This window comes from Oryx dammah, unplaced genomic scaffold (genome assembly GCF_014754425.2).
Source record: "Oryx dammah isolate SB20612 unplaced genomic scaffold, SCBI_Odam_1.1 HiC_scaffold_1, whole genome shotgun sequence".
NCBI classification, from domain to species: domain Eukaryota; kingdom Metazoa; phylum Chordata; class Mammalia; order Artiodactyla; family Bovidae; genus Oryx; species Oryx dammah.
The window spans coordinates 79533588-79605676 of record NW_024070185.1 but is presented as its reverse complement, the minus strand read 5'-3'; the positions used below and the strand labels follow the sequence as shown (position 1 = coordinate 79605676).

The following is a 72089-nucleotide window of genomic DNA, read 5'->3' as shown; positions in this document are numbered from 1 at the left end:
TCTGCTTCTTCTCTGGGCACAACATTTACAAATTTGGGACTGATTTTATAAGATTCTTAGCAGCAAAGAAAACTACTTGTTCTTACTAAAAGAAGTAGAAGTTGAATGATGTCTTTATGTTTTGGGTCTTTTCTTTGGCCTTAGCAACAAAATTGAATACCTTAAAATATTATTCTTTGTTTGTCTTAGAAAAACTTAACTCTTCTAATAGACAATTCAGGACATTTTATGTGAAAATAAAGCAAGAGTTTGACAAAGTTTCAAAGAAAATGTATCTTCAATTTGAGTTTTCTTTTTGTGTTTCTCATGTGAAATAATCGCCTGTTTGATCTACATGGACTCATATTCCTTACATATAAGAAAAGCAAAATAAAGTAAAAAAAAAAGAAAAAGAAAGAAATTCCTATCCACTGTTACATTTGGGATGCTTTTCTGAATTGTAGTTTACGTTACTATGCTCATTACTCTTTTCATGCCTCAGTGAACCATTTTAAAACCAGTAACCCAATTTTGTAAATTGGGAATTTAAAATAATTGCTTCACCAAGGTCCTCAGGAAAGCAGAGCCTAAGACACAGATTAGAGTGCTGATAATTTATTTGGAATATGCAAACTTAGGGCAGGCAGAGTGAGGGAAAAGGGAGTCTGGGAAGCAAAGAAAGACGTGGATGAATGTGATGTAACACGTGACCGTATTGGCCACTGCAGCACAATGAGCCGCAAAACACCAGACTGTACGGCAGGCTCCCCACCTCCCTAGCGCTTCTCGGGAAGCGTCCACCAACGGAGAAGGGGGAATCTACTTGCCCAACTCCTTTCCATCCCAGTGGTCAGTGTATACCTCCAGATGGCTCAGTGCCTGTCACTTCTGGCTTGTGCCATCCAGCCTGTTGGCAGCTTCTAAGTCTCATTTCTGTCCTCTGTCAAATGAAGACAATTATATCACCTCCTTATGAGATGTTTTGAAGATTAAACAGGGTAAAGAATTTAAAACCTTAACAACTGTAGGCATTCAAACAAATGACTGCTAAGGAAAAGATAACAGGAACTCCTAGATGCTCAGCCATTGATCAGAGTTCCTATTCACCTGTTAAATGATAAGGAACTTGCAATCAGCCAGATAGCTGTGAAAAGAAGAGAGGTGAAAAACAAAGGAGAAAAGGAAAGATATAAGCATCTGAATGCAGAGTTCCAAAGAATAGCAAGAAGAGATAAGAAAGCCTTCCTCAGTGATCAATGCAAAGAAATAGAGGAAAACAACAGAATGGGAAACACTAGAGATCTCTTCAAGAAAATTAGAGATACCAAGGGAATATTTCATGCAAAGATGGGTTCGTTAAAGGACAGAAATGGTATGGACCTAACAGAAGCAGAAGATATTAAGAAGAGGTGGCAAGAATACACAGAAGAACTGTACAAAAAAGATCTTCACGACCAAGATAATCATGATGATGTGATCACTCATCTAGAGCCAGACATCCTGGAATGTGAAATCAAGTGGGCCTTAGAAAGCATCACTATGAACAAAGCTAGTGGAGGTGATGAAATTCCAGTTGAGCTATTTCAAATCCTGAAAGCTGATGCTGTGAAAGTGCTGCACTCAATATGCCAGCAAATTGGGAAAACTCAGCAGTGGCCACAGGACTGGAAAAGGTCCGTTTTCATTCCAATCCCAAAGAAAGGCAATGCCAAAAATGCTCAGACTACCGCACAATTGCACTCATCTCACATGCTAGTAAAGTAGTGCTCAAAATTCTCCAAGCCAGGCTTCAGCAATACGTGAACCGTGAACTTCTTGATGTTCCAGCTGGTTTTAGAAAAGGCAGAGGAACCAGAGATCAAATTGCCAACATCCGCTGGATCATGGAAAAAGCAAGAGAATTCCAGAAAAACATCTATTTCTGCTTTATTGACTATGCCAAAGCCTTTGATAGTGTAGGTCACAATAAACTGTGGAAAATTCTGAAAGAAATGGGATTACCAGACTACTTGACCTGCCTCTTGAGAAATCTGTATGCAGGTCAGGAAGCAACAGTTAGAACTGGACATGGAACAACAGACTACTTCCAAATAGGAAAAGGAGTACATCAAGGCTGTATATTGTCACCCTGCTTATTTAACTTATATGCAGAGTACATCATGAAAAACGCTGGACTGGAAGAAACACAAGCTGGAATCAAGATTGCTGGGAGAAATATCAATAACCTCAGATATATAGATGACACCATCCTTATGGCAGAAAGTGAAGAGGAACTCAAAAGCCTCTTGATGAAAGTGAAAGAGGATAGTGAAAAGGTTGGCTTAAAGCTCAACATTCAGAAAACGAAGATCATGGCATCTGGTCCCATCACGTCATGGGAAATAGATGGGGAAACAGTGGCAAACTTTATTTTTCTGGGCTCCAAAATCACTGCAGATGGTGACTGCAGCCATAAAATTAAAAGACGCTTACTCCTTGGAAGAAAAATTATGACCAACCTAGATAACATATTCAAAAGCAGAGACATTACTTTGCCGACTAAGGTCTGTCTAGTCAAGGCCATGGTTTTTCCTCTGGTTATGTATGGATGTGAGAGTTGGACTGTGAAGAATGCTGAGCGCAGAAGAATTGATGTTCTTTTGAACTGTGGTGTTGAAGAAGACTCTTGAGAGTCCCTTGGACTGCAAAGAGATCCAACCAGTCCATTCTGAAGGAGATCAACCCTGGGATTTCTTTGGAAGGACTGATGCTGAAGCTGAAACTCCAGTACTTTGGCCACCTCATGCGAAGAGTTGACTCATTGGAAAAGACTCTGATGCTGGGAGGGATTGGGGGCAGGAGGAGAAGGGGATGACAGAGGATGAGATGGCTGGATGGCATCATGGACTCGATGGACGTGAGTCTGAGTGAACTCCAGGAGTTGGTGATGGACAGGGAGGCCTGGCATGCTGCGATTCATGGGGTCGCAGAGAGTCAGACACGACTGAGCGACTGAACTGAACTGAACTGAAAGGAACAGTGGAGACAGCTGGGTGTGGTAACAGACTTGAAACTTGGTCCAACAGGGATGTGCAGCTGTTTTGACCATATTCATGAGAGTAGAGGGAAAGGATGGGTTCCAGAAATGTTTCAGCAAGAATAATAATAAGCAAAAATTATATAACTTTGGAAGGAAAAGACCTGCTCTGTAGTGGCCAAACACAATACCTTATAATGGCTTCCTAAGAAAAATGTCTATTTCAACACTGTTCCAGGAATTCAGAGAATGCTGGAAATCATTTATTTTGCCCTGTTTCTACCTTCTGCCTTTTTTTTTTCTTATCTTTTTTTGTAAATATTATGTAGACCAAGAGCAAAAGTTTTTATCTCCATCTGTTATCTCACTGGGTCAGAGTTGTTCCTTTAAATCTGGGAGGTAACAAATCAAAGTTCCCAGAGTTGGCTCTATTCCCCACACAGAATTCGTTTATTTTGAATGGCATAGTTACAGGTTTCACTACAGAGTGGCAACCCCACTGCATTTCAGCCAAGAAACTCATGCTTAGAAAAAATATTCCAAGCTCTGCTGAAAACAAATCCAGTGCTAACACAGCCAAATTAAACACTGAAGTCAAGACATTTAAAATCAGTATTCTCATGTTGCTTGTTACTTCTTTACATGGCATACAACTGAATACCTTAATTTTCTGTTGAGTTTTGTTAAGGATGTGACTTTTCGTTCAGCAAATACTCCTTGAGATTTGGTATAGGGCTATGGACATTACCATGTATGCATGCATGGTTAGTCACTTTGATTGTGTCTGTGTCTTTGTGACCCCTTGGGCTGTAGCCCACCAAGCTCTTCTGCCCATGGGAATTCTCCAGTCAAGAATACTGGAGTGGGTTGCCATGCCCCACTCCGGGGGATCTTCCCGACCCAGGGACTGAACCCAAGTCTCTTACGTGTCTTGCAGTGGCAGGCGGGTTCTTTACCACTAGCACCACGTGGGAAACCCCCATTAACAGGCAAACATTGCATTTTATATGAGCTCTCTACAATTTAGTTGAAAATATGTGACAATTAATTAAAACAGTAGTGAAAAAATGTCATTAGGCAGTATGAGTGATAAAGATAGCTAACTCTGGTGCTGAAAACTGGGTCTCTCTGTACCAGTGCTGAACTGAATCTCGGAGACCCAGTTTTGTGTGAAGCAGAAAAGAATAGCTTAATTGCTTTGCCAGGCAAAGGGGAACACAGTAGGTTTGTGCCCCTCAAAACTGTGTTTTCCAACTTGGGAGGATTTAGTGGGGAGTTTTATAGCAATGGTTCAAGGGCAGGATTGCTGATAAGGATTAGGGTGTGAGTAGGGCTTGTACTTTAATCTTGTCTCAGGTAGTTTCTTAGCTGCTCCTCCCTTGACTCTTCTTGGAGTCTGCTCCCTATGAACAGTAAATGGGGGACAGAAAGGTTTCTGTGTCCAGGAGGCCCACAGGGCTTTTATCCACACCATCTTACATACTCATCAGAAGTGTATGAGGACTCCAAATTCTCAGCATCCTTGTCAACACTTACTATTGTCAGTCCTTTAAAAATTGTATTTATTCTAATACAAATGATATGGTATCTCACTGTGATTACAATTTACCATTTCCCTAGTAAGGAATGATATTGAGAATCTTTTCTTGTGCATATTGGTCATTTGTATATCTTCTTTGGTGAAGTGTCTTTCAAATCCTTTGTCTATTTTTAATTGGGGTTATTTGCTTTTTCTACTGCATTTTAAGGGTTTTTTTTAATATACTCTGAGACAAGTCCCTTATTCAATATATGACTTGCAAATATTTTCTCCCATTTTGTGCATTGTCTTTTCACTTTTAAATAATGTCATTACAGCAAAAAAAGCTTAAAATTTTTGATGAAGTCTAATTTATCTTATCTGCTGCAGTCCATGGGATTGCAAAGAGCTGGATATGACTTAGAGACTAAACAACAAAAACAACAATTTATCTTTTCTTGAAAAATTTCTTGTGCCTTGGTGTAATAGCTAAGAAATCATTGCCCAATTTAAAATCATGAAAATTTACACCTATATTTTCTAGGGGCTTTATAGCTTTAGCTCTTGCATTCAGATCTTTGATCCATTTTGAATTAGCTGTCATATGTGCTGTGAAGTAAGAGTCCAACTTCATTCTTTTCCATGCAGATCTCTGGTTGCTCCAACATTGCTTGTTGGAAAGACTATTCTTTATTAACCTATTTGATTGACTCTTGTTAAAAATCAATTGGCCATAAATACAGTGGTTTATTTCTGGACTCTCAATTTTATTCCATTGATCTATAAGTCTGTCTTGACTACTGTAGCTTCATAGTGGAAGTGTGAGTTCCTCCACTTTTTTTTCAGGCTTGTTTTGGCTATTCTAGATCTCTCGCATTTTTATATGACTTTTAGGATCAACTTCTCAATTTCTGCAAAAGGGTAACTGAGGTTTTGAAAGGAATTGTATTGCAACCGTAGAATAATTTGAGGAGAATTGCCATCTTAACAATATTAAGTCTTTTAATTCATGAATGCAGAATGTCCTGTTTATTTAGGTCTTCCTTAGTTTTTTTCAATAGTATTTTATAGTTTCCAGTACATAAATTTTGCACTTGTTTTGTTAAATTTATTCCCAAATACTTTATTCTTTGTGCTGCTGCTGCTAAGTCACTTCAGTCATGTCCGACTCTGTGTGACCCCATAGACAGCAGCCCACCAGGCTCCCCCATCCCTGGGATTTTCCAGGCAAGAACACTGGAGTGGGTTGCCCTTTCGTTCTTGAGGTTGGTGTAAATTGAATCATTTTCTTAATTTCATTTTTGGATTGTTCATTACTAATGTTTACAAATACACTAAAAATAGTGTTTGATTTTTGTCCATTGATCCTATTCCTGCAAACTTCCTGTACTTGTTTATTAGTTCTAATAAGTTTTGTTTTTCCTTCTTTTTTTTTTTTACTTGTGTGTGTTCCTTAGCATTTTTTACATACAAAATCATATCATCTGCAAATATAGATAGTTTAACTTCTTCCTTTCCAATCTGGATGCCTTTTATTTCTTTTACTTGTCTAATTGTCCTGAATTCACTTTGTTTTGAAATAATTTCCTCTGAAGTTCTTGCTCCGCCAAGCCTTGGAATCATAATTATCAGTCAATTCAGATCTGCCCTTCATTTTCTGGGCTCCTATGTAATTTCCTAAAGGGTTCATACAGAACCAAGTCATCAGTGGGAGGGGGCACTGTCTGGTCCTTGGTGCCATCATCATTCTTGTTTTCATCTATTTCAGCCATTTATGCATGCAGACTACTGCTATGTTCTTTTTGCCCCAAGCTGATGGACCCCTCAGATCTCTAGTTCTCTATGCTGTGTTGTCACAGCTCTTGGGTGCTCACAAAACACTTACTAGCTCCCAGATTTCTCCTGGTTGCAGGAAACTCTGTTGGGGCTGTCTTGGATCTCTCTGCCTGAATATAGCATCATTTTCCTGGCTTGATGGGCAGAAATTCATGTACTCTGGGCTCTCCCCACGCACAGGGAACATGAGTTTCTTCTACTTGGAATACTCAACCAACACGGAGCTTTGCTCATTTGACTCTGAACACCCCAGGGTTTGATCATGGACTAGGTGTCTTCTATGGAGCCTGTGATAGTTTCAAAAACATTATGAATTGTTACAACAAGAAACGGAGTGGGTGCTACTGGCATCCAGCAGATAGAGGCCAGTGAGGCTGTGAAACGTCTTACAATGCACAGGACTGTTCTCACATCAAAGAATTATCTGGACCAAAAGGTCAACAGGGTCAGGCAGAGACATCTTGTGATGAATCTATCATTCATCCTCATCCTTGAGGATCTGCGCTTTCAAATAATAATAGTAAAGCATTTTAATCTGATTTTCTGCTGCTGCATTGCCATCCCTGGGGCATTGGAGACAGCAGGTCTATTTGATCAGGAAAGATAGGAAGCAGGAGGAAGTAACAACAATAACGAAATGTTAGTTGGATACCATAGAGCAATGAAAATGAATGAGCCATAGATACACAGGGCACACAACAACAAAATAATGTTGAATAAAAGAATATATACAGGGACTTCCCTGGCAGTCCAGTGGTTCAGACTCCATACTTCCACGACAGGGGTACTTGTTCAAACTCTGGTTGGGGAATTAAGATCTCACAAGCCTCGGCATGGTCAAATATATATATATACCCTATGATTCCATGTATACAAAGTCCAAAAACATGCAAAGCTACTTTACTGAGATATCCACAGCTGGACTGGATGGTAACACTATAAAGAAAAGCAAGAATGTAATTGCCATAAAAGTCATTATCTTTTACTCCATTATCTCTGAAATAGGCAGGTGGAGGGAAATTATGATGAAAAAAGGACACAAGATTACATTCCAAGGTACTGGTAGTGTTCTACTTCTTGCTTCCTTTAACCAGTACATTTATGTTTTATAAACTTCTTTATGTGCTTCATAATAAAAAAGTTAAAAAAAAAACACATTAGTCAAAATTCAAAAATCGTAGCCTCTTGAAACAAATAAAGTACATAAATAGAGAAAATAGGTGAATTTCAAATAAGATCTGAGGTGTGGTTAATAATGTACCAGTGTTAATATCATAGTTTTGATGCATGTTCTAAGATATGGAAGCTGTTAATAATCAGGGAAACTGGGTGAAGGATACATGGGGTCTCTCTGAACTTTGCAATTTTTCTCTAAGTGTGAAATTAGTTCAAAATAAAATATTTACTTAAGACAAACATCATCCTAACATTTATACATGTTTTTTCCAATCTTTCATCTTTTTCTAAATTTTTACTTTTTTTTCTTTTTTGCTAATATGAGCAACATCTATGGAAATAACCACAGATAGTACTTGCAAAGCACTTATTTTGTGCAAGGCACTGCTCTAAGTGCTTAATAAATATGCACTCATTTCATCCTAACAGAATTCCAAGGGCTAGAGGTGATTACTATCCCCATTTTACTGCTGGTGAAATTGAGACACAGAGAGCTGTGTCTGATGACTAGCCTACCTGGTAGGTGGCAGGGAGTGGCAACAGTCTGGCTCCACATAATATATTGCCATTACTGAGAGTTTGGGAAGTACAGAAAAGTATGAAGGAACAGAAACAAAAAGCCAGTCAGATGCAACTACTATTTTTTATTGTAACATGTTCCCTTCCAGCCTTTTTTCCTCTGTGTGTTCTAATTTGTTAGACATGAATTTGTAGCCAGATTTTCTTTTGACTCTAAACATCATGTCATACACATTTTTCATGCCACTAAAAATCTAAACAAAGCATTAAAGGCTACACGATATTTTGTGTATAGAGTTGCTACGCTTTGCATACCTTTATCTAGAATGCTGTGTGTTTAGATGTTTCCAATTTCTTTGCTCTTATATATAAAGCTGACATGAATATCCTCATTCTTAATTCATGTTTCCTTTCTGAGTATTTGTTTAATTTCTACTTTTTTATCACTTAACTTTTTTCTCTGCTTTTCTTACCATAACTTACTATACAAGCAATTCTATAGATGCACAGGCTACTATTTTAGTATTCATATAAATCTTTACAAGTTTTAAAAATTCTCTGTCTTATACCATTCAGTATTCCCCCTTGCCATTCAAGAGTGAATGGCAGACTTTCCATGCTTCAGAAATGAGGTGAGTAATGTCTTTCTTCACAGCTGATAGAAAGAAGGTTCCAAAGTAAAATGAGATGGAGGCCAGGACAGCAGTAACTAAGGATGAGGATACATGTAACAGCTCAGAGCTCATGGTGATGTAGCAGGAGCTCTTTTGGTATGCCGTGCCTCTTACTCCCCTAACCAGGACCATACTGAGACATTGCTATCCCCACTTTACAGATGAGGAAACTCAGGCCCAAACCCAGAGAGCTAGTTTCAGAAGGAGTGGGCATGGAAATAGGGATGATATGGGAGGAGGAGAAACTGCAGACCGGACCCCCTTGGGATACGTGTCTCTGAGCATTTATGTCAGATTTGTATTGAATATTTATAGGAAAACACAGACACACACACACAAATCCCATCAGGTTTGGAATCTTCAATTTAGGACATTCTAACACAAAATTTGCCTTAATTCAATCTACTTGGGGTGAATCTGGGGTAGGACTGTGGTACATGGAAACCTAGTACTTGAGTTTGTCAGACACATGGAATCTCAGAACCCACCGCAGACCCACTAACTCAGGATCTGCATTTTCACAGGATCGGTGTGTACATCTAAGTCTGAGAAGCACTGCTGTAAGAGTTTATTAGGAAGGATTTCCTTCAGATGTCTTTGAGCACGAAGTAGCACCTACAAGCCATGAAACACGTTTTCTCGGTATGTTCACCAAGAGGCTCAAGGAATGCTGACTGACATCAGAGGCTTTCTAGGGACTCTTGGAAATGCAGATGTGGGATCACAGAACTGCAGCTCTGACAGCTGTCTTCTGCCCTCTTCCTACTTTTCAGTTCAGTTCAGTCGCTCAGTAGTGTCCAACTCTTTGCAACCCCATGAATTGGAGCACGCCAGGCCTCCCTGTCCATCACCAGCTCCCGGAGTTCACTCAAACTCATGTCCATCGAGTCGGTGATGCCATCCAGCCATCTCATGCTCTGTCATCCCCTTCTCCGCCTGCCCCCAATCCCTCCCAGCATCAGAGTCTTTTCCAATGAGTCAACTCTTCGCATGAGGTAGCCAAAGCATTGGAGTTTCAGCTTCAACATCAGTCCTTCCAATGAACACCCAGGGCTGATCTCCTTTAGAATGGACTGGTTGGATCTCCTTACAGTCCAAGAGACTCTCAAGAGTCTTCTCCAACACCACAGTTATAAAAGCATCAAATCTTCGGCATTCAGCTTTCTTTATAGTCCAACTCTTGCATCCATACATGACCACTGGAAAAACCGTAGCCTTGACTAGACGGACCTTTGGTGGCAAAGTAATGTCTCTGCTTTTTAATATGCTATCTAGGTTGGTCATAATTTTCCTTCCAAGTAGTAAGTGTCTTTTGATTTCATGGCTGCAATCACCATCTGCAGTGATTTTGGAGCCCCCCAAAATAAAGTCAGCCACTGTTTCCACTGTTTCCCCATCTGTTTGCCATGAAGTGATGGGACTAGATGCCATGATCTTCGTTTTCTGAATGTTGAGCTTTAAGCCAACTTTTTCACTCTCCTCTTTCACTTTCATCAAGAGGTTTTGAGTTCCTCTTCACTTTCTGCCATAAGGGTGGTGTCATCTGCATATCTGAGGTTATTGATATTTCTCCTGGCAATTTTGATTCCAGCTTATGCTTCTTCCAGCCCAGTGTTTCTCATGATGGACTCTGCATAGAAGTTAAATAAGCAGGGTGACAGTATACAGCCTTGACATACTCCTTTTCCTATTTGGAAGCAGTCTGTTGTTCCATGTCCAGTTCTAACTGTTGCTTCCTGACCTGCATACAGATTTCTCAAGAGGCAGGTCAGGTGGTCTGGTATTCCCATCTCTTTCAGAATTTTCCACAGTTTATTGTGATCCACACTATCAAAGGCTTTGGCATAGTCAATAAAGCAGAAATAGATGTTTTTCTGGAACTCTCTTGCTTTTTCCATGATCCAGCAGATGTTGGCAATTTGATCTCTGGTTCCTCTGCCTTTTCTAAAACCAGCTTGAACACCTGGAAGTTCATGGTTCACGTATTGCTGAAGCCTGGCTTGGAGAATTTTGAGCACTACTTTACTAGCGTGTGAGATGAGTGCAATTGTGTGGTAGTCTGAGCATTTTTGGCATTGCCTTTCTTTGGGATTGGAATGAAAACTGACCTTTTCCAGTCCTGTGGCCACTGCTGAGTTTTCCCAATTTGCTGGCATATTGAGTGCAGCACTTTCACAGCATCAGCTTTCAGGATTTGAAATAGCTCAACTGGAATTCTATCACCTCCACTAGCTTTGTTCATAGTGATGCTTTCTAAGGCCCACTTGATTTCACATTCCAGGATGTCTGGTTCTAGGTGAGTGATCACACCATCGTGATTATCTTGGTCGTGAAGATCTTTTTTGAACAGTTCTTCTGTGTATTCTTGCCACCTCTTCTTAATATCTTCTGCTTCTGTTAGGTCCATACCATTTCTGTCCTTTATTGAGCCCATCTTTGCATGAAATATTCCCTTGGTATCTCTAATTTTCTTGAAGAGATCTCTAGTGTTTCCCATTCTGTTGTTTTCCTCTATTTCTTTGCATTAATCGCTGAGGAAGGCTTTCTTACCTCTCCTTGCTATTCTTTGGAACTCTAACTGCAATTAATTGCACTGTGCACTAAAGCTCCAAGGTGGAATGGGCTGGAGGGCATCTGGCAGAGTCCTACCAACAGAAAACAGCTGAGACCCAGCTGCTACTAGGATAAGCTTCCCAGGAAGGACAATCACCACAAAGACAAAACAATGCTACTTCTGGGAGGTAAGGGGCAGTGGAATGATCTCTCCTTATGCTTTTTACAGAAGTGAAAAGAACTGACAAGGTGCTTAGAGATGACATCTTCCAACCTCCTTGTTTTACACGTGAAAGAAACAAGCGCTTTTACTGTGATCACATAGCTACTAGCAAGGGGCAGAGTTGGTGTTCCCCTTTGGTTCCTTGGCATCCAAGCCCAGTCCTGCCCCACAGCATGGGTGGTGCTAGAATGGGTTGGCACTTAGCCTCCATTTCCAGCACCTTCTAGCATACCTCCTTTCAGAAGTAAGAAACCTCCTTTCTAGACTCTCCTATGGTTGGATTGTGGATATGATTTGGGTTCCTTGGATTACAAGCACTCCCAAGCCATCTGAAGGCGAATTAGCACAACACATCTCTGTTCTTTCTGCCAGCACACTCAGCAATGGACGTGGATTATTTGCAGCACAGCTGCCTGGGGGTCAGGAGACATGGAAGGATACTTGCTTTAGCCAGCGCAGATCTAGGACAAGAGATGTGACTCTGAGGGAATGACTGAGACCACAAGGCTTTCTGATCCCTGACTTGCATCAAAAGTACTCCCAAGGCAATAGTCCCAGGTAGCTTCTTGATTGCCCATCTTTCTGACAATGGTGAGGCATCGGCTTCTGGAGGGGTGTTCCTCCAACCCCTCCTATGGTTTTGTAAGCACAGTATTAAATCCCTTTTTGCTTAAAGTGCCTAGGGCTTTTCTATTTTCTGTTGCTGAATCCTGACTGAAGTGTGAGGCATAAATTCACAGTAAATTATATTAAGAAGGAGCTCTGCAAAGACCCATTTTTTCCTTCTCTCTCTGATTACTAATGCACAGTATTTGAAACACAAATGTCTTCCACAGTGTACTCTTTTTGGAATTTGTATTATATCATCACCCAAGCTTCCTAGAATGGTAGGATATTGAAATATAAACTTTGTCATACATCAAAACTCTAGGTATCAGGAAAAATGTCAGAGGTATCATTTAATTTGCAATGCTAGTGCTTGCTGACAGAACAAACAAACTTAACAAGAGTTACTAGAGAATGTCCCTGGCGGTACAGTGGATAAGAATCTGCCTGCCAGTGCAGAGGACACAGGTTCGATCCCTGATCTGGGAAGATTCTGCATGCCGCAGAGCAAATAAGCCTGTGAGCCACAACTACTGAGTCCACGTGCTGCGACTACAGAAGCCCGTGCACCTAGAGCCTGTGCTCGGCAACAAGAGAAGCCCCCACAGGGAGAACCTGTGCACCACAGTGATAGAGTAGCCCCTGCTGGCAGCAATTAGAGAAACTCCCGGCACAACAGTGAAGACACAGCACAAACAAAAATAGAATTAAAAAAAGAGTTACTGGAGGATAGGAAAATTTTAATTTTTCTTTTGAACATTTGTATGCAACATTTCTAATGCTGAGGCTTCCTTATTTTGTCACTGTACAGCTTGCATTCATTCATAGAGCACACATTTGGCCCAGAAGGTAGCCCATAGCAAAGACCATACAAAGTTTGAAATGAATCATTTAGAGAAAACATTCATTGCAAAATTCTAGCTTATTTTAATACTAATAATAATAACTTGGTTTCTGAGCTCTTCCTGTGCTCTGAGCGCTGTGCTACATGCATCCCATCTTGTGGGCATTATTGCGTTGACTGGTCCCATAATGTTGTTGTTTGTCATTGAGTCACTAAGTCATGTCTGACTCTTTTGCCATCCTGTGGACTCTAACCCTCCAGGATCCTCTGTCCATGAGATTTCCCAGGCAAGAATACTAGAGTGGGTTGCCATTTCCTTCTCCAGGGAATCTTCCCAACCTAGGGATCAAGCTTTGGTCTCCTGCATTGGCAGGTGGCTTCTTTACCACTGAGCCACCAGAGAAGACCTCCCATAAAGTAGATGTTATTATTTCCATTTTACAGATGATGAAACTGAGATTCAGTGAGATTAAGCATCTTGCTCAAAGATATACAACTTGTATGACACAGCTGACATTAGAACCTGGTCCTTTTTTGACTCAAAAGCTCATAATCATTCTACCATCATCTCCCCAAATAGTATCTGCCGGAGAGAACAGGACATGTAATGTTTCATATAACTTTAAGAAGTTCAGGATGTCTGCTGTAAGTTCTAATGTAACTAAAGGATGTTAAGGGAATGACTTTAAAAAAAAACAACTTATTCTCTTTCCTGGTGAAAATTTTGGTCATGTAAAAATTTATATACGTCTTAATTCATGGAGTTCTAGGGAAAGGGAGTAGTGGTGTGTAGCCACAGGAGGTAAACTAGATTGGGTGGGAGGGCAGGAAATTTTCCTTTTTGTTTCTCCTCCTTTACTACTCAAGGGTTCTGTGCCATTTACATTTTGGCAAAGGTTTGTAAGGATCTGATGCTGGCTGGATCTCAATCCTGGTGTGAAAAGGACACACACACAGAAGTGTATGGTGCAAATTCATTAGTCATCAGGAAAAGCCCTTCTCCTCACCACTTCTCCACAAAGTAGCTCTGAGCATATCCCTGCAACATCCCTTGTTCTTGGTGCTGTGCTAAGAAGCAAGCCCTTATCTGTAGAGAAATAACCTCTCCTGTTTGCTCAACATTTATGACAACGGGAGCATGGGGAAACAAGACTGCCCCCCACAACACAGCACTTTATTCACCTGGACGTTGGAGTGCAGATTTTGACGACTGGGTGCTGGAAGATCCAGCACTTACGTGGCTGCAAACAAATGCTGGCTGCCCTTCCCTGAGCACAGACGTCAAGCGGGGTCAGGTCCCAGTGGTTCAATGGTTGCATCACTGGCTTTTCTCAAGAATAGCTGACATTAACAGCTATCTCCCCGAGCACAGGCTCAAGGCCCCCACAGCCCACAGCGCCTCCACAAGCTCCCCTTAGATCTGGACCTTGTGCTCCAAATCAAATACCACCCACGCCACAGCATAGAAAGAGCTGATTCAGCTTTTGGTGACTCTTCAGTCTCGACCTTTCTCCTATAATCGCTAAGCTTGTTTTTAATCAATGTTTAACTTCTTGATTAATTTCCTTGATTTCTAAGGGCAGTTTTTCACAACTGAGATAATGTGTTCTAAATGCTCGCTGAGCTGTTGGTGCACTGGAAACTGTAAACACTTCAGACTGCTTTTTGTCTCCCTAATGCTCTCCCTTATTATGTGGGCTTGCGGCGCCTATAAATTTAGTCTTTATTCTCTCTGCCATCTGCATAATTGCCAGTGTTTAAAGAACCTCGCTTCTCCCTTTCTTTGCCACTGGGAAAAGAATTGTTTGTTCAGCCTTCACTAAATTGGTATTTTTCTGGCTTCTTATCTCTCATGTCTTGAAGAGTGGTATGTAATTAATTCTGAAACTTTGATGGTTTTCACATTACTCACTGCCTTCTCCTTGGCAATTCACCTGCTTTCTACTTTCTTTCTCTCAGATCTATTTACATCGGGGTTGGTGGGAGTGGGGAGGAGGACTTCTCACTCACATCTTTATTCCATTTGCTTTTTAAAAGGTTTTGTGGTTCTTTGGAAGAAGAGAATGTTATCTGCTGCCATTGAGCCTAACTGCCGGCTCCTTTGTCATTTTGCCTGTGCTCCCTGGGCTACATCCCCCGTCCTTGGGATGCAGGTATTGGACTTGGAGGCGCCGGGTAATCCCATAATGGAACCACACTTAAAAGCTGGACAGCTTCCTCAGAGTACTATTGCTCTAATACATTTCCATTACTGGCATTTGTCAATATGGTACTGAGACAGCAAAGCTATGGGGAGGATATTTGAAAATGGGAGAAAAGACCAGGTTGATATGAATCTTGGCAGATTTTTCCCCAGTGTTTCTTTGCCCTCCTGCCATACCCTCAAACAGATTTCCTTATTTAATTTTTTATTTATTTTCTGCTCTCTGTCCTTATTGCTATTTCTTATAATAGCAAGTTATTTAAACTGGAGGCTCTGTAATAGGATTTGCCAATCACTCACACACACTGGTTTTTAAACATAAATTGAAGAATGCTGTACGTACTGTTGTACGTCTTTATTTTTTCACTTAAACCTTTAACTTGAAGATTATTCCAATCCTTCCCCTGTTCGTTTGTTTTGCAAAAAATAATATCAGGTAGTGCATTACCATTTTCCCTTAGCAATATACAGCGATCCTGTTTCCTTGCTTAAAAATGACTACTTAAACCTGATGTTCCTAATTTTCCATTTTAGGATCCTATCTTGAGTATCAGTAACTCCCCTTCTGTAGTCCCTAGGTGCTCCATAACTATCTATGGACTGGACTTGAACTGACGCATTTTATGCAGAGAGGTAAATAATAGATTTGAGTAGTCAGAGGCGGGGTTTAGATTCTAAGCGTCCAAAGGCTTGCAAGGTTTTTTCAGAGTCTCATTCTTCCTGTTGCTTTATTTCTTTAGAACAACCAGAATTATTTTCAAACCTCTCATCAGAGTGGTGGTGAGTGTTCTCATCACAGCAGGGTAGATGGGAGGGAAACTGATTCTTTGGGTCAGCACTGACATATAATTTAGATTTTTTCTCTCTGAAATGATTTAGGTATAGACTTGCCAGGAAGCTGCAGGTTGGACTAAATGCTCTCTTGAGGCCTTTGCCAACCATATGGTTTTATAATTCATGGTAAAATGTTAGAATGACTAATTCACACTTACTTTAAAATAAAGTCAGAGAACGATGCAGATATGAAAGGAAGTTACCCTGTGACCCTAAGTGCTTACAATCAGACTTTCTCTCACAAGTGGATAAGACTACCCCTTGAGTATCATGTTATTTTAATAGCTCTGAGGTCATAAGTTTTGAAGTGTGAATCAGATCCTATTACTCCCCATTTATAATGCTCCAGAGCCTCCTGCTTGCAAATCTCCTTTTCCATCCAAACCCTTATTGTAGCTCTACATTTGCACCTCTTCACCACCCAGGACTCTGTTCATCCTCATCTACATCTCACTCACCCCCAGTGGCATCATAGGATTCCCTAAAGCAGTTGCTCTTTAGGATTGTGCTTTAAAATCACCTGGACTCATGTTTGAAAATCTGATTCCTCCCTGCCCTTTCCCTCCTCCACCTTCTGAAAAAGAACTTTTGTCAGGGTAGGACCCCAGAGCAGGTATAATATTTTGAAACTTCCCTGGGATTCTGATACACACTCATATTTAGGACTTCTGCCTCATAGGGAAGTCCTAGCTGCTGGCCTGCCACCACATGGCACCCCCCATCATCCCCTCACCATCCTGCCATCCCCCCATCATCCAGGAATGCTGACAACTGGGCTGACTCCTTAAAGTCCAGACCAAGGAAAATCCAGACCGACGGAAGATTGGATTCCTTCTCCAGTCTCCCTGGAGTCTGCCATTTGACTTTCTGCTTCCTGTCTCAGGATTGCCTCTCTACCCAACATTCAGTAGATACGGACTCATCTTCAGGAGAGACCTCCTCCCCACCCACAACGTGGCCAGTGGGTGATGGGCTCAGCAATGCAACTGCACCAGCATATGACAAAACACAGCCCAGCGCATTCAGCTCCCCCCAACACGGTCTGAATACCTGAGGCTTATTCCAAATTTCTACAGAACCTGTTGGGTTTTGGTGTTTTACTACGTCTTTTGTTATGCCTATTAAGTATCCCCATCAGCACAGCTCCCTTCAAGCCCTTCGGGTGCCCCTTGGGCGAGGTTGGTGCTCACAGTAATTATGGAAACTCTCCCCTCACTCAAGTCTGACAGTTAAGTGCCAACATCTGGTCTCTTTTATTTCAAGACCCTGTCATCCCCACTGTGCTCATCCAGCCTGATTCTGCGACTTCCTCTGCTACCCTCCATCCTGCCTGCAAGGGTGACTACATCTCACGACTTAGTGATGCTGGTGTCCCCTGCCCAGCCCCTTCCTGCTCTGAAGGGTGTGCCCCACAGAACCCGCTGCTAGGGGCTCTCAGGGCCTCACAATCACTCTAGCACCCGCCTTCCCTGCCTTTTAGTGGGAATTTTAAAGTAAACAATTCAGTAGAATTTAGCTCATTCTTGATGTTGTGCAATCTCTTCTATCTAGTTTCAAAGCATTTTCATCACTCATAAGAGATCCTGTAACCCTAAGTAGTCACTCCCCTGCCCCTCTCCTCACAGCCCCTGGCAACCACCAATCTGATTTCTGTCTCTAGGGATTACCCTCCTCTGGACTTTTCACAAGAGCACAGGAATTGCACTGGCCCAGCTTCGACACTGCTTTGGTAGGAGACCATAACTTGCTCAGTTTACTTGAGTCAGTCTGAGGCTGACTTTTAGTTATGTGCACCCTGAACCAAAAAACTGTGGCTGGGTGGGTGGGAGGCAGGGTCACCGGGCCTACTAGGCAGGAGGGACTGTTGACTGTGTTTCTTTTGGAAATAAGTGTAAGAAAGCATGCCAAGGTGATATCCCTAAAACAACACTTGGACCTAATTTGCAAAAGTCTGCTTTGCTTGGGAAAGAACTGAGAAATCCAAGAGCCTGAGTAGAGAAAACACAAAGAACAGGAATACTGAGGAGAGAAGTTTTACAACTTCATAATTTTGCAAGTGCTGAGCTGGGTGGTCCACAAGAATTCTCTACAGTGGAGACTTCTAAATTGTGGTACACATCCGAATCTCCTGTATAGAAGCTTGAAACACTCTGCAGATTTCACTGGGTGGGAGGAAAAGGGTGTTGAGAATCTGTATTTAAAAAATATACTCCTCTGATGATCCTGATGTACCCAGAATTTGAGAAAAAAACTACCCTATGGGAATTTTTAGTAAGAGGAGAATTAAAACAATAGAAAATCAAGCCTCATTCTTGGTCTGAAAATTCCTTCTCAGCAGCCTGCCATCTGCCGTGGCTCTAGGGGGTAATTACAGCAAATGAGAAATTAGAGTGCATTTTAAAGCTTAATAATGATAATTGTAATAATAATAATAATAATATACTAAAGAAGCAGTCAGGTGCCATGACAGAAAAGGATACAATTATGTAGGAGAAGAAAGGAATCTGAATTCTAATCAGGAATTTTCACAGAATGTTGAGACTTCCAAGCCAACCGGAAGTCACAGGGACTAGGTATATCCTTGCCCCTGAAACACATGGGAAAAATCTGAACAAAATAACAAGGTGGTAAGATCAATCACATATATTGATCAATAACCAGATTAATATAAAACTCCAGTCTTTTGTTTTTACTAACTATAAACAATCAGAGATTGAAATTAAAACAAAACAATGCTATTTACTATAGTGTCAAAAATTATGAAATACTGAGGATAAAATCTGACAAAGGATAAGCAAAACAGGTACATTCAAAAAATATAAAATATTACTGAGAGAAATTAAACAGTCTCTACTAAATTGAGAGTTATACTGTAATGGTAGGTCAAAATGCCTATCACAATTCTTGCAGGATTTGTAGGAACTGACAAACTGAACTGAAAATTCACATAGAATTACAGGAACTTAGCCTAGCCAAAACAACTTTGTTTTTTAAATTTATTTTCTAATTGGATGAAAATTGCTTTACTATATTATATTGGTTTCCAAAACAGCTTTAAAAAGAACAAAGTTGATTTACTAACACTACTTGACTTGAAAACTTATTTTAAAGCTACAAAAATAAAAATATAGGGTATTGATGTAAGATAGACAAATTGATCAATGGGACAGAATAGGGAGTCCAGAAATTAGATGTACACATACATAGACAACAGATTTTTCACAAAGGTTCAAAGGCAGTTTGGTGGAGAAAAGATGATGCTGAACAATTGGGTATCCATAGGTGACCAACTGAACTTGGATCCATGCTTTGCACCACATATAAAAAGTAATTCAAAATGTATCATAGACCTAAAGATAAACTGAAAAGTATAAAATTTCTGGAAGAAAACATAGAAGATAATTTTGTGGTATTGGGCTAGTAAAAGATTTGATTTAGATATAACAGTAAAATATAGTCCTTAACACACAAAATTGATAATAGGACTTTATCAAAACCAAAAACTTCAGCCCTTCAAAATGCTAGGGGAAACACTGCCTGAAACTGCCCACCCTGGCCAGGCACCATAGTAACCACTTGTATGAGTTATTTTATGACCAGAGGTCCTGATAAGAAACATGGAACTAACAAGCCAACAGAAACTGGAAGAATTTGGGAAAGGTCAAAAGAAGATGCCACACATCCTACCAACCTCCTGGAATCCTTGCTGGAATCCATCTTGGCTGAGTGATGTGAGTGCCACCAGGAAGGACCCCGAGTCAGAGTGATTGGCCAGAGACAACTTGGAAACGAATCCCATCACCATAAAGTCAGAAGCTGCTAGGCAGAGCAGGCCTCCTGGGTTCCCTTGCCCTCCCGTTCTCTACCCAGGCACCCCTTCCCAGTGAAGTCTCGCTCTGCCAGCAACCTGTGTCTCTTCAGACAATTCATTTCTGAGAGTTAGACAAGAGCCCAGTCTCAGGCCTTGTAAAGGGTACCCCTTCCTGCAACAAAAAGACACTGTTAGGAGAATGAAAAGAGAAACCACAAACTGGGAGAAAGTATTTGCAAATCATATACTTGATAAAAGGCATATATGTGGAATATTCAAAACTCAGAGAATGACAATCAACCCAATTTTTAAAAATGGGCAAAAAATGTGAGTAGACACTTTACTGAGAAAGACATACAGTTAGCAAGTAAACACATATAAAGATGCTCAATGTCATTGTCATTATAGAAACACTAGTTAAAATTACAATATATTTAATGTAACCAGTTAGAATGGCTAAAATTAAAATTATTAACCAACCATACCAAATGTTGGTGAGGAAGTGGATGAATGCAACTTTCATACATTTCTGATGGGGACAAAATGGTACAGTGGCTTTGGAAAACAGTGTGGCGATTTTGGAAAAATTAAATATACACCTACCATATGGTCCAGCCATCCCACCCCTAGATATCTTCCCAAGAGAAATGAAAACATTTGCACCCACAAATGTTCGTAGCAGTTTTATTTGTAACAGACTCAAACTGGGAACAGCCCATATTTCTCAACAGCTAAATGGTTTGATTATGGTATATCAGTACAGTGGAATACTATTTAGCAATAAAAAGAGACTATTGATATTAGCAACAATGTAGATGAATCTCAAAATAATTATTACATGTAACAGAATAGAAGAAGGGTGCATACTGTATGATCCCATTCACATGAGATCCTAGAAAATACAAACTAATTAATCTAGAACAATGAAAAGCAAAGTGGTTGCCTGAATATGTGTGTGTTCTCCTGTACATCGGCAGAGGGCCAGGCTGGGTGGGAGAGTCAGTTGAGGGGGTAGATTGTAAAGGTAATGAGGAAATTGAGGGGGCAATGATATGTTTATTATTTTGATTGTGAAGTTATTTCTACACATGTCAAAGTTTATCAAATTGTGTTTTAAATGTATGCAATTTATTATTAAATATACCTCAACAAACTGTTTTTACGAAAGGAAGATCTGGTTAGGGGTTCTTACTTCCTGTGGTTCTCCAATAGCAGCAGGAAGAAGGGGTCTAGAGCAGAATCTGGTGACAAAGCAGCCCTGAGTCATTTGGCTGGTGGCACACACACCCCCAGGAGCACCTCCCAGGGACTCAGTACCCTCCAGTGCTAAAGCAAGAAAATGTTCCAAAGGATGGCTCTGACTGTATTTGAATTATAATTAAAGTTGCAAATAACCCAAAATGAATAAAGACGTCCCAGCTAATGTGTTACTCCTAATTTAATCTAATTGGTCTCTTAATGAGAGCTTCAGCCTTTCTCAGAGGCAAAATTTTCCAAATGAAGTGACTTTAAACTGCTAAGTAATTGTAAACTGGGTGGCTTCATCACAAGAACAACTGTTATTGTTCCTTGATTACTTGCACAATTGGATTGTTTGCTCATCACCATTAGAACCCCTGGGACTCTGAGGTATAGAGGCCCTTACAGCACATAAAATATTTTACAAGACCTACTGGAATGGAGAGTTTCCCATAGCAGATTGGCCCAAAACAGATGATTTTCTGAATTATCTTGATTTATCTTGATTTTCTGACTATCTGGAAAATCTTAACGCCTATTTCAGGCTTCCCTGGTAGCTTAGTGGTAAAGAATCCATCTGCAATCCAGGAACTGCCGGACATAGAGGTTCAATCCCTGGGTTGGGAAGATCCTTTGGAGGAGGAAATTGCAACCCACTCCATATTCATGACTAAGAAATCTCAAGGAAAGAGGAGCCCGACGGGCTACAGTCTGTGGGGTCGCAAAAGGAATCAGACCTGACTTAGCGACTAAATAATAACAACAACAACAAAGCCCATTTGTTGAAGAAATGAACAGCCTGTGCCACTCACTCAAATAACCTCCAACCTACTATCCTTGTGTTTGGAAACATCAATTTTTACTTAGCCCAAGGATCTAGGTTACGAGCTCTGAGGTTGTCCCATGGAATCAGGATCTTGATTGTTCAATAGTTTTGAGGTGTAGCCAGTTATACCTGGAGAGGCTGCTGGAGCAGAAATGAGTGGAAAAGAAGATCTCTATTTTAAATGATTTCTCATCAGCTGTGTGATGTGGACATGTGATTGGACCCCTCTGAGACACAGGCAGAGAGAACTGGTGGGAAGAACTATTAACCTGCTGCGCCAGTGCTCAGTAGCTTATTAGCAGGCAAATCATTGTATCGCTTTCATTCCCTCCTCTTGAGCAATAACTGCTACTTCAGAGAGTTGCTATGATTACTGAACATGATCAGCTATGTGAAAACATTTTGTACTTGCTAAAAATTTTCTTTTTGTCATCTGTAAAATGAAGGAATTTAATCAGAGGATTTGAACAGTCCTGTGTTAATTCCCTGTGTCTGCCATAACAAAGTACCATAAATTGGGTAACTTAAAAATACAGAAATGTATTCCCACACATTTCTGGAGGTTAAATCTGAAATCAGGGTGTTGGTAGGAATGTATTTCCTTTGATGGCTCTAGGGGAGAAACCCCCGACACTTAGCACTTGTGGTGGGGGGCGGGGGCGGGGTCCCAAGTGCTTCTTGGCTTCTGGCTCAATCACTCTAGCCTCTGCCTCCATCTTCAGAATGGGAAACGACAGGGACTCTTATATATTGCTGGCAGGAATGCAAAATGGTACAGCTTCTCTGGAATGCTGGTTTGCAGGTTTCTTACAAAACTAACATACTCTTGTCATACAAACCAGCGATCATGGTCTTCGGTATTTACTTAATGGAGTTGAAAAGTTATGTCCACACAAAACCCTGCAGAATGGTGTTTAGAGCCACTTCAGTCATTGCCAAAACTTGGAAGCAACCAAGATATCCTTCAGTAGGTGAATGGTTAAATAAACTGGGGTTCTTCGAGCTAATGGGATATTATTCAGCACTAAAAAGAAAAGAGTCATCAAGCCATGGAAAGACATGGGAAAAACTTGAATGAATATTATTAAGGGAAAAAAGCTCATCTGAGAAAGCCACACTGTGTATGATTCCAATTATGACATTTGGGAAAGGGCAAGACTACGGAGACCCTAAAAAGATCAGGGGTTGCCAGTGGCAAGGTTTGGGGAGAAATAAATCAGAAGAACAGAGAGGATTTTTAGGGCAATGAAAATATTCTGCATGACATTATAATGATGAATACATGTCATTATACATTCGTCCAAACCCATTGAATGTTCAACACTAAGTGTGAACCCTAATGTGAACTATGGATTTTGAATGATGATGTGTCAATGCAGCTTCATTTTGGGAAACAAATGCACCATTCTAGTAAGTGAGTCCATGCATGTGTGGGACAGAAGGTATTTGGAAAAATCTCTATACCTTCCTCTCAATTTTGTTGCAAACTTAAAACGTCTGTCTAAAAAAAATTCTTTTTCTAACATTTTTTATTTGGCTCTACGGGGTCTTAGTTGCAGCACGAGATCTCTGATCTTTGTTGTGCTATGCAGGACCTTTAGTTATGCCATGTGGGGTGTAGTTCCCTGACCAGGGATTGGGAGCACAGAGTTTTAGCCCCTGGACCATCAGGGAAGTCCCCCCAAATAGAGTCTTCTTGAATATATGAAATGAGTGGGCATAGGAATCTGGAGCTTCAGGGGGTGATCTGGGATGGAGATTGGAGTTAGCAGCTATTAGAAAACAGATGGTAATTAAAGCCATGGACTGGCCATGGGAGATACCCGAGAAGGTCCATGAAGAGCTCCAGAGGCGCAGAAGACAAAGCAGAAGGGCGTGTGATCAAGGAGCCCAGGGAGTGTTGCAAGAAGAGGGTGTAGTCAGCAATGTCTAATATTCCTGAGAAGTCAAGAGGATGATTGAAAATGTACTCCGAATTTAGCAACGTGGAAGTTATCAGTGACCCTGGCAAGGGTTCATTCAATAAGCAAGTATGAACAAGAAGGTGTCAAAGTTAACCCATAGCAGGGTGTGAAAATGGAGCAAGTTTTTATACTCATTGACCTTTTTTACATTTTCTTGAGACTTGACTGTGAGATGGCAGCTGGAGAGAAGTAAGGGGGTCAAGAGAAGGATTTTGCTTGTTTTTCTTTTAAGATGTAGGGTTTGTATATGTTCATGGATAATGACAGATCCTTTTGTGAGGAGGTAGCTGAATATGCAAGAAGGAGCCACTCCACAGTGGGGCAGGGTTTTCTGAGAAGGGAAGCAGTTGGGCTTTAAGGCTCAGAGGCAGGATTGGGCTTTAGGAGGAAGGAAAGAAGGTCAGATCAGAGGCAGATGCAGTTAGATTTCTCATTTGGGCAGGAGATGTTGAAGAGCTCCTACCTGAAGCTTTTATTTAATCACTGAAGTTGGAGGTGAGGGGCTGAACATTTGAGAAAAGGTGAGTGAGTTGATTGGAGAAATGTCCAACAGTGTGTGGGTTTGTGAACCTATGGTGTGACAGTTGGCATGACTCTCTCCGGCAGAGTGCCCAGAGGAGAGAGAGAACAAGTAGCTGGATTTATCCTGGCAGAGGTGGTGAAAAGACTGGAGGGCAAGGAGACGTGAGTATTGCCAAGAATGCCATTGAAATGATGCCTTGTAGGATCGATGCTGGAAAAGGAAGGCTGGAACAAAAATGCTGGTGGAGTAGGGAAAAGTAGAGCATGACCAAACCCAAGTTCACCCCTCCCTTTCTCTGTGGATGCTTCCCCAGTTACCTCATGGAGAAATGAGTCTGGCTTCCTCCTGGTTCCTGAGGCATCCATGGGTGTATCATCCCTCACCTGATACAACAGTTATTTGTATTTATGACACTCAACAAACATTTCTTGCACCTACTATTTGCTGTCAAAGAATATGCAAAGACCATCAGAATCATACACAAATATAATAATAACAACAACAACAAGAAAATAATGCTGAGTTTTTTTTCTTGCAAGGGAAGTGAAGAAATTCACTGACATGTTTTGTGGGAGGAGAAAATTCAGATTTTTCACCTCAGAAATTAGGGACAGTAGGTTTTGTGGCGGCTATGCTAAATAAGGATGGATCCATGTACCCCGGATAGGACATCTTAGAAAAATACAATACAATCAATACAATATAATAATACAAAATACAATCAATACAAAAAATACAATGTGATCCCCTGTGTATTGGTCCCAAAAGAGTCTCCAGTGAGTTCTACTACAGGTCTAGCATCCTGAGTCAGTTAGCACCAGTTGAGGTGAAGCAGCATTCCGTGGTCATCTCTCCTCAGCAAGTGCTGCTCTAAGTAAAAACATTATTCTTTTACAGCACATTGTGTTGTTCTGTGTCCTGGGTCAGCAAGGGCAGTTCCTGGCCTCCTTGGAGCTTGGAGCCCAGTGTGCAGGGCAGAAAAGGAACAGAGCACAGTAATAAGTGGATGATGGAGGAGGTCCAAAGGGCAGTGCGGGCCCACAAGAGGGTAGCTGACCCAGCCCCTAGGGAGCTGGATCTCAGAGACCTCTCTGGTGGCCAAGGATTACCAGGGCAAGTGAGAGAGGGGTGGGCTGTTTCAGGCAAGAAAATAGCAGATGGCCCAGCTTTGAGACTGGAAAGAGATGGGCCTTGGGCAAGACCTTAACTCCACAGATCCTGGAAGCCAGACAGTAGACAGTAGACTCCTAAGGTGCTTTCCCTGCTGCTTAGCTGTGTGACCTGGGGGAACTACTTAACATCTCCAAACCAGTTTCCTCATTAAAGTGGAATGAGTGAAATCTTAGCTGCATTTATTCATGAGGGTGTGTGGGATCAAGTGAGACAATTTGTTTAAAACTATACTTTGCACAATGCTAGGCATAGAATGAGCACTCAACAAACATTAGCTATTATTACTACTCTGAGTCAAAGAATGTAAGAGAAGGAAGACATTTTGCAAAAACTTTTAGTTTCACCTCCTTATTTTAGAAATAAGGAAGTCTGGCCCAAAGAGATTAAGTGACATTCATAATTAAGATGAGCTGGTTTTTATCAGAGTTGGTCCTGGAATCTGAGTGCTCTCTTTCATGGTCTCATCCCATGAGATAGAATCATGTTTAGTGCTAGCGTTCAAATTCCAACTCTGCTGCTTATTACTGTATGGCATTAGGCAGAAGAGTAAATCTGCCCAAGCTTTATGTAAATGAGTTAAGAATCTCAGGAGATTGTCATAGGGATTAATCAGAGACAGGCTATGGGGACACATTCAAGAAACCCAGCCCATGGATGTTTCATTACGTCCCTTTTCTGACCTTTCTGCTATTTTGCTAAAATGATGACGGTATCACTAGCTGGGGCATAGATGAGTGCCCAGCTGGATGGTGAAATGGTCAAGACCTCCCTGTGCAGTCTTTGGTCCAGCACAGTGGCCTTGAAGAGCTTGTCAGCTTTGGTAGGTGCAAATTCATTGTCACAGAGGGAGCTCCAGGACCAAATGTGCAAACAAGTGCAGGGGCCTGTTTTGGGGAGTGAGGGAGCTGCAGCGTGGGAGAGGGTGAAGAGGGAGTTGAGCTGTGGGGTTTAGTACTGTGCAGTGGTGGTTTTAGACATCCTGCTCAAGAGCTGACATTTTTCCCCTGCCATTAGGGAGCCTTGAGAGATTCCAGAGTGAAGGAGTGACAAGATCTGAGTATCTTCAAGAGCAGTAAAGCATTAAGGGCAGAGAATGAGAGGATGGGAACTGGCAAAAAGTGGGGAGATGGGAGAGCTGTTTCAGAAGCAGGATGATTGGGTGTGAGGGCCCAGGAGTGCCAAGATTAGCCTCAGGAATTTGGATTACTGGCCCATGGTCACCCTGAGATTACAGGCTTGCATGGTCAGAGAGCTGGCAGTGGCATCTTGCTTAAATAGTGCTCAGATGTCCTGGATTTATTCCACATGGTGTCTGAAGTGTGGGGACCTCTGAGTAGCTCAGTACCTATGTACCTAATTTATTACATGTCCCCTTGGAAGCCCTTATGCAGTCAAGACCCTGGAAGTAGAAGGGGCTTGCATTCTCAGGAAACAAAATTACAGAATAAACAATACAAAGCCATTTCAGGGAGCAAAGAATGCCAGGAAGCACATGAAACAGGGCAATGTGGTACAAACTGATCATAGGAAGATTTCTTAGGAAATGACCTTTGATTCAAGCGATGTGCTGCATACGCTCAGCCCTGTCCGACTTCTTGTGATCCCATGGACTGTAGCCCGCCAAGCTCCTCTGTCGATGGATTTTTCCAAGCAAGAATGCTGGAGTGGGTTGCCATTTCCTTCTCCAGGGGATCTTTCTGATCCAGGGGTTGAATGTATGTCTCCTGCTTTGGCAGGTGGATTTTTTGCCATTGAGCCACCAGGGAAGCCACTTTGATTCAAGACTGAACAATAAAAGGAATGGGGCAAATGAAGAGCTTATAGAAAATTGTATATAAGGATAAGCAAAGAGGGCAGCAGGTGTAAAGTTCAAGGTAGAAATGGGTTGGCGTACTCAAGGAACAGGGCTTCCTAGGTGGCAACAGTGGTAAAGAACCCACCTGCCAAAGCAGGAGACATGGGAGACAGGAGTTCAGTCTCTGGGTAGAGAAGATCTCTGGAGGAAAGCATGGCAACCCACTCCAGTATTCTTGCTTGGAGAATTCCAAAGACAGAGGACCCTGGCGGGCTATAGTCCATAGGGTCTCAAGGAGTCAGACACGACTGAAGCGACACAGCACGGGCACTCACACATTCAAGGAACAGTAAGAAGGCCAGGGTGGCTAGAAGGGGGTGAGGGGGAGGGATGAGGAAGAGCCATAGGAGATAAGGTTAGAAAGAGAAGCAACAGCCAGATGATGAAAGGCCCGAGAATAAACTGTAAGGGGTCAAATCGAAAGTCAGGAGGCGAGCTGAAGGAAGTTGATTCAACCTCTGCTTGATTGCCTGTCAAATGTGTGAAGATTGTCATATTCCTCATAAATTTTTACTTTTGCACCACATATTTTTAGCTCCTTCTATTGTTCCTCATATTATATTTTCAGTTCCTCCAACGGCTCTTCATATGGCAAAGCCCTGTCGCTCTTCATGTCCTCTCTGACCTTCTGGCTCCATGAAACGCCTCCCACACCATGCTCCATTCTACAATTGCTCCTCCTCTCCTGTCCATCCCATGACCTAGGGATCCATTCTCCTACCTAGAAATCAGCCTACTTTTCTTACCCCCACTGATAGTAACTAGGCTAATGATTGCAACAGCAGGATGGAACTCAAGTGGAGGAGAGGGCTCAGCCAGCCCTGTAGGGACCTCTGAAGCTGGACTGACCCATCAGAGTAGTCTGAAGGTAGGGCAGGGGGGCCAGAACTTCTATCCCCCTGCCAACCTGTCAGTGGCTCTAGGCTGCTATGGGAAAGGTCATGGCACAGGAGAAGTGGCTCTCTTGTGTCCAGGAGGTAGTTCCAGGAGCTGGAGAACAAGTTCTTTATCCTTGGTGAGGAACTGGTGACATGCTACAGCATCCACTATGATAACCAAGACGACTAGGAACCGAGGTGAGGCAAGGGTCTCTCTGTATCTCTCAGCTTCCCTTTCCTGTGTCATCACTCAGACCCTCTCTTCCCTTGGAGGAAAGTGTATGACCAACGGTAAGTCCAGACTTACGTTCTACCAGCTTAGATTTACCCACTGGTTCCAACAAAAATCCAGTGTTGAACTCCTACTGGTCCAGATAAGTGATCATTCCTCAGCCAATGATTGTCATTATAGGGATAACACTGGATCTGCTCTAGTTTATTTATTTACTTTAATACTTTTATTTATTTTTTATCTTTGATTGTGCTGGGTCTTTGTTGCTGCCTGTGGGCTTTCTCTAGTTGCGAGTGTGGGCTACCCTTTATTGTGGTACACAGGCTTCTCATTGTCCTGGCTTCTCTTGTTGCAAAGCACAGGTTCTAGGGCACATGGGCTCAGTAGTTACAGCTTCTGGGACCTCGAGCACAGGCTCATTAGTTGTGGCACACTGGTTTAGTTGCTCTGTGGCATGTGGACTCTTCCCAGACCAGGGCTCAAATCCATGTCTCCTTCACTGACAGGCAGATTCTGAACCACTGAGCAATCTGGGAAGCCCTCTAATTTATTTTAAAAATACAAATAATTATGAACATTGGCACTTTGCCTGTTTACAGGTCAAATGAAATACATCAATAAAAGCATAGCACATGAAAATTAATAGATGGTCAATCTACTGCTATTGTTAGGAATTAGATAGTTATCAAGGGTTGGTATCCAGGATTGAACATTCTGGAGCCAAAAGGAACAAGAAATAGTATAAGAGACTGAGTTGAATTTGAGGGACAGTGAGTCAACCATGTTCACAAGGTGGATGTTTTTTTTTAAATAGTATTTGCTCCTTTGGCTGCATCGTCTTAGTTGTGTCATACAGGCTGTTCTAGTTGTGGTACGTGGGCTTAGGTGCTCTGCAGCATGTGGGATCTTAACTCCTCCACTGGGGATTAAACCTGCATCCCCTGCATCACAAGGCAGATTCTTAACCACTGGACCACCAGGAAAGTCCCCAACGTGGAGGGTTTTGATGGGAGAAGGATAGTAAGTCTGGAGAAGAGCATTTCATAGAAAAGGACAAACACCAGTTAACTCTTTACTTCTTGGGCAACTTTTCAGGAGAAATACTGCAGAATGCTAAAAGCAGGGGGAAGGGCTTTGGAAAAGAAATATTTCCTTAAATATAAAACTTGAAATATAAAGACCAATATTTTGGGCCTATCAATGGATAATAGCAGCTTTGTTTAAATGTGTATCCCCTTATATGCCAGACATTTAGTCCCTTGGGATCTCAGATTTGGTGGGACATAAAAGGCATCTAGTCCAGCCCAGCCCAGCCCTCCTGAAGTTTATTCCCTTGGAAACCATCTCTAATAAGAGGTGAAATGCTCAGGACTGGGGTGGGGCAGGCCTGCTGGATTCTCCATGCCAGCTCTCCCCAGCCTGGAGACGTTAACCAGTTACCCTATCTCACAAAACACATTTTATCTGCCTGTAAAGTAGGATGGTTGTTTCAGTTCAGAGGGGTGTCATGATGGCAGAGTGCTCAACTCCCAGCTGGGCAGACAGAACACACTAAGTACACAAAAGCTCATCCGTCTAGCTCATCTGTTGCTTCCTGTCACCCACAATGGAGGGAAGCCCACCATTTACAAAGGTAACCATCCTTTTATATAGGCCACTTTGCATGGTGGTCAGGTACAAAGACTCTGGAGCTAGATGGCTTGGGTCTACATGTCTACTTATCTCACTGAGCAATATTTTGTTCATCTATTAATTGGGGATAATAATTGTAGCCACCTTATAAGATTATACAGTGATGTAGGTACAGTGCTTAAGAACCTCCACGTTCACCCTACAGTAGGTATCAACACGTGCTATGTAAGCTTTGTTATGCGAATAGTGACTACTGAACTGAGGAAGACAATACTCAAGAGTGTGTTGGTTGGAAAGGACAGTTTGGTTTATTCAGGAGGCCAGCAACCTGGGGAAAAGGCAAACTCATATCCAAGGAACAACTCCAAAGATTCTGCTCTACCATGAAAGTTTTTAAAGGAAGAATCATTTAGGGAGGTGACCAGAGCCTTCATTATCCTCCACTCTTTGCAGGCTCCCTTCTGATTGGTTGGTGGTGAGTTAACAGGGTGGTATTTCTGGAATCTTGGGCTTAGCTTGAAGTTACCATCCTCCACCTGGATAGGGGCCTTAATTTCTACAGAAGAACGCCAAGATAGTCTTGTGTATTTCACTTGAGGAGGATCCAGGACCTTGCCCCGTGGCTGCATTATTGTTTCTTGACTGCTCTTCTTCATTTCTGTGTTCCCTCCCTTTGTTGTTGTTCAGTCACTCAATCGTGTCCAACTCTTTGCGACCCCATGAACTGCAGCACGGCAGGCTTCCCTATCCTTCACTATCTTCTGGAGTTTTCCCAGATTCATGTCCATTAGTCAGTGATGCCATCCAACCATCTCATCCTCTCTTGCCCTCTTTTCCTCTTGCCCTCAATCTTTCCTAGCACCAGGTTTTTTTCCAATGAGTTGGCTCTTTACATCAGGTGGCCAAAGTATTGGAGCTTCAACTTCAGCATCAGTCCTCCCAATTACTATCCAGGGTTGATTTCCTTTCTGATTGACTGGTTTGATCTCCTTGCTGCCCAAGGGACTCTCAAGAGTCTTCTCTAGCCTCACAGTTCAAAAGCATCAATTCTTCAGCACTCAGCCTTCTTTATCATCCAACTCTCACATCCATGACTACTGGAAAAATCATAACTTTGACTGTACAGACCTTTGTCAGCAAAATAGTGCCTCTGCTTTTTAATACACTGTCTAGGTTTGTCATAACTATTGTTTCTTGACTGCTTTTCCTTTGTTTCTGCATTCCCTCCCTTATTTGATTAACAACTATTTGAATCTGCCCTTTGGAATTCAGGGAAGGTCAAGGAGACTGACTGAAGATTTCTTCCTACCAACAAGAAATGGAGGCTATGGAAAGGATGTGTATCCGGGAGGGCCCTACAGGGTCCTGTTCTGTTTCAACAACTGTTGCTTTTATACAAAAGCAGAAGGAAGTTCCCTTGTTATCAGTAAGGGGCTAAAAGGACATGGAAATGGAGATTCAGACTGTATTTGCCTATTGCACAGTTATGTCCCATCCATCATGTTATTAACTGTGACTAGTTCTTTTCTGAGTCAGAGTACATAAACTCTTCACCTGGGTGTTAGCCAGAATCAGGAAGGTGCATGATTGGAGGACAGTGGGCACCTCCACAAACAGGATTTCTCCCTCCTGCCTACACCTGTGCCCGGCAGAGCTGCTCCTTGCTGGCTGCAATGATTTCTCCTCCTCGATCATCACAAAACACACTGACCTCACACAACACTGTAGATGTAAATGGCATGTGTATGGCATTACCAACTTTGTTACAGTTCTTCCTCCTGTGAACAAGCAGTGATCACCAGTTTCCTCACTCAGCTTTGTGTCAGAGGCAGGAAGTTGAGAAGTAGCAATCTGGGTGATCACTCAACACCCCTGCCACCCACCCCCTGAAATGAAGGTACTTCTGCTTGTTCCCCCACACCTCAAGGCAGCTAGTGCAACAGGGAGGTGGCCTCCCATCTTGATAATCTATTTACAAAAATTTTTAAGCATCTTCCTTAGGTTTAAGAAATTCCTTAACCTCCGCTCTAAGGCATGGAGGCCATTTTTCCCCCCCTCAGAATCCAATTGTTTGGAAATAGTCGAATAGTCTCTTAAGGGGCCCCAAAGTCTTAAGTAGGACTCCTAAAGCCACTTTTTTTTTTTAGCTCTTTCTACTGGACCTAGAGACCATAGAGCTGGGTTTACTTTCTCTAAAATTTTTGTTGTTTCGTCACTAAGTCATGCCCAATGCTTTGTGACCCCATGAACTGCAGCACACCATACTCGCTTCCCTGTCCTTCACTGTCTCCTGGAGTTTGTTCAGATTCATGTCCATTAGTCAGTGATGCCATCCAACCATCTCATCCTCTGTTGCCCCCTTCTCCTCTTGTTCTCAATCTTTCCCAGTATCAGGATCTTTTCCTGTGAGTCGGCTCTTCACATCAGGTGGCCAAAGTATTGGAGCTTCAACTTCAGCATCAGTCCTTCCAGTGAATATTCTGGGTTGATTTCCTTTAGGATTGACTGGTTTGATCTCCTTGCTGTCCATAGGACTCTCAAGATATGGGCCACTAAGTTTTAAGGTTCTATTATATCCTCTTCCAGGGCTAGTGAAAGCTGTGTTCCTCCCTCCTGAGATATATGCCCATTCATAATGAAACAGTCAGCCCTGGTGGCTCAGAGGTTAAAGCATCTGCCTGCAATGCAGGAGACCTGGGTTCGACCCCTGGGTCGGGAAGATCCCCTGGAGGAGGAAATGGCACCCCGCTCCAGTATTCTTGCCTGGAGAATCCCATGGGTGGAGGAGCCTGGTGGGCTACAGTCCACGGGGTCGCAGAGTCGGACACGACTGAGCGACTTCACTTTGACTTTCTTTCATAATGAAACAAGAGGGAAGGGGGCAAGGCACAACTTTTAAAAGCCTGACAGAGCCACAGGACATGAAAATAAATAAAAAAAACTGGTTAGAACCAACTAGGTCCAAGATGGTGGAAGATTTGACTTCCAGTAGAGCTTGAGACTCGTTATATGTTTATTGTAATACATTAGCATGCTAAATGACATACTAATCAGTGCCATGATTGTTCAGAGGCTAACCACAGAAGACCAAAAAGTGTACAGTGGCCCAATTCCTGGAAATCCCCAACTCCTTCCCCAGGATTAGTTAGAATAATTCTCCCACTCATTAGCCTTTGAAATTACCCAGTCCATAAAAATTAACCATGCCATATTCTGGCATGTTTTGCCTTCTGAGATGGCACACTTTGCCTGTGGAGTGTCTTTTTCTCTAAATAAATTCACTTCTTACCTCTCACTTTGTCTCTTACTGAATTCTTTGTGCAATAGACATCAAATATGTGATCTCAATTTAAAAGAAGCCGGGTTCAAGTCTCAGCCTGTAGGTTGAAGTCCCAATCTGGCTTCCACCTGGGTTTGAGTCCTGGCACATGGGTTCAAGTCCCAATCAATGTTGCATGGTTTCAATTAGGTCCAAACTTACAGAGACTTTTACTTGAAGGGTCTCATTTCACATGCTAATGGTTCTAAAACAGAACCTCCTGTTAGGTCTGCCCAATGCCCTTTAACAGCACACTCCTGTTGGAACATTCTTCCCTTCAAGGTGGTCAAGACTGAGCAGAAATGGCTTCAAGAACTATTAAAAATTCTACTGTTTCTTCTTCCACTTCTTAGACAACCCAGGGCTCCTCTGGGGAGACCGGGATTATACCCCAAGGAGCCAACTAGGGAGCCCCTAGTCCCTGTCAGTGCTCCTCTGCTTGTGGCCCCTTGCGCTCTCCATGGCCCCCCTTCACAGAGGATGATCGGGGCATTCCCTTTTACTTACTGTCTTCCTTCTTGCTGGAAGCACATTGATTGGGCCTGCACCTTGGTCCCTCACCATATTCACCTGCACACATCCATCAATGCCATGGGTTACTCAGGATGCCCTAGGGGTCAACAGCCAGGAGAGTGGTTTGTCTCTTTAGCTGCTTGTCCTCCTTTTCTTCCTCAGCCAATATCTGGGTTATTGAACACTCCCAACAGAAATACCCACCATGTGAGAGTCTGGGGGCATTTGGACCCACTGCTACTTTCTGCAACTTCCCTTAGATGTTGGGGGCCACTCTGAGGTGTAAAGTATAACCACTGGGTCGCTCTCAGGGGCATCTCTATTAAGAGCTGTATACTGTCAGAGGCATTCTCTACCTTCTCTAAGAATGTTGATGGGTTTTCATTGCCTCCTGTTGAATGTTTCTGACTTTTCCCATTTATAGGTCTCCAGGTAGCAGCCTTCGTCCCTTTAAGTAGGAGACTTTGATGATGTTCAAGTCGGGCCCTGCCCAGTCTCTACGGAATCCCATGTAGGTCAGTGGTGGGCACCACTCCTGTAGCTGGTCTCCAGATCTGGTGATTGGGCGGAGTTTGGTGTTGCTGCAGCCCCATAAAGCACTGTACTAATGGGATCTTGTTCCACTTTTCTAATCTTTTGCAATAAAGATCCAACTGCAGGATGGTGTTGCAATTTAGAGACCTATCTTCTGGCCACTTTTCTTGATTTTCTTTTGAGGATTGGGGCCAAGCAACATTCCTGAGAAACTCCATCTGGTATTTTGCATGGGTTAATACCCAAAAGATTTCCAATTTACAATACATTCCGATGAACAACAATTGGGAACAGAAAAGTTGTTTTCCATTCTGATGTACCACAGTCAGCCATTCTCAAGGCAGCCATTCTCAAGGGCTGACTAATGTGAGTTATAGATACCAGAGTTTTCTTGTCCTGAGCCTGAAAGTAGATTTTCCTATGGTTGCTAAGGAACTCAATTTCAATTAATTTATTAACAGATAAGACAATCAGACATTGAAGACGAGACAAACAAGGCAAAAACATAAACTAGAACCTTATGACTCAAAACCAGAGTGAACCCAGACCTGCAGCCAAAGCCTCAGAACTCGAACCCCAGTTTAGTAGTCAGCTTCTGGCACCTGAAAGGGTGAGTTCAAGAACCTTATCCACCCATGTGTTCCCTGCATGCAAAAGTCTCTTGTTTCTTATTGAAAAGGGACTCAAATTGCCTCCCACCCCCATCACAGAAAAAGGTGGCTTCTAAACCAGAGGTCTGCAGTCTCCCACCGGAAGGAATGCAACCTCTCACAGTAGTAGGAAGGGAGTTCTCATTCACAGAGACCTCTGGTTCCTTAGCGGCAGGAATGCAACCTCCCAGTGATAGAAAGCAGGACCTGGTCTGGAACCCAGGGGGAAATCAGAAACCCAAGCCCAACTGAGTACTTCTCAAATTCTGGTCTAAAAGGTGAGGCTATCCTGACATCCCCACCCGTTGTAGCGCCAGTTCTGAATTCTACTCACCCTTTGAAGTCCACTGGCATTGAACAGAGTTGTGCAGGTGGCCGCTTGGCTCACAGAGACTTAACCAGCGAACAGTCTGAACCAGTAGACACCCAACAGAACGATGTCTGCCCAAGAGGACCTGGACAATTTGACCAAAATCAGAAGCAAATTAGTCCACTTCACTCCAGTGTGGCCAGCTCCCCTTGTCCCTGGCCAGGGCACATGTCCTACCAGAATTGCTGGAAATTGTACAGAACTCAGCGGGCCCATCTTTTGGGGTGCTTGTAAGGAGACAAGGGCTAGCTCTCAAAGCAAGGTCTCGCTAATAGCACATGCTCAGTAAATGTTGTTCCATGAATAAGTGCATGAACTGCCTTAGGACAGAAGCAATGCGCCTACAAAACCCTCAGGATGTGGCCTCAGAGCCTCTGATGTCAGTGTGGTATCCAGGACACCCTTTCCTGGGTCTGTGAACATTTTCTCTGCCAAGTGCAGTTATTGGAAAGGAAGGTCTCTACCCAGCACCAGCAGGACTCTCTGAGGCCTTCCCCCATATCAGCTCCTCTTTGAAGTACCTAGATAATATAGATAACAGTATTTGATACAAGTTTCCTGAGTTATTTTGTAGACATGAATCCGCCTCCCTCCACCCCTCCACCAAATGAAGAAACTGCTTGATGACGATGAGCGCATAGCCCCTGCCACTGCCCCCTGCGGCCCCCTGCCCCCCGCAAATCTGCCCTTAAAAATGCTTTGCCAAAATGCTTTGAGGAGCTGGAAGCTTTTCAGGGTATGAGCCACCTTGTTTCCTTGCATGGCCTTGCAATAAACCTTTCTCTGCTCCAAACTCAGACTGTTTCACTTTCTTTGGCCTTACTGTGGGTTTGGCACAGGAACTCGCATTAACGGGTCCCTTTAATATCTCTCAGACTACAGGAATCTTGAGAACAGATCTGAATTAAGGATCCCAAACCAAGCCATCGGACAGTAAGGAACAGAGGAATCCAGTCTCTTGAAGGTGGTCAGAAGAATCAGACAACAGGGCAAGCAGGGGTGGACAGAGGGCAGGGAGCAGATGGCAGGTGACGACGGTGGCGGTGGGAAGCACAGCGGTTAGAGCCTGAACCCCGGAGCAGCTGGGCTGCAGCGCGGGCTTCTCACTCACTAGCCTCGCTGCACTGAGCACCGCGCTTAACCTTCCCAACTTCCGTTTTCTATCTTAGCGTGGTAGGGCGGGAATCAGGATTGCACCTCCGTGGCCAGGTCGTCGTGCGGACTGAAAAGGACCACGGCCCAGAGTAGCGCTCTACCACGCTGGAGGCAGCTGGGCAGAGGCGTGGCGCGGCGACAGTGAGGAGCGGAGGTGGGGGTGGGGGCGGGGCACGAGGCGGGGGTGTACCCTGCGGCTGGGGGAACTGAGACTGGACGAGGATCCCGGACGTCATAGATGGTCGGAGAGGGCGGGGCCGCAGTCGGAGGGGCGGGGTCCGGGGCGCGGAGGTGTTCCCGGGGGCGGAGGGCGGTGACCCGCGCCTATAGGCTACCCGGCCCCCGGACTGGAACCTGGCCTGCTCCGGAGCCGCTGCGCTGACTGCTGCGGCCGCGTCCCACCGCTTTCCGCCGCCCGCACCTGTCGCCCAGCGAGACGCAACCGGGCCCCAGCATGACGGACCAGGCACCCTTCGACACCAATATCGTCACCGTGACCCGCTTCGTCATGGAAGAGGGCAGGAAGGCCCGTGGCACGGGCGAGATGACCCAACTGCTCAACTCGCTTTGCACCGCGGTCAAAGCCATCTCCACGGCCGTGCGCAAGGCAGGCATCGCGCACCTGTGAGTCAGGCTTCTGTACCCCCAGCCCCACCCTGGCCGAGTCCTCTTTCTCTCTGGCTGGGGATCTACCAGGCAGTACGATGTCTGGTTCTCTGCCCCTGCTGTCGGTCTGTCTCTGATAGCTGAGATCCCCACACAACTGTCTCTGGTAGCTCCTCTGCAGAAGCTCAAACCACACTCAAGCCCTAGTTCCCCCCTCCCTCAAGCTTGTGGGTGCCCACCTGGAGGGCCTGTCTCACAGTCCATACCTGCCTCCACCCTGCAACCGGCGCCCCTGGGCTGATCAGCCTTGGCATCTCTCTCGGCCTCCTCCTGGTGAAACTGACTAGCCCCATGGGCACCTGGCCTGCCCACCACACCCACCCTAGCCTCAAATGGGAAAGTGCTGGTCCCCGTGCCTCCCTTTCCGTTTTTCTATCCTTTTGCTTTCATTCATTCCCTTTGAAACTGGGGTCCCAAGTCAGGTTTCTAACTGAGTATCTCCTTGACCCTGAACAAGTCTTGTTAAGAAGCAATGGGTAAGCCAGGCTGGGAGGAGGCTGAGAGGAAGCCTGCAGTATTTAGCACCTTCAGGGCTTCAGTGCTGGTGTACACGGGGCTGCAGAAGGTCTGGGGTGGGGCTTGAGATGCTGGATTTCTAAGTTCTGTGGTAGTAGGGCTGCTGGTCTGCAGATCACATTGTGCGTAGTAAAGGAATGACAGGACACAGAGATTCAACAGGTCCCTTCTTGTGAGGCTTTTATGTTACTAAGACAAATACCCTTTGGTTTATTCTGGTGTGCACAAGTATTTTATGTTTAGACTGGTCCTCACTTTAGCTGAAGGATACTTGGGTTTTCAGATTGCTCGTACTCCTTCCTAGTATTTCTCATACTTAGGAGCACTTCATAAGCATTGTACACAGGGCTCATAGCTGCTGAAAAAGCCCAGCCCCTGAAACCTGGATTCCTTATCTCATCAGTTCTTCACCTTTGGTTTTACAGTATGGCTTGGTAGAGCTAACTTAAAAATTATTTTTTTATCTTATATTGGAGTATAGTTTATTAACAATGTTCTGCTAGTTTCAGTTGTACAATAAAGTGATTCGGTTATACATATATCTTTTTAAAAACTTTTTCCCATTTAGGTTATTACAGAGTATTGGCAGAGTCCCCTGTCCTATACAGTAGGTCCTTATTGCTTATCTATTTTAAATATAACAGTGTGTACATGTCAATCCCAAACTCCCAATCTATCCAAGCTGACTCTTAAGGAAAGAGTTTATCATCATTTATTTGCAGATGTCAAGCAAAGTTGGGCCCTGATGGGAGAGGGATTGGGAAGTATGTTAGGAAGGTGGTGACTCCATTACTATTTCACCTATGCACCTTCTCAATACATGTCTAAGGAGACTTTGCTTTAGGAAACATTCAATTAAATTCTTACTTTAAATGTAACATACAATAAGTAAAAGTGTCCTCACAGCTTTACCTGACTTTGAAAACCAGGGGGCTTATTTAAAAAGTGAAGGGAAGTGAAAATAACTCAGTCATGTCCGATTCTTTGCGACCCCATGCACTGTAGCCCACCAGGCTCCTCTATCCATAGGATTTCCTACTGTTTTTTAAAAAAGTGCTTGTCATTTTTGTATTATTTAAAAATGTGTCAGCACCTTTCACAACCCAAAAGAGACTCAGAAACACAAGATCTGCTTTGAGGTGCATCTTTCCCACCTTAGGGCTTCCCTGGTATAGCGTCCGCCTGCAATGAGGGGTTTGATCCCTGGGTCAGGAAGATCCTCTGGAGAAGGAAATGGCAGCCCACTCCAGTACTCCTGCCTGAAAAATCCCATGGACGGAGGAGCCTGGCAGGCTACAGTCCATGGGGTTGCAAAGAGTCGGACATGACTAAATGACTTCACTTCTTTTTTTCGCATCTTATAAGTAACCTCAGAGAGAGGGACCATAGGTAGTGGGATATTAGTAGAACCTGGACAAAGGGTGCCAATTTTGGCTGTATGAATTGTGTATATTTTTAAAACTAGACACCTGTAAGCACTAGGTTAAAAAATAGTTTTTGCTATAATTATAAATTCCTTTATATGTTGTGCGTGTGTGTGCATGTGTTAGTCATTCAGTTGTGTCCAACTCTTTGCAACTCCATGGACTCTACTGTCCGTGGAATTCTCGAGGCAAGAATACTGGAGTGGGTTGCTGTGCCTTCCTCCAGGGGATCTTCCTGACCCAGTTATTGAACTTGGGTCTCTTGCGTTGCAGGCAGATCCTTTCCATCTGAGTCACCAGGGAAACCCTTTATATGTTACTCAACCAAAATTCAAACCACTCAGAAGAACACAAGGGGAAAAGTGAGACCCACCTTTATCCATTCCCTGGGGTATCCACTATTCATAATTTCCTGGGTTTCTTTTTTTACTAGATACTTCTCTATATTCATATAAATTTATACATGGATAAGCACTTCCATGTGTCTGTTTGTAAACAGCAAGCAAAATGGGATCACACTGGACATACCTTTCTGCAGTTTGCTTTCACTATTCAACTCCATATAGTGAGCACCCTCCAATGTCAGGGCATGTGAATTCACCTCCTCCTTTTTGACTGCTGCATACTATCCACTAGAGCTTCCCAGGTGGCACTAGTGGTAAAGAACTTGCCTGTCAATGCAGGAGACATTGGAGAACCAGGTTCGATCCCTGGGTCAGGAAGATCCCCTGGAGGAGGGCATGGCAACCCACTTCAGTATTTTTGCCTGAAGGATCCCACGGACAGAGGAGCCCAGCAGACTGTGGTTCATAAGTCTGAAAAGAGTTGGACACAACTGAAGTGACTTAGCACACACAGTGTTCCACTGTACATGAGCTATTTGACATTTCTTGTATATTTGGGCATGTCACTGGTCTTTCACTATTTCAAAGAGCATTGTACCCATGAAATGGGCATTTCACAGGGTCCTGTGGATGGCTGACGGAGAAAGAGTAGAACCTGAACATTCAGTAATCCCGTGGGAAAGTAAGTTTGACTGTCTCTGTATCATATGTAGTTGGGGAGGGGGCCATAAGACAAGATCTCAACTTGGGCTCCAAATTATGCTTATTATCGGCTTTGATATTCTGGATGAAAAGGCTAGTGTACCTGCAAATAACTTGTTAGTGCTGCCGACTTGCCCTAGTAGGGCATCTAGCTAGAGGGACAAGATGATTGCAGACTTGCAAGAACCTTGTGGGACCAGTTTATGGACGTCAGCCCTGACTCCTCATCAGGCAGATCAGGAGTTTAAACATAGGGCCTGGAGCTTTCTCTCTCTCTCTCTCTCTCTTAAATTTTAGAAGTTACTGAGAGATGAGAAAGATACAGAGCTTATGCTTTAGGGAAAATATTACATGTATAGAGTTAGAATGCAATAGAGAATCTTTTCAAAAGAGATTTATTTGGCCGCATAAGCTGAGTTTTAGAGGCTGGAGAAAGGTAGGAAGATGATTCCAGGCTTAGCTGCAGTACTCGAGATCTTGGTTCCTACCTGCAGGGGTCTTCCTTTCAGAATGAGGGATCTAGGTCCCTGACCAGGATCAAACCTGGGCCCTTTGCATTGGGAGCATGGAGTCTTAACCCCTGAACCATCAGGAAAGTCCCAGCAATAGAGATTCTGAAAGATACTTTTGTATAGTTGGCAAAAATATATGGATGTGGAAGATGGTGGCCCAGCAAGATGGGCATTTGTAGTGGGCAGGCAAAGCTGGTCATAAGGCCTGTTGGCTGGGCTGCCGTCTGAGGAGAGGTACAAGCTAGGAAGGTATTTCTGGAAAAGGTGCTTATTTGGTTTGACTGAAACCTGGAACCCTTCATGTAACGTAGTGATGGAGCATTTGTGGATGTTAAATTGTGAGTGCGTTGGGGGAACATTATGTGGCAAGGGTGAATACTTTATCTTTGAGGGGGTGACCAAAGGGGAGAGGTACAGGTTTTTGAGTGGGGCAGTGGCACGATTGGAGATTCATCTGGGGTAGCTATGACTGGAAGTACAGAGTTAGAAGAGGGAAAGTGAAGATGTGGAAACCCAGCAGGATTCAGAACTATGGGATTAGAGGAGATGGGGGCACCTGGGAGAAGTCTGGGTGGGGAATGGGGGAGAAGGATCGTGAGGGAGGTTCTCAAAGAGCAGATCCTAGCAACTGAGATCAGGACTGTGATGTTAAAAAACAAAACAGTGAAAATAAAACCAGAGCTCCAAAGGAGGGGCTGAGTTTTAGAGGCTAGAGAAGGCTAGGAAGATGATTCCAACATTATGGAGATGCTGAACTTGAGGTGTGAGAGGGGCATCCTATTGGAGATATTATCCAGCCTTCAGTTAGTGGCAACAGTCTGGAATTTGGGTATGAAGAAGTGATTTAAGATTAGGCCTTTGGGTTTTGACACATTCACCCTGAGATAGGCAGAGAAGGAAAACCAGGACCTGATTTAGCAGAACAGAAACATGGGGGGCTTTCAGTTCAGTTCAGTCACTCAGTCATGTCCAACTCTTTGCGACCCCATGAACCGCAGCATGCCAGGCCTCCCTGTCCATCACCAACTCCTGGAGTTTACCCAAACCCATGTCCATTGAGTCGATGATGCCATCCAACCATCTCATCCTCTGTCGTCCCCTTCTCCTCCTGCCCTCAATCTTTCCCAGCATCAGGATCCTTTCCAACGCATCAGCTCTTCGCATCAGGTAGCCAAAGTATTGGAGTTTCAGCTTCAACATCAGTCCTTCCAATGAACACTCAGGGCTGATCTCCTTTAGGATGGACTGGTTGGATCTCCTTGCAGTCCAAGGGACTGAGTCTCAAGAGTCTTCTCCAACACCACAGTTCAAAAGCATCAATTCTTTGGCACTCAGCTTTCTTCACAGTCCAACTCTCACATCCATACATGACCACTGGGAAAACCATAGCCTTGACTAGATGGACCTTTGTTGACAAAGTAATGTCTCTGCTTTTTTATAGGCTGTCTAGGTTGGTCATAACTTTCCTTCCAACGAGTAAGTGTCTTTTAATTTCATGGCTGCAATCACCGTCTGCAGTGATTTTGGAGCCCAGAAAAACAAAGTCAGCCACTGTTTCCACCGTTTCCCTATCTATCTACCATGAAGTCATGGGACCGAATGTCATGATCTTCGTTTTCTGAATGTTAAGCTTTAAGCCAACTTTTTCACTCTCCTCTTTCACTTTTGTCAAGAGGCTCTTTAGTTCTTCTGCACTTTCTGCCATAAGGCTGGTGTCATCTGCATATCTGAGGTTATTGATATTTCTCCCAGCAATCTTGATTCCAGCTTGTGCTTCCTCCAGCCCAGCGTTTCTCATTTTGTACTCTGCATATAAGTTAAATAAGCAGGGTGACAGTGTACAGCCTTGACATACTCCTTTTCCCACTTGGAACCAGTCTGTTGTTCCATGTCCAGTTCTAACTGTTGCTTCCTGATATGCATACAGATTTCTCAAGAGGCAGGTCAGGTGGTCTGGTATTCCCATCTCTTTCAGAATTTTCCACAGTTTATTGTGATCCACACAGTCAAAGTCTTTGGCATAGTCAATAAAGCAGAAATAGATGTTTTTCTGGAACTCTCTTGCTTTTTCCATGATCCATCGAATACTGGCAATTTGATCTCTGGTTCCTCTGCCTTTCTAAAACCAGCTTGAACATCTGGAAGTTCATTGTTCATGTATTGCTGAAGCCTGGCTTGGAGAATTTTAAGCATTAATTTACTAGCGTGTGAGATGAGTGCAGTTGTGCGACAGTTTGAGCATTCTTTGGCATTGCCTTTCTTTGGGATTGGAATGAAAACTGACCTCTTCCAGTCCTGTGGCCACTGCTGAGTTTTCCAAATTTGCTGGCATATTGAGCATAGCACTTTCACAGCATCAGCTTTCAGGATTTGAAATAGCTCAACTGGAATTCCATCACTTCCACTAGCTTTGTTCTTAATGATGCTTCCTAAGGCCCACTTGACTTCACATTCCATGATGTCTGGCTCTAGATGAGTGATCACACCATCGTGATTATCTGGGTTGTGAAGATCTTTTTTGTATAGTTCTTTTGTGTATTCTTGCCACCTCTTCTTAATATCTTCTGCTTCTGTTAGGTCCCTACCATTTCTGTCCTTTATTGAGCCCATCTTTGCATGAAATGTTCCCTTGGTGTCTCTAATTTTCTTGAAGAGATCTCTAGTCTTTCCCATTCTGTTGTTTTCCTCTATTTCTTTGCATTGATCACTGAGGAAGGCATTCTTATCTCTTCTTGCTATTCTTTGGAACTCTGCATTTAGATGCTTATATCTTTCCTTTTTTCCTTTGCTTTTTGCTTCCTGTCTTTTCACAGCTATTTGTAAGGCCTCCCCAGACAGCCATTTTGCTTTTTTGCATTTCTTTTTCTTGGGGATGGTCTTGATTCCTGTCTCCTGAACAATGTCACAAACCTCTGTCCATAGTTCATCAGGCACTCTATCTATCAGATCTAGTCCCTTAAATCTATTTCTCACTCCCACTGTATAGTCATAAGGGATTTGATTGAGGTCATACCTGAGTGGTCTAGTGGTTTTCTCCACTTTCTTCAATTTCAGTCTGAATTTGGCAATAAGGAGTTCATGATCCAAGCCACAGTCAGCTCCTGGTCTTGTTTTTGCTGACTGTATAGAGCTTCTCCATTTTTGGCTGCAAAGAATATAATCAATCTGATTTCGGTGTTGGCCATCTGGCTTTAAGAGCATATTTTGGAGAGAGATGGAGCTGGGCTTAGATTGGTGGCTCCTCTGTTTAATTTCTGTGAGGATTTGATACCATCCTATGAGCACACTTTTGACTTCCCCAGTGGCTCAGACGGTAAAGCGTCTGCCTACAATGCGGGAGACCTGGGTTCAATCCATGGGTTGGGAAGATCTCCTGGAAAAGGAAATGGCAACCCACTCCAGTATTTTTGCCTGGAAAATCCCGTGGACAGAAGAACGTGGTAGGCTATAGTCCATGGGGTCGCAAAGAGTTGGACACGACTGAGCGACATTTACTTTACTATGAGCACACTTTGGGCTGGCATGAACTTAAGCCAACATTGGGGTTTGCAGCCTTTGAAGCTGCTCTGGTTGGCACCCCTTCTTCAAAGTACAGTTGTCCCTAGATGTCCACAGGGGATTGGTTCCATGACACCCCACACCTACCAAAATCCATGGATGCTCAGGTCCCTTAGATAAAATGTCTGAGTACTGTCTGCCCTGAGTAATCTTGGGTTCAATTAACCACAGGTGAAAATTCGTGGATGCAAACCCCAGGATACCCAGGGCAGACTGTATTTCTGATCTGACCTTTGGACTTTCTGGGTTGGATGAATCGTTGGTCATTTACTTCAGAATCAATCAACAAGTCTGGTTACCTTCAGCTTTAGCAATAAGGGTTAAATAACAGTCTGCCTCCCTGTTTTCTTGTGAAGATGAGCTCTTCCCCCTTGGCTCTGGTGCATGCTAACTCAAGAACTTTACATGGTCATGCTGACCTCAGAAGGAAAAGATCTAGTTAGTTAGCAAATCAAGGAAGTCATCGAAAGTTTTCTTAAGTGTGGCCCTGACTCTGGTCCTTGTATCTAGAGAGGTGCTTCAGGAATGTTAAAGGAGACTTTCCCAGACCATCAGTAATCATAGACTTTATGGCTGTAAAACAGCTCTAGAAACTGTATGCAAATATAAAAAAGAAAAACATGCTAATATTTAGTCCAAATTTCTAAGGATTTGAAAACACTAGTCAAATGAACCTATCCTTCTAAAGAGTTTCCCACCATGTGAATTAAAGTGACTTATAGCTGTTTCACATTTTCAGTGAGGTTTATATAGTAAGCATAAAGGAAGAGAGATTACTTGCTGCATGGTGTAGCGAAAAAAAAAAAAAAGAGAGAGAGAGAGAGATTACAGACAGCAGCTTCTCAAGTTGATTTTTCTTCCTAAATTCCAGAGAGTTTTTTCTTCCCAAGCTCGGAGAACCTTTGTGTCACCAGGGATTTAAAAATGAACAGTCACGGAGACATAAACCTTGACAGAATGCTGTGCCACCCTGAACAACTGGGGCTGCAGGGCCAACTAATATGAATAAAATTGAGGTGACATGTCATATGCATCTGAAATGAAATAATATTCCCGGTTGGTCAAATGTGAACTTTGAGCACTTTCTTTTGCTTAGCTGTGACACTGTTCTGCATTGGCTGTCTTCCCAGAAGCTGCCTGAAAAACTGGTTCAGAAGTAGTTCCCCTCCCCCTCATCAGCCAACCAGTACCTAGTGGGTTCCTGTGGAACAGGCACACACAGCACCACACGTGGGGCTCCATTAAGAACGGTGATGGCTGCCACTGGCCTCTATGAACCAGGTGCATCAGGTGGGTTGGTCCTCGTCCTTACAAAGCCTAGAAATGACCCATCAGGGAGCTGAGACAACTTGGTGAAAATCATGTAATCAGCAAGAGGAAAAGGCAGAATTTGAGCCCAGGTCCCTCTGGTGCTTCTCGGCAGGGTTGTATTCCTGCTGAAGGGTGTTAGGGGTGGGATTCTGTTTTCCTGCCGACTTCCTTGGCACCAGTCTCTGTTCTAAGTCCTTTAGATGTCAACCTATTTACACTCCTTCTCTACAGACTGTGCCACAGATACACTAAATTCCAATTTTACCAAAGATCAGAGATGCTAAGAGATTGACACAGAATTGTTCAGCATGTGGCAGAGCTGGGATTTGAACCCTCATGGTCTAGGGTCCCAGTTCATGGAGGAAAGCCCTTGATGCTGTTGCCTTTCCCTGCTGCTGCTGCCTATGGCCATCAGGTTATATAGTGAAGGCTCTATCCTTTGGGACCTTTGATGGAATGATGACTGATCAAAATGCAGAAGAGTATTGCTTTTAAGGAGCTTCCCAGGTGGCTCAGTGGTAAAGAATCCACCTGCCAAGCAGGAGACCTGGGTTTGACCCCTAGATAGGGAGGATCTCCCTGGAGAAGGAAATGACAACCCACTCCAGTATTCTTGCCTGGAGAATCCCCATGGACAGAGGAGCCTGGTGGGCTATAGTCCATGGCGTCACAAAGACATGACTTAGCAACTAAACAGCAGCAGCATTGTTTCTAAAGGATTTTCTGAAAACTTTTGAAGAAAATAAACTCTGTTCTTTAGCTAATTAGTTCCTTGAGGATTTTCTTAGGGCCTTTTTCTTCTGTCAAAGTTGCAGAAGCCTTGGGACTTCCCTGGCAGTCCAGGGAAGACTCTGCACTTCTAATGCAAAGGGTTTGGGTTTCATCCCTGTTGGGCAACTAAGATCCCACATGCCAGGGGAGTGTGGCCAAAAAGTAAAAAAAGAAAAAAAAAAAGTTGCAGACGCCTTTCCTGCTTCCGACTTTTCACTGATCCATAGCATATGTACTGTCCAGGTCTCACTTCCCTTCTGGGGAACCCTCGTGAGGCGTCTTGGGGGAAGCCTGACTGAACATTTGCTTAGTCCTGGCTCATCATTCCTGGGCAGGATGAAGCAGGGTTGTGTGAGATAAAGCTAACTTCACGTGCTAAGGGGCACCATACAGAAACCAAGGTGATGGGGGTATTGACTCCGATATCGTCACCACTGAGATGGCAGGAATTCTTCATTCATTGGAATTCTTCATTCTGAAGCCTGTTTCTACCTTAGAGTCACTTTCCTGATCCTTCTTGAAGACCTTCCTAACACAAGGTCTCACTAAGGGAAACCTTCCCACAAGATGTCCTAGAAAGTGCCTGAATCTTGACTTTAAGGGGCCCAGAATAACCTCTCTTCATTTTTTTTTTATGCTTCACAGGCAACTGGAGGAAAGATGGGGAAGGATATTTCTGGTTAGAACAGAGGAGGGAGCCTCCACAGTGGTAAAGAGGAGGATGGAGAGGTGACCCCCTGTCCAGGCAGGGAGGCAGGGCCATCACAGAGGTCTGCATGGTTTGGCCATGAAGATGGCCATTTGGGTTCTGGTGTGGTGAGTGTCCCCCACAGTGTTCATCCTGCAGCTGTTATATGGCCCCATCTGACTCCCCATGAGAGGTGGTGTGACCCCAGGGCAGGAGCCACCTTATAACCCTAGAACAGCAGTGTGGAACCTGGCTGGTGGTCCCGGCTGGATGAGCCAGCTGCCCTGAGGCTGACTACAGCCTCTTAGAGCCCACAACATGGGAAAGACTTTGAGGTTTAAAAAGTTACTTGTATAAATGTGCACAGAGCAACCCCTCCCATTTGGAAATATGTGAAAAACAAAGTCCTTTGGATAAATTACTAACCCAGAGCTGTTCTTTGCAATCATTACTGGCTGGCTTATTTGGACTCTCTTAGGGTTTTGTCATAGCTTCATTTTTGTTTGGAAAACATCCAAAGTATCCTTCAGCTGGAACTGCTCCCTCACAGTGAGATCTTCCTTGACCATCTTGACCCTTTCCCAGCTGTCCCCCAGCACCTTGTTTCCTTTTATTAAAATGAGAGCACCTGTCACTTTCTGACGTTATCTTATTCATTCAGAAGTATGTATTGATTTCTTGTTTTCCTCACTCACTAAACTCCATGAGGGTTAGATGCTGAATGGCATCTTGTTTAGCACTCTAACCCCAGCACTCAGTACAGTGGGGACAAAAAATATTTGCAGAATAACTAATCACACAGACCTTTGGGAAGATGTTGAGTGAGAGGGCTGAGGCCTGACTGCACTTCACCCATCTCACTGAGCCAGGTGCCTGAGCAGGTGGAACATGGACAATAAGTATTGCCCATGCTTGCGTCGTTGGCTTATCCACCTGTCCCAGCCCCCCAGGCCTCCCTGGAGCTGTCCCCATAGGCCAGTCCCTCTGGGGACTGTGCCAGAGGCTTCCTCCACACTCCAGGGTGTGGAGTGACCTTGAAGTCTACTGATTCCTATGCTCATTTCTTCAGGCTTGAGTTTCTATTCTCTTCAGTGTATACCTTTTAGCAAGTATTGCTTGAGGGCCTACTATGTGATGGAAGCTGGGACACAGTGGGGGAAAACATACCCCTCTGTCCTCATCCTCATGGAATTCAAAGTTAATCATGGCAACACGATGATGGGTGAAGCAAGGAGGATCTTGAGAACCCTCTCATAGTACTGCAGATTCTTAATGAGTGCTCCTTTTAGTGGGCAAACAAGGGATTTAACATTGAGAGTCAAGGGCTGTGCTAAACCCTTTGTGTATATGTGATGTGTGTAATCCTCCAACAGCCCCATGAGGCATCACTGCCCTCCATGTTCATGAGTGAAAAGGAGAGCTCAGAGAAAGCAAAGGGTTTGTAGAGCTGCGGGCTGAGCCAGGTCTCTGTCAGGAAGCCCATATTCTTTTCCATCAATGTTGTTTGCCCTTTTGAATTAGTGATGATTTGAATGGTGGAAATGTCAGGCTAGGAAAGAGAGCCAATTGGTGCCAGTAGGGCTGTTGAGGGAGATGGAGGCCAATGAGTGGCTGGGTCCAGCCAGGCCCTAGTTCAACTCAGAATCTGGCTGCCTTCCTTCTTCACCAACATCAGCCTCACAATTGAAGTGAAAAAGAGATTGTGTGGAAGGAGAAGCAAAACCTCAGCTGCAAGTCTGATAGATCCCTTGGTCTTCATTCATGAAATAGGAGTGACATAATGAAAAGAAAAGGGCTCAGAAGAGGGCTGGAGGGATGAGATGATGTTTCCAGGTGGGCAGGAGAATGATGCTGAAAGAGACGACACTGGAGAATGGGCTCGGTAATAACTGGAGTTACTTCCTGGAGAGAGTCAGGCCAGATGAGCCATTTGGGTGCTGGCTCAGTTTTGGCCAGCCGGAGTCTTCCAAGTTATGTGTAGAGAAAATGCATCTTCAAGAGTTGAAGCAGTGAATACCATGACAGTCAGTCCCCAGATAAGTGCTCCCAGCAATCTCAGCCAGGGTGCCCCGTAACACCCACTCTCAGCTGTTTGGCATTATCTTCAGTGCTCTTACGCGTTCCCTCTCCACATCCAGCCTCTTCTCATGTTCTGTGCGTTCTTCCTCAAAAACATTTCCCCTCCTTTCAATGTTCCTGTTCAACCCCAGGCTATGACAACCCTTTTCTTCCCTCATTCTAACAAACTAGGCTCTACTTTGGACCAACTCTTTGGTTTCTGGGAATTCCACAATTACTGATTTGCAGGTACCTTGCAAATAAAGTAAGGACTCCGGACTTCCCACTCCCTCCACCCCCTCGGACTCCTGCTGGAGGTTGTGAGGTACCACCAGTAGGGGCCTGGCCTGGAAATCAAAGTGAGCTTCTCACCTCTGCTCTGCTGCTCCAGTTTAGAGAAGGTGTCTTAGAGTGAGCTTCCTCTATAAAATGAGGTGGTGGGATCTGTCAATATTTATTTTCTTTTAGGATCTTGTCAGCTATAAAACCGTAGATCCCTTGGCTTAGTTCCCATCTCAGGCTCCCTCCCACAGAGAAGGTTTCTTTACTTGCTTTGTCTCTCACCTAACTCATTGTACATTAACTCATGCATTCAGGGGTAAAAATTGGTTATTGGTGGTGGTGAAAAAAACAGTCATTTTAGGTATGAAACATATGGACATATAGTGCATAAATAGACACACTGTATCTGTAATATTAAGTTTTCCTGGGGGAGTGTGTTAGAGAAAAAAAAAATAAGCCTCCTTAGGCCATAATGAAAAAAAGGCTAAGAAACACGGGTTTAACCACAAAGCTGTGCTGGTTATCATGCTAGGCATTGGACAGGTGAGTGAGTGACAATATTGCCTTCCTTTCAGAAGCCATTCCAGATAGATGGCCATCCTTCTCATTCTGTTTCTCCCAAACCATGCGTCTCCTTTCATTTCTTCTAAATCATACCAAATGCTCTCTTTTAGTGACTTTATAGAAGCATTAACATTCTGGTGTTCATGGCTTATCTTTTTGTGGCTTTTTTTGCCTCTAGCTATGGAATTGCTGGCACTACGAATGTGACGGGAGATCAAGTGAAGAAGCTGGATGTCCTCTCCAATGATCTGGTTGTTAATGTGTTAAAGTCATCTTTTGCCACCTGTGTTCTTGTGTCAGAAGAAGACAAACATGCCATCATAGTAGAACCTGAGAAAAGGGTGAGTCTGCTCCCGTGCTGCTGAGGGTTTTAATGTAATCATTTTTCTTTCTGGCTTCATCAATGACTCCACTTGTTCAACCAAGCTGGATTCTTAAGACTTACCCTAGATCCCTCCTGAACCACCAGTCATCATTTCACAGATTCCTCCTCACTGCCATATCTCAGACTGTCCTCTCCTGTCTGCACTTTCACCACAGTCCATTCTGTTATCATCTCTCCTATGTGCTCATTCATGGGAGAGACTCAAATATACTCATATTTATCTCCACTTCTTTTAATTGTCATGTTCAAAGCTCTACAAAGTCTGTCTTCTGTTAACTACATCCCAATCTAAACTGCTAGCAGTTCCTATCAGTGATTCATGCATTGGAATCCATTGGGATCTTATTAATCTTGTTACCAAACTTAGGTTGCTCAAGAATCAAATACTGAGAGAAAAAAAAGTGAAAGTGAAAGTTGCTCAGTCGTGTCCGACTCTTTGCAACCCATGGACCGTATAGTTCTCTGGACCAGAGAACTAGGCCTGAATTCTCTAGGCCAGAATACTGGAGTGGGTAGCCTTTCCCTTCTCCAGGAGAGCTTCCCAACCCAAGGATAGAACCCAGGTCTCCTGCATTGCAGGCAGAGTCTTTCCCAGCTGAGAGACAAGGGAAGCCCACTGAGAGACAAGTGTTGGGTAAAAGGAAAGATAGCTTTATTGAGGAAACCAGTAATGTTGGGGAGAAGGTGGACTCATGTCTCAAAGAACAAACTCCCTGCTGCTGATCTAGGGGCAAGAGTTTTTAGACGGGAGTTTCAGGGGGTTATCGGCAGAGGGAAGGAGCTGTATGCAGAATAGCGCATTGGCTCTGACAGTCTTGAAACTGGCCATGTAGTGGTCTGATCAGTGTCACCTTGATTGTTCTAAATACAGCTAGTCTTCAACTCCAGGGTCAGTTTGTTCCCATCTCCTTGAAGCTAGTTCTTAAAAATAATTGTGTAAGCTTAATGGTTAGCCTGGTTTTCATGTAGGTAACTTCTTCTACCTGGTGGGGGATTCAGCATCTGCAAAACAGCTCAAGGGATATGGCTCAGAAGAAAGAAATGAAGGTTCTTGACTTTGTTTAATGACTAAACTATTATTTGGTCTTCCTTGATTGTTTTCTTTTGTTTTCGAATTTTGTCACTTCTATGATTGAATTTATTCTTTGGCCAAAGTGTTTTTCTACAGACAAAAGGCAGGCAGAGGACATAGGGGTGGGGGAGAGGATCTCTCCTAAGAAACCCTATAGGGTCCTGCTCCACTCCAATCTGATTGCTTCTTGAGGGCAGAGAATAATTTCTATTCTTCTCTGTATCCCAGCATCTGGCACAATACCTGATACATTGTAGGGGATCAACAATAGATTATTGTTGAAAAGGTGAATGAAAGGGTATATCCAGGTTTTATTGAACAACAATCACATAATACTAATAATACCTTTTGAGTAGAAAAATGCAGTTATATGGCTTACTATCTTTCCCGGTTTGAGATGAATTGAGGACATGAAGGAGTATGATGAGAAAAAAGCAACAGGAGGTCAATTTAAAGATACTGCCTGATATCCAATCTGACCTTTATAAGAGGAATGGAGAGTCACATCCGATTTGATTGCTTTATGTCATTCCTAAAATACTACTGAAGTTCATATTGTTCTCTGCTGTGTTTCTAAAGGTACTTGTCAGTTTGGGGCATGTTCATTTTAGGATTGAACTTGCTGTTTAATATTCTCTGTGCCCAACTTCTCTGATTACAATGTACTGTAGTGATAAGCATACTCCTGTTTTCCTGATGACAGTTTCTCCTGCATTGTCCAGGAGGATTTGTTAAGAGCAAGAAGCCAGGGAATCAGAGAATTGCCTTAATAATTTGATGCAAAAATTTAAAAACCACATATTAAAGTGGCTAACCTGGAGATGGAAAATTTCCAGTGATATACTGGTAAACTGTCTGTCTATAAGAAAAAAAAAATCTTTAATTTGTAGCACTTGTCACTTGAAACTGTGAAGTAGTGTCCCATAATTGATTTTAAGTTATCAACATGACATCACTGAAAATAAAGTTGGGAAGAGACGTGCACAATTGGCTCTTGAGAACCAATACCAGTCAGCTCCAGAGTACCCCTGAAAATCCTGTCCATAGAATGAATCTTTGGTAGTTCCGCTACAGTTGAGGGTTATTTCCTTTGGGAATTATAATAGGAATATGGGTGAGAACTCTGCATTGTAACCCCAAGTGTGGTCTGTAGGAACTACATGAAAATTTTCTTATAGACCTTAATGTTGACTTTATTTCACCTAAATTATAACATTTGTGGCTCAAACAGTAAAGAATCTCTGCAATGTGGGAGACATGGTTTTGATCCCTGGGCTGGGAAGATCCCCTGGAGAAAAGAATCGGTACCCACTCCAGTATTCTTGCTTGGAGAATTCCATGGATGAATAGAGGAGCCTGGCAAGCTACGGTCCATGGGGTCACAAAGAGTCAGACACGACTGAGCAACTAACATTTCCCTTATGAATAAAGAGAATGAAGTGACTAATCTTGTTTCTCTTCTTCCTTGACTGACAGGAAACTCAAACCAGAATGATGATTCATTCAAATCAATGATATAATAAATTATTACTTAATATTTGTATTTCTCACCTTCATGTATGCCTCCTATTCTGTGTTTCTCTTCCTAATGATCTTTTGATATATATTTGTTATTGTTTTCACTCTATGTATCATCTCATACCTTCCCTGATAGAGTATAAACATATTTCTTGAATTTCCCCTTAGATTTCTTCTTTTAACCTCTTAGTGTATATTCTCTGTTTTGTTACAGTGTATTCATTTTTAAAGCAAAGTTGTATTAATATTTTCTTTCTTTTTTGTTCAGGGTAAATATGTGGTCTGTTTTGATCCCCTTGATGGATCATCCAACATCGACTGCCTTGTGTCCATTGGAACCATCTTTGGCATCTACAAAAAGGTAAAATGTAATGGATCAAGCAGCTGGTTTGGGATCAAAAGTAGAGTTAAGGTTGAACATCTAGTCCTGTTTCACTGTTGATGGCACAGTCAGACTGTACATCATGAAACCCCATGAGGCTTGATGTAGTGGGGGTAGCCTATCCCTTCTTCAGTGGATCTTTCTGACCCAGGAATTGAACCAAGGTCTCCTGCATTGCAGGCAGATTCTTTACCAGCTGAGTAACCAGGGAAGCCCCAAAGTGAAAGTGTTAGTCACTCAGTTGTGTCCAACTCTTTGTGACCCCATGGACTGTAGCCTGCCAGACTCCTCTGTCTGTGGAATTCTCCAGGCAAGAATACTGGAGTAAGCCATTCCCTTCTCCAGGGGATCTTCCCAACCCAGGGATCAAACACAAGTCTCCCACATCACAGACAGATTCTTTACCATCTGAGCCACCAGAAAAGAAAAACCCTTATTTCTCAAGTTATGACTTTTTCCAGCATTAACTGCATAGTGAAAATCTATTAAGTTGTTAAAAGAAAATGTAGTAAGAGGTAGGTGGGAAGAGATGGTGCATAGCTGTAGTACTGATAACCATGTGAATTGAGAATTATGAGAGTGTGACAACAGTAAGGATTATATCAAAACTATCCTTTAAATTTTCTAAATCAAGTCTGCAAACTATGGTCTCCCCCGGCCAAATCCAGCCCATTGCCTGATTACTATGGCCTGTGAACAAAAAATAACTCTTTGGCATTTTTGAATGGCTAAAAAGAAAATTAAAAGAATAATATTTCATGACCTGTGACATTTATATGAAGCTTAATTTTCAGTCTCCATAAATAAAGTTTTAATGGCATATGGTCAGCTCGCTTGTTTACATGTTGCCTTTGGCTGATTTTGCACTACACAGGCAGGGTTAAGTGGTTGTGATAAGGACTGTGACAGTAAAGCCTAGAATATTTACTCTTTGTTGGTTTATGGGAGGAGTTTGCTGACCCTAAACTCCTTTGCTATAAATTACAGAAAGCACACTGGTACAGCATGGGGATCCAGATTTCTGCCCTGTGTCTCTTCTACTCACATGACCTGTGCAGGAACTCTACCTCTAAAGCTTCTCTTTAAGTCTGTGCGTGGAGGGCTAGGGGATGGATGTTGGTGGAAGAGAGTTCAAATATACAGACAAGTGAAAAATAGATAAATACCTGTGAGTCCATCATAAAACACGATGAAATCTAAAATGTGTCATCTTGTCTTCAGCCCTCTTGTTTATTTTAGAAATAAAACTTTACAGATGCCTTTGAGGCTGAGCCCTTTCCTTCATCTTAATGGATGAGGCGGCTAATTCAGCTGACCTCCAAGGTTCCTCCAACTCCCCCATTCTGAGATATAGTGGCCATAACTTAAGAACTGAGACTGCAATTTGTGCTTTACTTTTCAAAGTGACTTGCTGTCTAGTATTGCACATAATCTCCTTTCAAACATGGAAAGTAGGACCACCATGGGACAGTTTTCTTTTGTTACTGAAATAAATTTTGCATTTGTCTTGGCTGGGAGGCAGTTTAAGTAATTGAAGGTTCTAATACTCATACTAGAAAAACAAAGGCGGGAATTAATCTATCTTTCAAGTCATACCATGAAATATTCCATTCTTGGTATACATATGCAGGCATGTAATTTTACCTGCAAGTTAGCAGATCTAAATATTATAGTATACAAGAGAGCTTTGTAGCAAAATTCTTTATATAGAGGTAGACTTTTGGTTAATGACTCAACCAAAGCTAAAGCAGCATTAACATTTGCCAGCCCCAGTTTCTGCCTCAAGCCCCCTCTCCCAATAAAGACTCTTTTAAGGAAAAAAAATATTGGGAAACTGACACTGAATCAACTGAAAAAAATATCAACTGAAAAAAATAAAAACAGCTTGCAACAGCAGCTTGAATTACAAATGCTGGAAGAACTCAACAATGCATCTCCACACTCTTCTCAATAAACCTGAAGTGACTCTCTTAAAGACTGAGAGAGATGATGAGTGTCACATTGCCTTTAAATCATTTCCGTTTTCAAAAGCCTTATTGATTGTTTGAAGTCATTTGAGAGCTTACAGGGCATAAATACTGAAATGTCTGATGTTTTAAAGGAGACCTCTCCTGGCTCAGAGGTTAAAACGTCTGCCTGGAATGTGGGAGACCCGGGTTTGATCCCTGGGTCGGGAAGATCCCCTGGTGAAGGAAATGGCAACCCACTCCAGTACTCTTGCCTAGAGAATCCCATGGAGGGAGGAGATCCCTAAGAGATCCCTTTGGAGCCTGTTTCCAGGCATCTTGTGTGCAAGACCAGCTCACTGTTGCTGGATTCCAGTTACCAACTGATGTTATGCCACTGAGTGGGTGCACCAGGAAGCTGAATTCCAGCCCAGAACCAGCTCTGCATAAAGCAGGAGAAAGTGAAAGTGAAAGTGAAATTGAAGTCGCTAAGTCGTGTCCGACTCTCTGCGACCCCATGGACTGTAGCCCATCAGGGTCCTCTGCCCATGGAATTCTCCAGGCAAGAATACTGGAGTGGGTTGCCATTTCCTTCTCCAGGGGATCTTCCTGACCCAGGGATCAAACCCAAGTCTCTTTAAGTCTCCTGTATTGGCAGGAGGGTTCTTTACCACTAGCACCACGTGGAAAGCCCTTTCTTTTAAATCTTAAGTTAAATATCTTTCATGTGAGATGATTTTTCGACCTCTCTCTAGTGTGCTTACCCTCTATTGGATACATTCTAATTTTTAATATCCATTAAAAATATCCAGTCCCCAAAACTAAAAGGAGAGTTTCAGAAGTGCTCTAGCAGCTTCAGAATCCAATTCACTTTCCTTAACTGGACACAGAAAAACTTAATAGCCATATGGAATATGGCTTTCTGACATTGACACTTACTAGGTTTGTGGGACCTTGGGCAATATAACCTCTTGTTTCCTTATCCATAAGGAGAAGATATTGAAAATTAAGCATAACAGCAACGAAAATAGTGCCTGGCACATAAAAAGTGCTCAATAAATAGTAGCCATTAATATTACTTGTTTTTTCTATTAATATTCAACACACAGTTTCACAATTCAAACCAACTTAAGGAAAGAAAGGAAGGAGGGAAAGGAATGGAAAATGATTGGTGTATGTAACTAGAAAGTCCACTGGGTAGTACAGCTGTCTTTAAGGACTCAGACACTCACATAACAGGACACTTTCTCTCTATCTCTATAGCTCCCTCCTTTCTGGTAGAAGAATGGCTCCCAGTAGGTCTGGGCTTACATTCGATCCTTTCAGTGACTCAAACAGAAGATGCAAAACTTAGACTTCCCTGATGGTCCAGTGGTTAAGAATTCACGTGCCATTGCAGGGGACATGGGTTCTATCCCTGGTCCCAGAAGATTCCACATGTATAGGGCAACTAAGGCCATGTGCCACAACTACTAAGCCTGCACGCTGGAACCCAGATGCCCTAGAACCCACTGCACTGAACCTACATGCTGCAGCTACTGAGGCCTGTGCACCTAGAGCCTGTGCTCCTCAACAAGAGAAGCCACTGCAATGAGAAGCCCACTCACCACAAAGGAAGAGTAGCCTCCACTTGTTGCAACTAGAGAAAGCCCGCATGTGGCAATGAAGACCCATCACAACCAAAAGATAAATAGATAAGTAAAAGAAGAAGGAAGACTCTTGTCCAACAATTTCAACAGGGATTTCACCTCATCAGCCCTGCTTGGCTTGACTTAAGTCATGAGTCCATCTCTCAAGCAGTCACTGTGGCCTTAGGCATGCAGTGATCTGACTGGTCAAGTCAGGGTCATGTGCCCACCATTGGAGCTAAGAGTGAGGGGGACAGTATCTTAAGGAAGATTAAAGTTCAGTTGTCAGCAGAAGAGTGAAGCATGCTGGCCAGGCAAAATCAGCTGATGTTCATCCCACATTATACACCCCTTGAGAGCAGGGACCTCCTTTTATATATATTTTTTGTGCACTAGGTTGGTACAGTAGTGAGTAATATTGGCTGAGTTACTGGAGATGCTGCCAAATGCCCTGTGAGAACTTCTAGGGAGGGTTGGGTTGTCCCTCTGTGGGAAGACTATCTGTTGACATGACAGCCCCACACCACTTGTGCCTGACATTCTCCTCCACCACCTCAAGTCTCCAGAATCCATGGTGTCTTTTATGCTCTATATGGAGTAGCATGGGTTAAAACAAAGCAATACCTGCAGTGGGTGGTGGCCTATGATAAGCAGAAAAAGGTAGGGTCCGAGGCTTTCTAATTTTTACCAAGCTTTATGCACATTGGTCTGTGAGCATCCACATGAGACTGTAATAGTTTCTTTTTGAACAAAGGTATTCATTGTTGGGGGTTTGGAGGAGGTTGGGCATTAGAAAGGGGTTTGGGCTAGAAAAAAATTCCTCCACCTCCATGACTAGATGGAATTACTTTGTATTTCTTTTGAGCATATGGATCATAGATAATGTTCAGTTCAGTTCAGTTCAGTTGCTCAGTCGTGTCTGACTCTTTGCAACCCAATGACTCATAGCACACCAGGCCTCCCTGTACATCACCAGCTCCCGGAGTTTACTCAAAGTCATGTCTATCGAGTTGTTGATGCCATCCAGCCATCTCATCCTCTGTCGTCCCCTTCTCCTCCTGCCCCCAATCCTTCCCAGCATCAGAGTCTTTTCCAATGAGTCAACTGTTCGCATGAGGTGGCCAAAGTATTAGAGTTTCAGCTTTAGCATCAGTCCTTCCAATGAACACCCAGGACTGATCTCCTTTAGGATGGACTGGTTGGATCTCCTTGCAGTCCAGGGGACTCTCAAGAATCTTCTCCAACACCACAGTTCAAAAGCATCAATTCTTTGGCGCTCAGCTTTCTTCACATCCATACATGACCACAGGAAAAACCATAGCCTTGACCAGACAGACCTTTGTTGGCAAAGTAATGTCACTGCTTTTTAATATGCTGTCTAGGTTGGTCATAACTTTCCTTCCAAGGAGTAAGCGTCTTTTAATTTCATGGCTGCAGTCACCATCTGCAGTGATTTTGGAGCCCAAAACAATAAAGTCTGACACTGTTTCCACTGTTTCCCCATCTATTTGCCATGAAGTCATGGGACCGGATGCCATGATCTTCGTTTTCTGAATGTTGAGCTTTAAGCCAACTTTTTCACTCTCCTCTTTCACTTTTATCAAGAGGCTTTTGAGTTCCTCTTCACTTTCTGCCATAAGGATGGTGTCACCTGCATATCTGAGGTTATTGAGATTTCTCCCAGCAATCTTGACTCCAGCTTGTGCTTCTTCCAGCCCAGCGTTTGTCATGATGTACTCTGCATATAAGTTAAATAAGCAGGGTGACAATATACAGCCTTGACATACTCCTTTTCCTATTTGGAACCAGTCTGTTGTTCCATGTCCAGTTCTAACTGTTGCTTCCTGACCTGCATATAGGTTTCTCAAGAGGCAGGTCAGGTGGTCTGGTATGCCCATCTCTTGAAGAATTTTCCACAGTTTCTTGTGATCCACACAGTCAAAGGCTTTGGCATAGTCAATAAAGCAGAAATAGATGTTTTTCTGGAACTCTCTTGCTTTTTCAGTGATCCAGCAGATGTTGGCAATTTGATCTATGGTTCCTCTGCCTTTTCTAAAACCAGCCTGAACCTCTGGAAGTTCATGGTTCACGTATTGCTGAAGCCTGGCTTGGAGAATTTTGAGCATTACTTTACTAGCGTGTGAGATGAGTGGAATTGTGCGGTAGTTTGAGCCTTCTTTGGCATTGCCTTTCTTTGGGATTGGAATGAAAACTGACCTTTTCCAGTCCTGTGGCCACTGCTGAGTTTTCCCAATTTGCTGACTTATTGAGTGCAGCACTTTCACAGCATCACTTTTCAGGATTTGAAATAGCTCAACTGGAATTCCATCACCTCCACTATACCAAGGGAACATTTCATGCCAAGATGGGCTCGATAAAGGACAGAAATTGTATGGACCAAACAGACGCAAAAGATTTTAAGAAGAGGTGGCAACAATACACAGAAGAACTGTACAAAAAAGATCTTCACAACCCAGATAATCATGATGGTGTGATCACTCACCTAGAGCCAGACATCCTGGAATGTGAAGTCAAGTGGCCCTTAGAAAGCATCACTAGATAATGTTACCATTTCTTATTCCACACAAGGAAGTTGAAGGGTTGAGATTATTTGGTGACAGTATTTCAGGGAAAAGTGGTTCATTCTTTAAAAAAATTAAAAAAAAAAATGTTTGACTGTGCTGGGTCTTCACTGTTGCAAGAGGGCTCTCTCTAGTTGCAGCAAGTAGAGGCTACTCTCTAGTTGTGGTGCTTTTGCTTCTCATTGCCGTGATTTCTCTTGTTACACATGGGCTTAGTTGCTCTGAGGCATATGGACTCTTCCCGAACCAGGAATTGAACCCATAGCCCCTTCATTGGCAGACAGATTCTTAACCAATGGACCATCTGGGAAATACAAGCTTGTTCTTTCTTGTGCCACAGGCAGACACGGATGATTCTGGATGAGGTGACTCTCTGAGGGACTTTTCTTGATAAAGAACTGACTACTCCAAGCCTCCAGGGGCTTCCAGTCAGCTTATCTGTTTACATACTGACTTTGTTCTATTTTGTGCTGCACTTGCAGGGTTAAGTAGTTATGATAGAGGAGATGTTTAGAGCCTGCCTGTTTTCTTCCTGGTATATCACTGGTGTTGAAGGAAGTCGATTCCTCTTTCAAGCTTGTGCACTCGCAAAATTTGGAGTTTGAGAAAACAACTTAAATATCTGATACTGCGTTTAGTCTGTGTTTAGCTGCACTGTACTACCCTGTGAATACAAACCAAACTAAATCAAATAACTTGGCCCAACCCAACCAGCCAAGAAACCAACCAACCTTCTAGATGAAAACTATTAAACACAAAGCTTGGAGATATGAGAAAGAAAAGGAAAGAGGGGATTTTTTTTTTGTGACTCTTCCTTTTACATGAGTAGTTCTTAAGCTTCCATGTGAGAGTCACCGATGGTGCAAGGTAAAATGCGGATTCCCAGGGCCCACCTTAGAAAATCTGACTTTGTAAAGTTTAGGTCACAGGCCCAGAATTGCATTTTAAATAAACATCTCAAGTGATTCTGAGGTACATGGACTCTGGGTCACACATTCAAAAGTTATAGGAAAAATTACCAGGAATGTGTTTGCTGAGGTGACCTCCATCTCCAGTATCATGATGTGAGTTCCCTTATTTATTCTCAGGCCTTAGAATCTGTGGCTGGGAAAGGAATAAATGAAATTTGCAGAAACTGTTCATTTTCATTTCTGTTTAAATTCAAGTAGAGAGTTTTCAAGCAGAAAGATTTGTTTGAGGCTGTTTTGAGGACCATAAAGGCCAGTTGTTAAGAAGATAATTATTAGTGACTACTGCTTAGGAGCCATGCCCTTAAGTTGTTCCTTTCCTTAGTATTAGGGAACAAACTGAGGCATTGACCCAGTGGGCTGTGTTTTTAATGAAAAACAAAGGAGATTAGAGTAGATGTGATCTTCTAAGTGTAAGTATTGTTTTGTTAAATTTTTGTAGTTGTGTTGGTACTGGTTTGTGCTATAAAATGTATTTTTCACTGTGGGTCATGATTAAAACCATGGAGAGCATTGTCCTGCATGGTAATGGCCCTGGAGAGATAGTGTCTGTATTTCTGAGAATTTCTTTGTGTGACTATGGAGCATGTTGCTCACTGGAGTATGTGCCACAACTGGCAGGAGCTCAGGAAATTGATTTCCTTGCCAGACTGGTAGCCGTGCAGCCCAGTTTTAATTTGTTTAAATAAAGATAGAGTGGGCAAGGGAAAGACATTGATGCCTGTAATAAGATTAAATTAGTGGGCGCTGGCATGGAGGCATGCTCTTTTTTTGAGAGTGATAATGGAGAAATGAAGGAATATCAAATTAGTAAGATTGAAGGAGGACTCAGATTGGAACGATGGATCCAGATGCAGGAAATTTGGGTTTTGGTGGGAAGGTCGCTGTAGTAATATAATCAGGATATGACTGGTGTGTGGAGGAAGCGTTCCTCCCTGCCCCCGCCCACCCCCCATCTAGGAAGATGCCCTATTTCATTAGGAGAGCACCTTGATAATGCATCTTGCTAAGGCAGGAACTGCAAAAAGAACCACAAAACAGAACAAAACAAAAATGTGTTTTGTTTTCTTTCTTGTCCTAGATTTCAAAAGATGACCCTTCTGAGAAGGACGCTCTGCAGCCAGGCCGGAACCTGGTGGCTGCTGGCTATGCGCTCTATGGCAGTGCCACCATGTTGGTCCTGGCCATGGTGAATGGAGTCAACTGCTTCATGCTGGACCCGGTGAGAGATCCTGGAGTAGGGGGCGAAGTTAGGTGCTTGGCTGGTGGCTGTGAGTGCCTGTTGTGTGTGTGGCAGTGGGAGTCAGTTCCTAAAGCTGGAAGATGAGGCCCATGGAGGGACAGAGATGATGGGGTGGGGAAGCGGGATAGAGAGATGGATGGACCATATGTGTACATCTGAGGGGACAAATGGTGTCTGTCCAGAGCACAAGAGGGAGTCTTGGTTTCACAATAAATTCTTTAGGGCAGACATTACTGAGCTGACTCAGATGCCTGCTGGGCTGGACAGGCCACAAAATGAGTGGAGTGTGCTGGGGCAGGATGGCGGGTGCTGTGATGGGCAGTGGGGGGCACAGGGAACTGGGGAGGTACAGTGGTTGTTACTCCTTGGGAATAGCGGCTCACTCTTCCACGGCTTCCAGTGTTTCAAGAAACACTGGATTTTTAGAAAATGTTAGGCTTCTGGATGTGTAAAACACTGTGCTAGCCAACTAAAGCATGTTTATAGACCAGATGGGGCCCATAGATGGTCTGTTTGCCACCCACTCTCTCCATTACCAGTTTATTTTCCAGAGGTGAATGGGTGTCCCAGCTGAAGCAGTAGACTGCCTCATTTCTTCAAAATTAGCTCCCAGATTCATTTGATGTGCATTGCAACATCAAATGAAATGCAAGCTTCAGTGCATGCAAACCTTCAGTGAACCCTTGTGGTTCTGAAAGACTTTGATGAGCTCGAGGAAGTGGAAATAAGGAAATGAAGATAATTTCTTAGTCTACCTTATAGAGGAAACTCCCTCATGAAGAGGAGCCCAAGGTGCCATGAAAAATATTCATTAGCAATTTTAATTTGAGGATAATTTCTTCCATATGTCTATTAATTGGGGTTGTTTATTTACTCTATTAGATGACAGTTTTAACAGAGCAGATAATCCAGGCAAAGAACTCTCTTTAAATATGTTGCCCAATTAAACCCACCTTTGATATGGACTCCATAGAATCATCTTCAGTAGGTATGCCTTGGGTCCAGTGTCCCAAGGGAAAAAGAATTGAGTTTATAAATAACCTTTCAGTTTTAGAAATGTCCTCAGATAACATTTAATGAAGCACTTTATTTATTTGGTGCATTTTGCTGACAAACTGAACACTAGGTACCATTACCTACTGGAATCCTGTGAGGAGCAGGCTGCTGGTGGGGGGCCTCAGGGTTTGTGGGTGGCAGGTCGTAGAAATTGGAACACAGGCTGCCTTTGTCCCCTGCACTGTTGCACAACTGGACTTTGGCTCCTTGGCATACTGGTACTTAACAAATAAACAAAGGTAGGGAAATGGCATTAGTTCAAGCCTCCAAAGGACGTTATTTCAGGGGAAAACAGTGGCAGACCGAGAGCAAAGTTCACACTGACCCCAGGGATTGGTTTCTGAAATCACTGATGTTTGTGAATTTATCCTCTTGCTGGGCATTTACCTCTTCCCCAGACATTCTTCTGGTGACTTCTCTATTACCTTTGACTGATGGAAACACTAAATCTCTTCTTGTTTCAAGATTGCAGATGTTCTGTCCGGGAGTAAGTTTCTGTGTGTTTCATAGTCTCTTGCTGTCCTCACACCTAATGGACACTCAGTGTTTGGAAGAACCATGCAGGCTGGCTGCCCTCCTTCCTGCTGGCTGCCCTCCCCATCACTGACAAAGCCTCTGCCCCCCATGCCTGCGGAGTGGGTGTTGGGGGGCGAGCCTCTGATCATTTCATTTTGGCTGACAGTTTCCGCTAAAAAGACTGCAACAGCTTTATGTGCCTCTCTAGCAAGCTTTAAAGTAAGAAAGGCTTTTCAGTCTCTTTTCTTCATGTACAAGAGACTCACCCCCTGCATGGGTAGGATGCTTTGGCCAGGTACTAGGGTGCGGTGCCTGTGAAGCATGGCGTCAGTGAGCACTTGTGCAATGGCTTCATTTTCTAGACTTTCACCAAAAAAATCATAAAGGAAAAAAAAAGAAATCACCCACGATGGTACCTTTCAGTGACCACTGTTAATTCTCATCTCTTTTCTCTCCCTACACTCCTCTCTCCCCCCGTCCCTTCCTCTCTAGTTCCAATGTGCTCCATATTGGCAGGAACCAAGCTTTGCTATGGGAATAAGTGGCTAGGGAGAGATGTGTCCATGGGAGGGCCTCTCTTCTTAACTCGCCTGTCTCTGGAGCAACTTCCTTCTCAGATGGGTAGAGCCTCAATCACTCTCTTATCAGGGACATGGAGAAGCCCCAAACAGTCCAGAGCTCCAGTAGTGGATGTAACACTGTTTTCCCAAATTCAAATCTCCCAAATGGCAACCCACTCCAGTATTCTTGCTTGGAGAATCCTATGGACAGAGGAGCCTGGCAGGCTACAGTCCAAAGAATCTCAAAGAGTCAGACATGACTGAAGCAACTTAACATTAACATTGAAGAATCTAAGCCCTCAAGGCATCAGCTTAGTGCTGGGACTTTGCGGAAGCTTGAGTTCTGAGAAGCAGTCTTCAGATCAGTGAGCAAAGGCATTGGAAGTTATACATGCGGTAAACTCAGGGTACTTGGGGAAAATGACATCAAGACAGAAACAAAAACAGGAAAGCTAAGATAAGAGCAGCCATGAACACTGGGTGCCCATCTCTTCTCCTGATATCCTAGCTCTAGTCTCATCTTTTTTTTTTCCCCCCCAAAGGCACACCTGTCCCAGGCCAAGGATTTCTCTTGCTGGTAAATCATTTCACAACATACACAAATATGGAAGCATTATGTTATATACCTGAGACTAACATAATCTTATGTCAATTACACCTCAGTTGAAAAAACAAAATCCAAGCTCTTTGTACTGAAGCATGTACAGAAGCACAGGTGTGACCTCAGGCCTTGAGCCCCCCATTCCCCCAACCTGATCTGCGACCCTCTCCTGTAGGCCTGGAGGAGACATCCTCACCTCTTCACTTTCCTTTCTGTTTCACAGGCCATTGGAGAGTTCATTCTGGTGGACAGGGATGTGAAGATCAAAAAGAAAGGGAGCACCTACAGCCTCAATGAGGGCTATGCGAAGGACTTTGATCCTGCCCTCACCGAGTACGTCCAGAGGAAGAAGTTCCCCCCAGTAAGTGAGGGGATGGCCCCTGAGCTTTCAGAAATGTGTTGATTCATGATTTATCCTGGGGAGGAAAGTTGGGGGATGGGGTGGAAGTAAGTGGACTCCACTGTGCACTGACCCCTGTGGTTCAGTTCCCACTCAGGTTCTGGGGACTGGAAACCCCATCCTGGGACATCACCCCTTTGTCACTTTCTCTTGACTGAAGAAAATCAGGACGATCATGTCAGCCAGGTGAATGACGTTGTGGCAATAAAACACGTTCACTACTGGGGTCCGTGATCTCAGTTGGTACAAACGTGATTCTCGCACCCCAGGCCCCAGCCCCGCAGTACTGGATGGATTTCTGTGTCATCTCTAGATTAAGCATCCACTGTGGTAGCTATCTAAAGAGGTTACAAATCACTGAAAACGAAGAGAAGAAATGGCTGGTCCTATGTGGGAAAATCCAATTTTGTCCTATTCTAGCTTAACACCACTAGAGGCTGCTGTGTTCTGTGGACGAAGCCCAAATGGCACTTGGGGCCCTTGGAGCTGACTCCCAGGCTCTCTCTCCAGCTTTATCATCTCTCCTTCCACCTCTCCCTAGAGATGCCTTCTGCCCCAGCGGCACCAGGCTTCTCCCCGGGCCCAAGGCAGACAGCTTCTCCTTTGCCTGAGCAGTTCCTGCTCCTGTGAGATGCAAATCTCACCCTTGTCCCTGCTGCTCAGCTCCACAGAATCCTTCTTCCCGCCAGATCCTGCTAAATGCCTGCCCCACCCCAGAGCCCGAATCTGCCCCATTCTCCTCGGGGCCTCCTTGGGTAAGCTGAGCTACTATGAGATGTAAGAGGCTGTCTCCATTATTCCCACTTTCTGCTTCTTGGGAACAGATTTTCATCACTAAATACACACCTCAAAAAAGGTGCTGTTTGATTGCTGAATCGAATAAGCATAGAGGACAGAAAGAAAACTCTCTTTTCTATAACCCTAATTATTGCTGGTCTTCACCTTATAGGACAACTCAGCCCCCTATGGCGCCAGGTACGTGGGCTCCATGGTAGCCGATGTACACCGCACCCTAGTCTATGGAGGGATCTTTATGTATCCAGCTAACAAGAAAAGCCCCAGTGGAAAGGTAAATAAATCCCCTAAGAGTGGTGGAGCAGCAGTAGATTTCATTTGCAGCCCAGGGGATTTGACTGAGGAAGAAAGAAGGGTCACGGAAGCTGTTATGCTCTGCAGTAGGGTGCAAAGGATGTCTATGGCATATTCTTTTCTAGATTAAAGGCTGTCCTGGTTAACGTCAGGTGATATCAGGTAAAAATGATCTCTCGAGAGCCCTTCTGTTGCTAAAGATAAGTAGAGATGTTATGGTCGGAGGGGACTGAAAGTGCTTAATGCTTCCAGTGGGTATGTGGTTTGGCTTGGACAAAATGAATTCCATTCATAAAATGAAATGAAACAGTCCAACCTCATTACCAAGGCAGCAAATCACATATGTATCCCACACAGAGGTTTTCTTTGATTGCTTTTTCAAAAGGCAAAAAATTGAAATAACTTAGTGAGCTGACATTTGCTGCTTGGAAAATGATACCTTTCTAGAGAAGGAAAGAATCTCTGGGGACACCTAGAGCTTTCAGGTGAACTGTTACTGATGCGTTGGTCTCGTGCCTACAGGCTTCCTGGAAGCCATGGGATGGGCTGTGCTTGCTCATGCTAATGAAAGGATGTCCCACTTTTCTCCTACACAGAGGGTCAGTGTGTTTGCTTCTCAAGTAGTGCCCTTTTGTCCCCACCCCCCCTTTTTTTAATATGAGAGAAGGAACAACGATCCCCATAAGATAGTTATAAATTGATGTATTTCAGATATGATCAGATCTCTGTTTATGGCATGTGGCGTCCAGTTCACTAAGGATGTTCTTATTTACTTAAAACACCACTCTTATCATAGCCCCCTGTGACATCCCAACCTATGTGAGTAGCCTGCTTTATAGCACTTTTCTCTAATGCCTCAAAAAATTGTTCCTTTATGTAAATATTGAGGTTCCTCCCCCCTTTTTATTTTCAGCTTTGGAGATCTGACCCTGACACCTGTATGGAAATAGAGTCAGGAAACACCTGCAAAAAGCTGTCTACTCAGTAGGCAGACTGCATGAAAATGCATACAATAAAAAAGTTAATATTTAAAAGTTAATGCCAAGATGTATAGCATACTAAATCCCACCCCTCGAGCCTTAGGAGAATTGTAAAAGGAATGTGTACAGAGTTGCAAACAATATTATACTGTTTGGAGGAGCCTGTCTGCTTTCCAGATGTCTGCAGCCAGACACTGCCATGGACTTTAAACGCTTTTAGAATAGGCAAAGGTCCATCCAAAACACACACAGAATCACTCATTAGGTCCAGTCTCCGGGCTGTAAAGAGAAGGGAACCATCGGTTCTGCCAAAATGTCATTCAGTCCTGAGTCCAGGTGGTCTGCCTCACATGCATCAGGCAATCTGTTGCTGGCTCTTGATGGATGGCTTAACTTAACCAAATGATTAAATTAACCATTCAGTCTTAGACACAACCTCATGGGGGAGCTTTTACAACCTCACGGAAGGTAAGGGAAAGTATCAGTTACCTTGGATCGGCTCTGCACTACTTTGCTATGGAACAAATCTCTTTTCTGTGTAATATGTTCTGGTGTGAGGATGCTGCTCTTGTTTTCCAGCTGAGACTACTGTATGAGTGTAACCCCATGGCCTATGTCATAGAGAAGGCAGGAGGAATGGCTACCACTGGGAAGGAAGCTGTGCTGGACATTGTTCCCACTGACATCCATCAGAAGGTGCCCATCATCTTGGGGTCTCCTGAAGATGTGACTGAGTTCCTGGAGATATGTAAGAAGTACACTGCTAAATGAAGTGTGGGCCTTGCCCACACCAAATGGAATTGCCTTTTATCTGGACCTTTTATCTCACATAGTGTTACCACATTCTGACTGTTCACCATACATTCCTAGTCACAGAAATAAAAAGTATGGCTCTTTTCACCATCAAATGCTGTGTAATGCACTACTTAACCAAAATGCTAAATCAATAATGCTACAGGGTCAAAATATATTCTGAATGGATAGAGAAGAAATAAACATATTCATCCTTTTTCTTAAAAAAAGTCTTCATTGTTTTGTGCCAAATAATAGTAATAATAATAGCTAATGCCTATAACATTAGATAATTCATTTAATCTTCACAATGACTTTATGAATTAGGTACTGTGAATAACCCATTTCACAGATTATGAGATAGAGGACTGAGTAAAGTGAAGTGAAGTTTGCTCAATCATGTCTGACTCTGTGACCCCATGGACTATACAGTCCATGGAAATCTCCAGGTCAGAATACTGGAGTGGGTAGCCTTTCCCGTCTCCAGGGGGATCTTCCCAATCCAGGGATTGACCCAGGTCTCCTGCATTACAGGTAGATTCTTTACCAGCTGAGCCACAAGGGAATCCCAAGAGAACTGGAGTGGGTAACCTATCCCTTCTCCAGCAGATCTTCCTGACCCAGGAATCAAACTGGTGTCTCCTACATTGCAGGTGGATTCTTTACCAACTGAGCTATCAGGGAAGCCCAGAGGATCAATAGATGAGGTCATCTGCCCAAGGTCTCTAGCCAGCAAGCAACTGAGCTAGGTTATAAACCCAAGCAATCTGCACATTGAACTCGGAGTTACCACATCAGTTCTCCTATGTGTTCTTTTCTGGGTGTGCAGAACAAACCCAAGTAAGATTGTTTAAGCCCTCCTTGGAACTGGAGAATTGATAAGTTAGTGGTGGTACCTAATGAGATCTAGGACCTCTTGGCCTCCTGAATCTGGGTGTAACCATCCAAGTCGCAAATGAAGGTTTATGTTATTACTCAGTGATAAGTTTTCTATAAAAATGTAACACTTCATTGAATTAACATATGTAATAATTCATAAGATTTAATTCCATAAACAAAAGGATTCATCATGAAAAGATTTAAAGAAATACAATTTGTTGCAAACAAGTATGTTTCTGTTAGGCTTTCCATAAAAATAGTTTCTCCCTTAGCAGACCTTTGTTCTTTTTGGACTAGAATTCCAAGATTATAGCATGTTATACCACATGTTAAGAAATATCTGGACTTTCTTAAGCTCCACATTTATTAAGATTTTGCCAGTGGAATGTAGGTGGAAATAATGCATATTAATTCTATTTTGAAAACCCAATGAATAATTTTTCATGCACTCTTTTACTTCCATGCATTAAACGTCATGTGTTTCAATGACAGTATGACAACGACAGGACAAAAGTCTGAGTGCCTGAGCCACTGTTCTGTCAGAACAGTGTCTTTTCCCATGAGTCAGTTCTTCGCATCAGGTGGCCAAAGTATTGGGGTTTCAACTTCAGCATCAGTCCTTCCAATGGATATTCAGGACTTGGATCTCCTTGTAGTCCAAGGGACTCTCAAGAGTCTTCTCCAACACCACAGTTCAAAAGCAATTCTTTGGTGCTCAGCTTTCTTTATAGTCCAACTCTCACATCCATACATGACTACTCAAAAAACCATAGCTTTGACTAGATGGACCTTTGTTGGCAAAATAACGTCTCTGCTTTTTAATATGCTGTCTAGGTTGGTCATAACTTTTCTTCCAAGGAGCAAACGTCTTTTAATTTCATGGCTGCGGTCACCATTGGCAGTGATTTTGGAGCCCAAGAAAATAAAGTCTGCCACTGTTTCCATATCTATTTGCCATGAGTGATGGGACTGGATGCCATCATCTTAGTTTTTTGAATGTTGAGTTTTAAGCCAGCTTTTTCACTGTCCTCTTTCACTTTCATCAAAAGGCTCTTTAGTTCTTCTTCGCTTTCTGCCATGAGGATGGTGTCATCTGTGTACCAGAGGTTATTGATATTTCTCTCTGCAATCCTGATTCCAGCTGGTGCTTCATCCAGTCCAGCATTTCGCATGATGTACTCCACACAGAAGTTAAATAAGCAAGATGACAATATACAGTTTTGACATACCCCTTTCCCAGTTTGGAACAAGCCTGTTGTTCCATGTCCAGTTCTAACTGTTGCTTCCTGACCTACATACAGATTTCTCAGGAGGCATGTAAAGTTTACTAGTGAATTTTACCAAAAATTTAAGGAAAAAATAATACCAAGTCTTTGCAATCTCTTTCAGAGAATAGAAGATGAGGAAATGCTTCCTAACTCATTCAATGAGGACAACATTCCTCTAGTACTAAAATCAGGCAAAAACATTACAAGAAAAGAAAACTATATACCCATACCTCGTGTAAACAAAGATGCAAAAATTCTTTTTATTTTTATATTTGCAGCATTCTCATTTTTAATTTTTAATTTTTTTAAATTTATTCATTTTAATTGGAGGCTAATTACAATGCTGTAGTGGTTTTTTGCCATACATTGACATGAATCAGCCATTGGTGTACATGTGTTCCCCATCATGAACCCCCCTCCCACCTCTCTCCCCATTCCAATCATCTGGGTCATCCCAATGTGCCAGCATTGAGCACCCTGTCTAGTGCATCAAACCTGGACTGGCAATTTGTTTCACATATAATATACATGTTTCAATGCTATTCTCTCAAATCATCCCACCCTCACCTTCTCCCACAGAGTCCAAAAGACTCTTCTATACATCTGTGTCTTTTTTGTTGTCTTGCATATAGGGTTATCATTACCATCTTTCTAAATTCCATATATATGTGTTAGTATACTGTATTGGTGTCTCTCTTCCTGACTTCACTCTGTATAATAGGCTCCAATTTAATCCACCGAATTAGAACTGATTCAAATATATTCTTTTTAATGACTGAGTATTATTCCATTGTGTATATGTACCACAGCTTTCTTATCCATCTGTCTGCCGATGGACATCTAGGTTGCTTCCACATCCTGGCTATTATAAACAGTGCTGTGATGAACATTGGGGTACATGTGTCTCTTTCAATTCTGGTTTCCTCAGTGTGTCTGCCCAACAGTGGGATTGCTAGATCACGTGGCAATTCTATTTCCAGTTTTTTAAGGGATCTCCACACTGTTCTCCTTAGTGGCTGTACTAGATTGCATTCCCACAAACAGTGTGAGAGGGTTCCCTTTTCTCCATACCCTCTCCAGCATTTATAGTTCGTAGATTTTGGATTTCTGTCCTTTATTGAGCCCATCTTTGCATGAAATGTCCCCTTGGTATCTAATTTTCTTTATTCTTTTTTTTCTCTTTTTTTAGTTTAAAGCATATTGATGTGTTTTTATTTATTTATTTTTATTTTATTTTTTTTTAAATTTTAGTTTACAATACTGTATTGGTTTTGCCATACATCAACATGAATCCACCACGGGTGTACACCTGTTCTCAATCCTGAACCCCCCTCCCACCTCCCTCTCCATACCATCTCTCTGGGTCATCCCAGTGTACCAGCCCCAAGCACCCTGTATCCTGCATCGAACCTAGACTGGCGATTCATTTCTTATATGATATTATACATGTTTCAATGCCATTCTCCCAAATCATCCCACCCTCTCCCTCTCCCACAGAGTCCAAAAGACTGTTCTGTATATCTGTGTCTCTTTTGCTCTCTCACATACAGGGTTATCGTTACCATCTTTCTAAATTACATATATATGTGTTAGTATACTGTATTGGTGCTTTTCTTTCTGGCTTACTTCACTCTGTAAAATAGGCTCCAGTTTCATCCACCTTATTAGAACTGATTCAAATGTATTATTTTTAATGGCTGAGTAATACTCCATTGTGTATATGTACCACAGCTTTCTTATCCATTCATCTGCTGATGGACATCTAGGTTGCTTCCATGTCCTGGCTATTATAAACAGTGCTGTGATGAACATTGGGGTACACGTGTTTCTTTCAATTCTGGCTTCCTTGGTGTGTATGCCCAGCAGTGGGACTGCTGGGTCATAAGGCAGTTCTATTTCCAGTTTTTTAAGGAATCTCCACAGTGTTCTCTATAGTGGCTGTACTAGTTGAAGAGATCTCTAGTCTTTCCCGTTCTGTTGTTTTCCTCTATTTCTTTGCATTGATCGCCGAGGAAGGCTTTCTTATCTCTTCTTGCTATTCTTTGGAACTCTGCATTCAGATGCTTATATCTTTTCTTTTTTCCTTTGCTTTTCACTTCTCTTCTTTTCACAGCTATTCGTAAGGCCTCCCCAGACAGCCATTTTGCTTTTTTGCATTTTTTTTCCATGGGG

General features: G+C 43.2%; 1 protein-coding gene across 1 annotated transcript; it reads left to right on the top strand.

Annotated features, from left to right (window-relative positions):
* Positions 1-36837: 36837 nt before the first annotated feature.
* LOC120867004 (fructose-1,6-bisphosphatase 1) lies at positions 36838-67993 on the top strand. Its single transcript, XM_040245113.1, has 7 exons — positions 36838-37280; positions 50231-50393; positions 53296-53388; positions 61615-61755; positions 64733-64870; positions 65859-65978; positions 67558-67993. The coding sequence occupies exons 1-7, from the start codon at positions 37111-37113 to the stop codon at positions 67747-67749; spliced, it is 1017 nt and encodes a 338-aa protein (XP_040101047.1). The 5' UTR covers positions 36838-37110; the 3' UTR covers positions 67750-67993.
* The last annotated feature ends 4096 nt before the right edge of the window (positions 67994-72089 follow it).

Bases quoted from the DNA above. Each gene is read 5' to 3' on its own strand.
- LOC120867004 (XM_040245113.1), top strand. From the start codon at position 37,111: ATGACGGACCAGGCACCCTTCGACACCAATATCGTCACCGTGACCCGC. The intron at 50,394-53,295 runs GTGAGTCTGCTC...TTTTTTGTTCAG, and splicing joins TAGTAGAACCTGAGAAAAGG to GGTAAATATGTGGTCTGTTT. The intron at 65,979-67,557 runs GTAAATAAATCC...CTTGTTTTCCAG, and splicing joins AGAAAAGCCCCAGTGGAAAG to CTGAGACTACTGTATGAGTG.